General features: G+C 43.7%; 1 protein-coding gene, 1 long non-coding RNA gene and 1 pseudogene across 7 annotated transcripts in view; all 3 read left to right on the top strand.

The window, feature by feature from the left end:
- Positions 1 to 14,045: 14,045 nt before the first annotated feature.
- Mettl13 (methyltransferase 13, eEF1A N-terminus and K55) lies at positions 14,046 to 28,369 on the top strand. 4 transcript variants are annotated; one of them, NM_001434086.1, is given in 9 exon segments: positions 14,046 to 14,161; positions 14,264 to 14,477; positions 16,141 to 16,903; positions 18,232 to 18,428; positions 20,286 to 20,481; positions 22,497 to 22,664; positions 24,085 to 24,300; positions 25,329 to 25,460; positions 26,758 to 28,369. In NM_001434086.1, coding segments are annotated over 8 exon segments (2,100 nt in total). In that variant the 5' UTR covers positions 14,046 to 14,161; positions 14,264 to 14,324; the 3' UTR covers positions 27,033 to 28,369.
- A 26,586-nt stretch (positions 28,370 to 54,955) lies between these two features.
- On the top strand, positions 54,956 to 55,191 carry LOC134481522 (protein CEBPZOS-like; annotated as a pseudogene).
- Positions 55,192 to 59,993: 4,802 nt separating this feature from the next.
- LOC102555077 (uncharacterized) overlaps positions 59,994 to 60,948 on the top strand; it is a 3,056-nt gene continuing 2,101 nt past the window's right edge. Inside the window, exon 1 of one of the 3 annotated variants that reach the window (XR_015635570.1) lies at positions 59,994 to 60,607. This is a non-coding gene — a long non-coding RNA (uncharacterized LOC102555077). The remainder of the gene's footprint in view (positions 60,608 to 60,948) is intronic. The other 2 variants (XR_015635571.1, XR_015635572.1) reach the window with 2 other exon arrangements.

Here is a 60,948-nt window from a genome sequence, read left to right as displayed (position 1 = left end):
TGACATTGCGGTACAACAACTTAGTGGTAATATCATTTTCCTTGTCAATTTAGAGAGCGTGATTCTGAGGTAAGATTGTGTAGCTTGTTCAGAGTTCAGGGAATACACATTAATAAATATTGCAAAGCTATACGCTTACATTAAGGTGAAATAAATATTTTATCCAAATAGGTCACATGCCTCACCTAAAATAGAAATTGGGCAGTTCTTACTTTTTTTTTAAAGGAAGGATAAAAATGTTTAATTGTGGAAGTATATGAGTAAATTGAGTCAATTGCAGTGGATAGACAGACATTACATTAGTAAGATTAGGAATTTTTCAGATACTTCACTACTAAGTTCTTGAAAATTGTATAGAATTAACATGTCAGGATACCATGATCACATAAAGGTAGACTGTAAAACACATTGGTGAACACATATCTGTAGTTAGAAGTCTAGGTGACCCACACTTTTAACCCCAGGACTTAGGAAAAGAGGCAGGTGGCTCACTCATTATCTGCCTGGTCTACTTAAAGAAAGGAAAAGTAGAACAGAACCAGCATTCAAATTAAACTGTTTTTAAGTATTGAATTATAATAACATTGTTTCTAATACTGGATCATGTCTGACACTTGAACATTTGTAAGCCAAGTCACAAGAGGATGGAATAGTAAAAATCTATTTATCGACGTTATAGTTAAAAATTAGAGCAAAATGGAAATAGTAAAATATAAATTCAGTAAATTCTTTTATCTTGGTATAAGTAGAACAATAATTTTATTATATAAAGCCTATCAAATGAATCCCCATGGAGAACAATGCTTTGTAGCCCAGCAGCAGGCCAGACAACAGCTACTGACAACCTGGGGTCTTCGAAAGTTTCTTGAATAAACACATTGTCTGACCAGTTTCCTTTTATGGTGTGTCACTTCCTGGGAGGTGTGAACAAATGTCTGTTTATCCCCAGACAGGGCACCAGCAGCAGACAGGAGGGTGATTCCACCCAAGCCTACTTTGGTGAACCAAAGATCTTATTGGGGTTACTTCCTGGAGCATGGGTGACCCAAAAACAGAGAGCCTGTCACCCAAAAGCTGACCCCTACATGGCTTGTGGCTTCCTGGAAGCTCCTCGCCCAACTTGCAGATGACTTCACCAGAGAGTCCTTTTAGCAGATGTTTACTGCTTTTATAACCTTGGGGTCTTGTGAATCTTGTAACTTCCTAAGCCTTGTAGCATTCTATAGCCTCCTGAATCTTAGGAGCCTCTCCTTCCCAGAGCAGTGCTCCAATTCGGAGGACTTAGTCAGCAACGTGGTGCACTGGGGCACTACTGCATCCAACCTGTAGCCTTGGCTCTATCTAGTTACTTTTAGTAAGACGGGGAGAGGGTGCGTGCACCAAGGTGCGAGTGTTTGGAATTTCCCTGAAAATGTCCCCTGTGCCAGGTTTCTTCCAAACTGAGGAGCAAGCTCTTGCTTATTGACTTGTGGTCTTAGTTTTTGTCTAACTGTTTGTAGTCTTTGATTTGACACCATATCGACAACATCAGACGGCAGGCCAACAGAGAATTCTCTGAGTTTCTCCCCTTGCAGTTATCTGTCATTGATTCTTCTGTTTTCTCTTTAGCTGCTCCAGCAGAACCTCAGTCTGACCCCGGAGTGGTAGCTGTGGACTTCCTGCAGCCCATCCACTGTTGGTGGGGAAGCCACGCCCCCAGTTTATTCTGAACGCATATAGAAGCGATCTGCCTCCCAAGTTTAGTATCTTACTGGGATCCCACTTGATCTGGGAAGCTTTAGTGTGCTGAAGGTCAAACATAGCTTTCTTGCTGAAAGTGGTAATGCTAATTTTGGGTGCAATGCCAGGTGAATCAGCTGATCTTTCGGTATATGTGACAGGTATTCTATTAAAGTTTAAGGATATAAAAGTGGTGAACCAAACGCTCTCTTCCCAATTCAGTCTTACAGCAACACAATAATAAGTGTGTTAGCTTTCCATTACAATGATAAAATGATTGTGTGGTAGTTTGGATGAGAATCTCCCCCCACCGATTCGGGTGTTTGAATTCCTGGTCCCCACTTGGTGCTGTTGTTTGGGTAAATTTAAGAGCTTTGGCCCTGACTGGAGGAAGTATGTTACTAGAGGCGGGCTTTGAGGTTTCCAAAGCCACAAACCTCCCTTCTCTCTCTCCCCCTCACTCTCTCTCTCCCTCCTCTCTCTCTCCCTCTCCCCCCTCTCTCTCCCTCCTCTCTCTCCCCCTCCCCCTCCTCTCTCCCTCTCTCTCCCTCCCTCCTCTCTCCCTCCTCTCTCTCTCTCCTTCTCCCCCCTCTCTCTCCCTCCTCTCTCTCCCCCTCCCCCTCCTCTCTCCCTCCTCTCTCTCTCCCTCCCTCCTCTCTCTCTCTCTCTCTCTCTCTCCCTCCCTCCCTCTCCCTCCTCTCTCTCTCTCTCTCTCTCTCTCTCTCTCTCTCTCTCTCCCTCCCTCCCTCCCTCCTCTCTCCCTCCTCTCTCTCCCTCCCTCCCCCCCCTCTGCCTGGTGTTTGTGGCGATGCTGGCTCCTTGCTTCTCCTGTCATGCCTTTGCTCCACCATCATAGACTCTAACTCTTTGGAACCCTAAGCCCAAATGAAGTTCTTCTTCTATAGGCTCTATACGCTGGTTGTGGTGTTTTATCATAGCAATAGAAAAGTAACGAACAACATTCGATAGCATAAAAAGACGGGAAAGAAACTGAATTAATGAGCCTCAGAGATTTTAGCTCCTAACTTAGGCTCATTGCTTTGGGGCCCAAAATGAGATAGATTGTCATGGCAAAGGGCACTTTGAGGAGCAAGGTGATCACTTCATAGTGGCCAGAGAAAAGGAGTCAGAGACTGAAGTCCCAGAGTTCCTTTGGAGGCAATGTCTCCAATGGTCTAAGACCTACCAATAAGCCCACATCCTAAGGTCTCTACGACCTCCCAATAGCACTGCAAGCTAAAGACCAAGCCTTTAATATATGGGTTTTTGAGGGACAGTTAAGATCCAAACTGTAAAAGAAGCCACAGTTGAAAAGGGATATAGTCAGGTTTACAGTCAAGTGGACAACGGGATGAACGTATTTGTGTGAATTTAACAGTAAACTAAAACCACAGTGAAGTCAAGCGGGAGTGCTGTCATCTTGTCATGGATCACTTCCTGCAATAGTAGGCTCAGCTGAAGAAAAACCGAAGTTATGGTTGTAGGAGAAGGCTTTCTGGTAGTGGGGTACAGCCATTGCTAACCCTGATCTATTTCTTTTCCCACTTCTCTGCCAACTAAGTGGTATGCTCCCTGGGTGCTGATAATGGACTAAGCCCCTGAAATAATAAGCAAATTCCCAATTAAATGCTTTCTCTCATAATAGTCACTTCAGTCATGGTGTCTCTTCACAGCGATAGAACAGTCACTAAGACATTTTGTGGATTCAAGGTGCCACAAGTTATATTTACTAATAACAGCATTTAGCCAGTGTAAGAGTGAAATTGAAAACCCAACTGTAAATAGACACAAAAATGAGAGGATGATGTTGGAGACAATGAGATGTGGAGTTCTAGACTAGGACAGATGACCTGTCCTTAGAGGCAAGGGGCAGTGTGCAGCTACTGATGAGAGATTGTGAACTGGAAAAGAGAAAATGAGGGCAGTCCTAAGATGGCATCAATGTGAAGTGACAAAGGTGTGTGTGGTCCAGATTAAAGATGTGCCTTCCCACCTCAAGATCTGAACTGAGGTCGTGATATCTTCTTCCCTTAAGATCTGGATCACAGATGCGCCCTCCATTTCTGGATTGCAGTTCATTCCAGATATAGTCAAGTTGACAACCAACAAAGGCCATCACAATTGGTTAGCAAGAAATGGCCCATTGGCATTGGATTTTTGTTTGTTTGTTTGATTGGTTTTGTTCTTAGAAGAATTACTGACAGTAAGACTAGAAGAGAAGATAATATAAAAGAGAAAACGTTTTCAGAGGGAGGTTCCTTTGAGTAGGAAACATCTAAGCTGACTTAAACTGTAAAAGACTACAATCATGAAAAACAAGGGAGAGAATGTTCCAGGCAGGAGGACAGCAAAGGCCACTAGACAGGAAAGAATGTGGCACTCAAAAATATTATTCTGACCATTGTATTTAAAAACACATAAACCTTTCCATCTCAATTATGTTGAAGTAGGTGGTTTTCAGTGTTAAGTACACTCACATGTTGGGCATCAAACCCCTGGAACCTTTATAGCTTGCAAAATTCAAATTGTATACTTACTGGCCACATCCCTTTGTCCTCTGCTCCACCAGCTAGCAAACATGATTCTGCTTTCCTTCCTGCCCTTCCTCAGCCCCACCCCAGACTTGAAGAAGGATTCTCTTGCTACCAAGCTAGCTTCAGAATTTCTGTGTTGCCAAGGATGACATTGAATCCTGATCCTTCTCTCAAGTCCTGGCATGTGCCTTCACGCCCTGCTCACAGGTCTGCCTTATATTTGTGTGCGTGGTTTAGGTATGTCAGATACATTATGTCGGTGGAATCATGCGGGATTTGTAAGTTTGTGGCTGGCTTGTTATGTAGAGTAGTGTCTTTAAGCGTGTGTCAGGATTGCCTTTTTAAGGCTGAATGCCACACATCTGGCATTTTGTTTGTCCACTTACCCACCAGCACTCCACTATAGATACCTGTCACTTTTGGTGCTTCTGTTAGGAACACTTGAGCAAGCGCTCTACCACTGAGCTAAATCCCCAACCCCCACTCCTAGCTTTTTAACCTTCCTTTTCTCTAAGCTATTAACTCTGTGAACCTCCACCGTTTGTTCTATGTAGTCTTAGGTCTGCCCTGGCTTTTGGAGGACATTAAGTGCTGAATTCATAATTGGCCTTCTTGCCACAACCAACCTGCCCCCTTTTACTTCTCAGTCAGTATTCATTGTGGTAGAATCTTAGGATTTTCTTTATGTAGTGTGTACTGCCAATGGGACAGATTGTAACAATGCCTTGAGAAAAATTACACGCCCTAACTTGCTTTTCTGGACCAAGCCCATCAGGTTTATTCTTTGAAATAATCATGAACACATGATCCAGCAATCTCTCCTAGATGTATAAAAATAATAAAAAAAAAACATGCAAATACTGTGTGTCAATGTTCACAGCAGCATTGTTCATAATTGCTTAAAAAGTGGAAAGAATTAACATCCGTCTTATTCAGCCATGAAATAGAGTGGAATACTAATACATGCTACATAAGACACGAGCCTTGGAAATAAACTAAATGAAGGAAGCCAGACACAAGATGCCACATATTATAATCATATATATATATATATATATATATATATATATATATATACTACATATACATTACACACACACACACACACACACACACACACACACACACACACACACACACACACACACGGAGTGAAAGCTGGAGGATTTAATGACCTGGCAACTTTAGCCATTATTTTTGAGTAGTGCAAATCAAGGTCTGTGAGCTCGTCCTTTGTACTGGAAAATGTTGCTTTGATGTGTAGCTCCATTACACGCTCAGGCTGTATGTATGACCTTAGGCACTCAGGTTCCATGTCGTTTCTCCTTTCTCCTCAAGTCCTTCATGTATACTGGTTTTTGTGGTACTGAGGATCGAACTTTGAGCTTTGTGCACACTAGGCAAACACTCTACCACCATCAGCAGACATCGCCAGCCCCGTTTCAGAGGCATGAAAGTCTATCATGTTAGGATAGAAGCATGACAAGTGACAGGCATGGCAGCCGCAGGAAGCCATGAGATCAAACCTGGAATAGCAAACTGGCATCATCTGCACCTGGAAGTCTTATGATTATATTTTTATGATATGTACAGAGTATGTAAATCCATGGAGACAGAAGATTGGGGGGGGGACAGATAGGAGTAAGGTAAGGAATGTATATTTTTATTATTGATAAAAACACTGACAATTGATAGAGTTTATGTTACATAGAGTATATTTCAATTCTTAAAATGCCAGTTTTTGAAATGGGGCGTTTTCTACCTATGTCAGAGAGATGAAGATAAAGACACTAATCAAACAGGCCTAGTGGCTCGTGCCTGTAATCCTAGCACTCCTGAGGCTAGGGCAGGAGGATTGATGGGAGTTTGAAGCCAGCCTGGGCCACATGGTGAGTTCTAGGTCAGCCAGGATGGCAGGGTATTTTTCCCCTTTGTTAAAAACAAAGCAATAAACAACAAAGGAAACCAAACCGAAGACCCAACCAACCAGCCAATAACCAACTAAAGATGAACTACTCGGAGATGAGGAGTGTTAGTGGCAATAAAAGGTTTTGGCATCATAATGTGAGAATCTTCTTAGGGACAGAGCTTCCCTGTACCCCAGCCACCCTGAGGCAAGAAGAGTTTCCGCTTTAGAGAAGGATTACATTGGACTAGAGGGAATTTTGGGTTTGTGTCTTTGAGGATGCTGGATCAGACATTTAAGATGAATAGGTTGGGTGGAGCATTTCAATGAATGTTATTTATTGAATTCTATTTTAAAATCATTCCTTTGGTTGTGGAAAGTATTTTGTTATGGGCTGAGGACAGAGATCATCCTCTAAGACCAGACACTTGAGATGCTCATGGTTCAAAGTGCTGAGTGAGTGCTACAATTATGGAGAAAAATAAGTTGTTTTTCAGGGTATTTTTCTCCTTGCAAGGATCTGGTTTACAATAAAATTGTAGAGAAAACATTGATACAGTCTACCCTTATAATCTTCCCCAATATCCAGGCTGCACACAGGATCCAAAAGAAGACTTGTGAGCCTTTCATGTAGGGGTCCCACACACCAGCCATTGGTCACTGACCCGGGGATCATCTCCTCCTCTCCCCACCTTCCCAACTTTCCTAAAGTTACTGCTCCAGGCCTAATGGCAAATTACTTTCCTGTTTCCCGTATGCTTTACTTCCCCCAGCAAAGTGAATGGGAATGCTTTAGCAATTCATATGTACAAGGAAAATTGTACAGCAACTGATTTGGTTACAGAAGAAATGAAGGAACAAAGAGAATACTGAGAGGTGACTGGAATACCTGTGACTGAACTCAATCAGACCTAAGTATAATTTCTATCATTTATCTTCAAGCAATTGGAGTTTATTATCAATTATGTGTGTGTGGTTGCCGGTGTGTGACCATCTCCTAGGATGATGCTAATTAATATTTAACAAGACTGACATGTCCTTCCAGCCAGAAAAGTCAGTTCTGCTAATGTAAAAATTAATTTAGCAGCTCAGAATCTCTTTACCAGGATTCCAAACCATTGTATAAGAAAAAACTCTTGGCAAACTACAAGAGCTATTCAGACAGAACACAGCATTACTATGAGGAATCCAACATTAGCTTGCGAATTACTTCTCGGGTCAACAATATCCTGAAGAAAGTGTTGACACCCACCTAATAAAGTGGTATGAAATCACTCTGGGTTGTTTTGCCTGACTTCCATTATTGCAAGACACAGGAGACCATTCATTTTACTCCAGTGTAGAAAACAGGCCCATCTGCTAAGATCACCAGCATGAAATAGTTTCCCTATTACAGAAGCCACTCCCTGTCCACCATGGAGAATTCTCTTTATCCAGTTTTATATCCCATGTGTGGAATGCTTGCAGACCTTGGACCAGTGCCCTGCACTGGTTGCAACTAACTATGGGAGGGCATCAGCTGAGATGGGCACTCGGGAGGTCCAGCCTTTGCCTCTCTGGCTCTGGGATTTAATAGCATGGGGGATCCTTCAGTTCTACAAATGATTTTCTAGTTCTCCTGCTGCTTTCTACAGATTCTTTTCACTTATCCAAATGCCAATGTGGGTACCATTTTGAGTCCTTTAGTCTTTTATTCCCTTCTAGTAAGTCATCAAACTCTTTGGTCCTTCCAAAGACTATTTCTCAGATCACTTCTTCTGGACTTTCACAGTCCTGGTTCTTTGTTAACCTCCTGCAGCCTGATAGGCTTGAGCTAAAGGACTGAAGACTCTTCAAGCTTGCTTTGAAACTCAGTTTCTAGTTTGACCTGCTGTTCTCCCCACCCCCACCCTCCCACCCCCGCTCTAAACCCCTGCCCCAAGCATACAGATTCCTTCCTCTCCTGTTTATAATCTGTACTGGTTTTTCATGACCTCTGCAATGAGTGATCACAAAGTTTAGTGCTGTGGGCAATGCAAAGGTCAAAACCCTGACTTGCATTTCTCTAGACCACAAAGACACGTCAGCAGGGCCTGCACGTCTGTCTGCCTGCTCTGCTAGGGAGGAGATCATCTCAGGTTCCCTTACCAGCATCTGTAGGACATCCTTTCCCATGGCTTATGGATTCTTCTGTGTTCAAATTTAGACACAGTGGACCAGGTCCTGTCATGCTACCAGTACTCTCTTCTCGCTCCTTTGCTCTAAATGGATCCCAGTGATTACACTGGACCCACATGGATAATATAGGCTAATCTGATTTTAATATTGGCAGATTAACAACCTTATTGTTAATTGGGTGGACAGCCTTAACTCCTCTGTGCCAAGTAACTGATTTGCAGATTCTGGAGCATTCGGATCTGACCAACTTTAGGGGAACATTGTTCTGCCTGTTACATACTCATCCAGCCTTTACCAGCCCCCAGACAGAAGTGCATTTAACTTATTACTTCCTATTTCTCAGTTAAATGCTGTTAATGACCAAGTAGTTTTAAGTATTGTCAGCAAAACCTCAAATGTATATTATAACTGAGTAAGAATAGCATGCAAGTTATATAGCCAGACGTCTTAATTCCTATTTTTGTAAGTACACTCTACAGAGTTGAATGTGTTTTGTTCCTTAACAATTTATTTTAGTTTAGATTGATTTATGTCATGTATCTTAGTGTTTTATCTGCATGTATGTATGTGTACATATGTGCTCGGAGCCTATGAAGTCAGAAAATGGCATTAGATCCCCTGGAACTGGGGTTGTGGATGGTTTTGAGCTACCATGTGGGTTGCTGGGAACTGACCCTGGGTTTTCTGTGAAAGGAGCAGGCACTCTTAAACACTGAGGAATCTTTCCAGCCTCTCAGTCTTTATCTTAAATCATTGAGGTAGTCAGTTTGGAAATCCTAATATAACATGTAAGGGTCAGTGTTAGAAAGGCTGAGAGCTGCTGATAGAGAGGGTGAACTACCTCCTTCTCACAATCCTTTCCTCCTCTTCCTCTTCCTCCTCCCCCACCTATGACATGCTTTTATTGAAATAAAGTCCAGTATGTAGCACAGACCAAAGCATATTATAGATTCTTCCCCAGGAAAGCCGTCTTTGGCCTACCTTAGACCAGAAAAAAGTCTCAAAGGTATTTGCTATAAAAATATTCTGGTTTTCCTTTAGAGCGTCACTACCCTAATCGGAGATGTTTGCAACTGTTTAATGTCTTCCACATGACTCCCCTGCTTATTGCCTATCTGTACCTTAACCAGGCCTACTATAACTGATAGTTCACATGAGACATTCCACATACTCACTCAACTGATGACGCCTTGTGTTGCTGGGTGCCGTGTGCTTTTCTTCTCTAAATTTCATAGTATTTCAAGGATGATTGATGCCCTTGGCTCCTAATAAGGGCTTTCTGAAAGGCCCCACAGCTCCCTGATTGGGAGCCTTGTGTGGGAAAGTAGTTAAAGTAATATCAAAGGCTCTTCCGTTCTTAGCTAAGAGGAAGTGAAACAGGAGACAAACAGTCCTTCACGTTCCTTGTAGGGCATTTTGGGGTTAACTCTTTAAAATTGTGGAGCAGCAGTGAGGAGACACACCCTGGAAATGCCACGGATGGCCTGAAGAGTTCTGGTCCTTAGGGACCTCCACTCAGGGAACACAGATTCTTGACTGCTCTGAAGAAAAGAATTCAAGGCAAGTCTGAGGGAGGGCGTAAGTGACAGATAGTGCACAATTTAGATTTAAGTACTTGTTCTTAGAAAGAGATACCTAAGAAAAGAACAAAATATACCCAAGTGTGGGTGTGGCCTTCTCAAGAGAGTGCTACTCAGGTGTCTTTACAATGGCTGCCTTCATTGCTCGAAGGATATAATTTACAATGAGGATTAACAATGAAGTGAAGCTTTAGAATTATGTACAGAAATATGAGCCAGTTCGTTTATTTTCCTCATCTTAAATTTTTTTTAAATAAATGAAATTGTTAAGGTAGCTTTATACGATGTATTGTTTGGACTTAGAGGAGTGCCAACATGGTTAAACCTGAGGCCCTCGTAAGCAGTTTGTTGTTTTTCGTATCATTGTTTGGCTTTTTTTTTTTTTTTTTTTTTTAGGAAAGCTGGCATAATCTCTGCAGGTAATTCTGGATTTATCAGCTGTGCTAATGATTTTGTCCTTGTTGTTTTGTGTTCCTGTGGGAAACAGGACTCCATTCTAAGGGGAGGGGCTTCTTTTCCTTCTCATGTCCCCTTAATTTGTCCTGCCTATCTAGCCTGTCTCACACCGTAGCCATTTTCACTCGTTACTCATTAGATTTTAAAGCAGTGGTTTTCAAAGTGTGGTCTTGGAGCACTGTGATCCTAACGGGCGTGCCCGCAAGGATCTGGGGTAACATCAGTAAAGCATCGCCTGGCGATCTGTTAGAAACAGACCTTTGAACTAAACAAACTAACTAAACTAGACCACTGAATTAAAACTTCAGAACGTTGCTGGAGGCTGGGGGGTGGGCCAATTCACCTGTGATGGTTTGTTTATGCTCTATGCAGGGAGTGGCACTATTAGAAGGTGTGGCCCTGTTGGAGTAGGTGTGTCACTGTGGGTATGGGCTTTAAGACCCTTATCCTAGCTGTCTAGAAGCCAGTATGCTGCTAGCAGCCTTCAGATGAAGATGTAGAGCTCTCAGCTCTGCCTGCACCATGTCTGCCTGGATGCTGCCATGCTCCTGCCTTGATGATAATGGACTGAACCTCTGAACTTGTAAACCAGCCCCAATTAAACGTTCTTTATAAGACTTGCATTGGTCACGATGTCTGTTCACAGTAGTAAAATTCTAACTAGGACATCATCAATCTACTATTTTTAAGAAGCCCTATAGGGAGCCTTCACCCCGACTGATTAGTGTTCATGGTACTAGAAGGTACTTTGCACACCATTAGAGGAGAAAGGTGACCATCAACCTACCTACAAAACCCACAATCTCCAATGGTGACCTGCTTGCGAAGTATGCTAGTACACAAATGTTGGAGAAATCGACCACTCTGTAATTAGACTTAAAACCCACTCCGTGAGAGGAAACCCATGTCTGACACTGCTGGTGGGATGAACCTTAGACTGGGTAGGACATGGATCTAAAGAAAAGCTAAAAAAAAAAAAAAAAAGAAAAGCTAAATACAAATTGTTCTGCTAAAGTAGCATAGCAATAAAATGACTCCTACAGACGTCCTGCTATACTCATAGATGAGTGCTTTGCTCAGCCACTATCAGAGAAGCCTCCTCTTACAGTAGATGGAACTAACACAGAGACCCACAACTAGATAATGTGCAGAGACAGATTTTGGACCCTGAGGTGGTTTGAATAGGAACGGCCCCCATAGACACATGTGCACTTGGACCAATTCTTGGTCCAAGGGGAGTGCACTATTAGGGGGTGTGGCCTTGTTGGAGGAAGTGTTTCATATACCCCAGCAACGCTCATTGTGGCACACAATCTCCTATGCTGTCTTTGGACCAAGACGTAGAACTCACAGCTACTCTCCAGCACCATGTCTGTCTGTATACTGCCATGTTTCCTGCCATGAGGATGATGGACTAAACCTTTATAAGTCAGCCCCAATTAAATATTTTTTCTTCGTAAGAGTTGTTGTGGTCACGGTGTCTCTTCACAGCAAGAAAATCCTAAGGCAGACACTGAGTCCTAAATGGGATGACTTCATCAAACCCTTCTCTTCTGAGGTAAGGGCAAACGAGAAGGCAGACAGAATCTAAGGGCAGAGGGGATTGATGACTACAAGGAAACAGTGTCTTCCGGACACCATACATCTGATGCACATGTGAATGACCTACCAGAGACTATGGCAGCATACACAGAGCCTGCACAGGTCTAAGCCATGGGGGAGCCCACCCCTAAGAGGGGGAGTGGGCCCTGGCATTAATACCTAACCAAGAAGTTACTTGCAATTGATAGCAGCTTGCAAATGAAAACTTAATTTTCTCTCGATTTATTAACCACAGTGAAGGTTAGGCCCCACGCCCAGCAATAGGCAAAACAAACTCCAGGGTAATTTTGTAGACTTTTAGTCTCATATTGCTTAGTTTGGACCTGTTTGCTTTACTAGTCTTTTGGCTGTGTATTAATCTTGGTTTTTAATCTTGTGTTTTGATGGGTAGTTTCTCTCTCTGTGTGTTTTCTTTATTCATTTATTTATTTTTAAATTCTGTGTGTTTTGGGATGGAGAGATGGCTCAGAGGTTAAGAGCACAGGGTACTCTTCTGGCGGTCCTGAGTTTTCAATTCCCAGCAACCACATGGCATCTCATAACCATCTATAATGAGATCTGGTGCTCTCTTCTGGCCTGCAGGCCTATATGCAGGCAGAACACTATATAATAATGATAACAACAACAATTTTTTTGAGACAGGGTTTTCTGTGTAATAATCCATGGCTGTTCTGGATTCTCTTTGTAGACCAGACTGGCCTTGAACTCAGAGATCCACCTGCTTTTGCTTCCCAAGTGCTGGTATTAAAGGTGTGGACTCTCACACCTGGCATAAATAAATAAAATCTTTTTAAAATGCTGTGAATTTTATCTAGAGAGAAAGGTCATGAAGCTGAGGAGGTGAAGAAGAGCTGGGAGAAGTTGGGAGAGGAGAAACCATGATCAGAATACATCACATGAAAAAAATTTCAATAAAAGTCCAATAGGTGATTCTGAAATGTTTGAAGATTGCTTTAAAACTTATGTCTACTCTAACTGTTCAGTGTCTGTGCTAGCCCTGTGTGTATCAGCTGTGAAAAGGAATCTCTGGAAAAGACTGTGTTCTTCAAGGCTCATTGATTGCAACTTCAATGGTGTGAAGAGGTTGAAAGGTTGCAATTCCAGAGTCAAATTATCCTAGGACATCTTCCGGCCCTTTCATAGTTATATAGTGTCCTCCTCTGTACATGGCAACACCTTTTGTAATCGTCTTTGGAAAATATGAACAGACCTCTCATTTTTCCCGCTTGATTGTAAACTTCTTCCAATAATAAACTCACCAATGTATTTGCAAGTGTGCCATTTTACTACTTTCAGTATTGTTACTATAAAAAGTTCATGCAATTGCTACATCACGGGCCCATGGTATTTGAGGAACCCAAATCTCTGTTCCTGGGCTATGGCACTCATATCTGGCTCCATCTCTTACTCCTTTATCTTTCATCGTCTTTTCAAAAACAGTTCTTCACTAGGAATTGCCTTGGGATATTTTCATAAAACGAACATTTAAAAGGATGGGGTTGATCATTAGACACATAAAATATGTCTTTACAACTGACATCAGGATGACAATTTAAGGAAGCCGATGATAAAATGAGCATCTTCTTAATGGTTACTGTATTTTGAAGGGCGAGGGGGAAAGGGAGGCACGTCTTAATTATTGGTTTTTCTTTTCTCTGAAATTCGGCGTTGTTACTGTATTGATAGCGGAGGCCTGTATTTTGGAGAAAAATAAGCAGTCACGTTCTTTTCTTCTGAATTGACCAAGAACGGTGGCAAAGTAAGTCCGGGAAGAGCTGAGTGTTGGATCCCAAAGCTCACATCCTCTTGAACAAGAGATTTCTTCCTGAGATTCCTGCTCTTAGTGCCCGGGCGCCCTCAGCCGGGCATATGGAGCAGCTGACAAAGGCTGCGTGCGCAGCCGCTCTCGGCTCCCGGAAGTCAGCCTTTTCCGCCCGGAGTCCGGCAGGAAGTCCCGCCCACCCCTACCGGCTTGGCTAGAGCGCGCGGCGCCCACGATCAAGCCGGAGAGACTTGAGAATTCCAGCCAATGACGTGCCAGGAGTGAGATGAACTTCTGTCTTGGTTTGGGCGCCTGACCAATCACAAGCTCTTTTACCCGGATATGGTTTCTGGGTTCTGAGAGTAGCTGCTGGAGTGTAGGGTTTGGTGCACGTGGGGTGCAGACTCTGGGTGCAAAATAGGGGCGGCGCGTGGCAAGCTTAGTGGTACGTTCGTGCGTATACTGCTCGGGGCTGTCCGCTTGGGGTTTGAGTGCAGAACGAACCTATGGTGTCTGTAGTGGATAACATTCCCGCTGCTGCATCCAGGTGCTTCCTGGGGTGATCTGTCACCAGGAGCCGTCTCGAAGACGCAGCTCACGGTGGGAATATGAATCTCTTACCTAAAAGCTCCAAGGAGTTTGGCTCTGCTGACTACTGGGAGAAGTTTTTCCAGCATCGAGGAAAGAAAACTTTCGAATGGTATGGAACCTATCTGGAGCTGTGCGAGGTGCTGCACAAATACATCAAGCCCAAGGAAAAGGTAAAGCGTGCGGCGAGGCGGCCCTCTGTGGGGACGGAAGATAGCAACCCTAAATTTAGGAGACAGGCAGGCGTGGGGACCCCAACTCGGATCCATAATTTTAGGATTCCGTCCAGCATTTTGACTAAATGACAACCTTAAAAGTAGCCTTTTAAAGATTTTCAGTTACAAGTTCATCCTTAACTCGTTTTGGAATGGCGACTTTGCCAGTAGACTGAAACGGTGTTATGCCGCTGCACAAGTGTGGAATAGGCAGCGTCGTGGGGCTTTATTGATGTATATGTTTATTTATTAAGTCACCGCTGTGTGCTCATCAAATTTCAGGCGTCGTGCCGGGCCCCCAAGCTACAGAAGCGGGAAGGCATAAGCCGCCCACGGAAAGTGAAAAGTTCCAAGTTAAATTCCAAGTTAGATAGTAGGTGTGGAAGAGTTGTAGTGGCCGCAGGGAAGACTTAAGATCTGTTATGCGCAGGCTTTTAGTCTCAACAAATTCAGGTGGGTAGTTGCACCCATACTTTTTCAGGTGACCGTTGGAGGTCACTCATGTTGTAGGTGGTCAAATGGAGACTTAAAAGCAGGTCTGTCCGGCTCCAGCGTTTACTCGCTTTTCAGGGAACTATGCCTTTCCCGCCAGAGATGGTGGCAACAGAAATTTTGAAAGATAAATGGGAGATATGCCACAAAGAGAGACAACAATTTGTATTATAACTCTGGCTTCAGAAAAGCAGCTAGGTAGTATGAGGGGGAATCTGGCTGGAATGGGGTTCTGAATCCTCACACACTGTAGTTTATTGTCTGTGGAGATAGGAAGTATGAGTGGTTGGAAACAGTTGCGCCAGCCTACGTTTTTAACAGTTAAAAAAACGAGGTTGCAACTGGTGATTTGGATTTTGCAACTTCCTACAAATTTAAAAAATAAATTTCCTTATCTTACTATGTAGATGTGTGTTTGTCTGCCTGAGTGTATGGGCATCATGTGAGTACAGGAGGTTATGGAGGCCAGAAGAGGCTATCAAATTCCCTGGAAATGGAGTTATAGGCATTTGTGAGCCGTGCCACGTGGGTGCTGAGAGCTGAACTTGGGCCCCTCTGTAAACGCAGTAGTTGCTCTAAGCTACTGAACCGTCTTCCAGGCTGCACATTCAAGTTTTTTTTTTTTTTTTCCTTGCGGCAGCCAAAACCTTTTATTAATCTTAAGGAGAGCCACATTCAAGTTTTGAATAGCACACATCACACAGCCTGTTCTCACATGGCCTTTGTTACAGCAAAATACTGTTTGAATTCACTAATTCCTCTTAGGGTGTGTCTAGCTTTTGGACATTGTATGAAGAGGTTGTCATCTACAAGGCTCACACCTAAGAACCGTGCAGTCAAGTAACACAGAAAAAAAAATTACCAAAAACAAACAAACAAAAACCAGAACCCACAATATTTTAAGAATGTTTACAGTTTTGTTTTGGAGTCCCAGGCATGGCTATGCTGGATTGTATGCAGCTACATTGCTAGTTCCAAGATGGCGCCTGGAGTGTCGCTTTCTCCTCACGGTAGTGCCTCTGTCTTTGGAGAATCTGAAATAGCCAAAGTGAGACTTTAGTCTTTGAGATATCTGAAGCGCATTTCTCTGCCTTGGTCACTTTTTGTCCGTGTTTTTTTTTTCCTCCAGGTGCTTGTGATCGGATGTGGCAACTCAGAGCTCAGCGAGCAACTCTATGACGTGGGCTATCAGGATATCATGAACATCGACATCAGCGAGGTTGTCATCAAGCAAATGAAAGAACGCAATGGCAGCCGGCGGCCCCACATGAGCTTCTTGAAGATGGACATGACGCACATGGAGTTCCCAGATGCCACATTCCAGGTGGTGCTGGACAAGGGCACGCTGGACGCTGTCCTGACAGATGAGGAGGAGAAGACCCTGCGTCAGGTGGACAGGATGCTGGCTGAGGTTGGCCGTGTCCTGCAGGTGGGCGGTCGCTACCTCTGCATCTCCCTGGCTCAGGCTCACATCCTGAAGAAAGCAGTGGGTCACTTCTCTCGGGAGGGGTGGATGGTGAGGGTACACCAAGTGACCAACAGCCAGGACCAGGTGTCTGAAGCAGAGCCTCGGTTCTCCCTGCCTGTCTTTGCCTTCGTCATGACCAAGTTCAGGCCAGTCCCTGGCTCTGCCCTTCAGATCTTTGAGCTGTGTACTCAGGAGCAGGGCAAGCCTGTACGGCTGGAGAGTGCCGATCGGCTGGCCGAGGCTGTGCGGGAGCGGCAGCACTATGCCTGGCTGTGTAGTCAGCTTCGCCGCAAAGCCGCCGGGCTGGGGAGTGTGTCTCTGGACTTGTGCAGTGGGGACACGGGGGAGCCACGCTACACCCTCCACGTGGTGGACAACCCCGCTGTGAAACCATCGCGGGACAATCATTTTGCCATTTTCATCAGTGAGTTGAGATTGCTCCACCTCTTTCCCTGGAAAGGCAGGCTTACAGGGGCCGGGACTGGGCTTGGGTATTGGTGATTGGATGTTTGTTATGTGTCTGTTTTTATCTTAAGGTTAGATAAGCCGAGGTCTAACGTAGAGGGAGTAATATCTGTCCAGGAACCACCTTAGACTTGAACTTGTTCTTATAGTCCATTCTGAAGGTCTAATGAAGTTTGAGAATTGAGGCTATAGCAGGAGATAGTGTAAATTTAGACCCATTACACATTGCATAACAAGGCTAGTTCCTCAGGGGACTGGATAAATGGAGACAAGGCTGGGCTGGTGGGTTCCAGCTGAGACGTCTTGGCCGAGTTCTAGCTAGCATGTGTGCTGTTGGACTCCAGACTGAAAGGCAGTGCGAGGTAGCAGACAGGAGGGAGCGCTGCTGCAGGTTCTTAGGATGCAGTCCCAGCTTCCTGGTGATTTGACACAGCAGAAGTGACTGTTTCCTGTATGCCTCGTTTTCTCTGCAAATGGAATGGGACTTAACTCCCGGTGTACAGTCAGGAAATGTAAACGCTCGTAGAAATGAGGCTGGCCGTGTGGTGAGTGCTGTACGGATGTCAGCTGCTGTTGTGTAAAGAAGGGAAGGTGTCAGAGGGGTGGCGGGATGAGAAGAGTTGGAGAAGTGAAGAAGATGGGACCGTCCTGGGTGCATGCGAGGTGTGGTTATGTTGGAAGCCTGGTTTCTTGAGAACTGAGCCGCCCTTCTAAGTATTTCATAATCCTAACAGCCCCACCTCAGCGAAGAGCGGAGCGGATAGGAGCGTAGCGGTGAGCCAGGCCGTCTGGCCTGAGTTGAGCTTTGCATTCACTGCATTGTGGATTTAGACAAGTCGTTTCAGTTCTGTGCTTCTCTTTCCTCATTTTTATGATGGAACAATGCCACGTTCATCTTGGGCCACTGTGAGGATTCCAGTGTTTGTGTCTGTAAACAGCTTAGAGTTAAGGCCTGCATGGAAACAGCACTATCTGGGATGGTGTGTGTGTGTGCGTGTGTGTGTGTGTGTGTGTGTGTGTGTATGTGTGTGTGCGTGCGTGCGTGCGTGCGCGCGCGCGAGTTTTCTTTGCCCATCTCCCTTCCCCTCAGACATATCCACACTTGTCCTTAGTCCCGCTTCATGTTTGATGGGCTGCTTTGCTTTGGGAATTGCTACCCTCTCAGTCTCTCAGTGGGTCACAGGAAGGGAGCTGGTCCCGAGCAGTGACTGGTTTAGCCATGTGGATATTAATCATGGAGCTTGATATTTCACCAGCACTCCTAGTAACCAATGTCGTCTATCCCAGTACCCCAGGGTCGGGAGACGGAGTGGCTCTTTGGCATGGAGGAGGGCCGGAAGCAGCTGGCATCCAGTGCGGGCTTCAGGAGGTTGGTCACAGTGGCTCTTCACCGAGGCCAGCGGTATGACAGCATGGAAAGCATTCAAGCAGAGTTGTCGGCCAGAGTCATGGAGCTGGCCCCAGCTGGGATGCCCCCCAAGCAGGTACGGAACCCCTCCGACAGCAGCTGTCACTGCTGCCTGGAGTCCACTGGCAGCCAGGAAGGCGGGGACCAGGGGAAGGGACAAATGAGAACAAAGTATAAGGACAGAGATCATGAAGAGGCCATGGTGAGACCCATTACTTTGTATGCTAACATAATTCATTGAGAGGCCAGAGAGACGACTCTAATGTTAGGAGCACTGGCTGCTCTTCCAGAAGACCCAGGTTCAATTCCCAGCACCCACATGGCATCTCACAACTGTCTGTAACTCTAGTTCCAGGGGACTCACACCCTTGCACAGACATATTCCCGCAGTACACCAGTGCACATTAAATAATGATAAATTAAATTAGTATAAGAAATTAAAGAAGAAAATCAGGATGAAAATCTGACCATAGCCTGGAGAGTCACCGTTAGGGGACAGTTAAATGTCCCAGCAGAGAGAGAAGAGCCAGCCACTCCAGGTGTTGAGGTGGGAGGTCTGTGCTTTTTGTTTTTTGTTTTTTTTTGTTTGTGGTTTTACATTTTTCCAAAAACAGATTTATATATTTTACATATGCGGTTGGGGGCCTGTGGTGGTTTTTTTTTAAAACAGGTCTCAAAAAAAGATCTATTTATATATTTTATGTATATGGTTCTTTCCTCTGTGTGTGCGTCTGCATACCATAGGAGAGCACCAGATCCCATGGGACTAAGACAGTTGCGACCCGTCATCGTGTGGGTACTGGGAACTGAACCCAGGATTTCTAGAAGAGCAGCCTGTGCTCTTAACCTGAGCCATCTTTCCACCCCTCTTCCCCACATTTTAAGTGGACTTCCCTGGTTGTTTTGTATCTAGGAAGTATCATGGGAGGATATAAAAGAGAGAGGACGCAGCCAGCTCAGTCAGGATGTCAGCGTTGCTGGAAAGGATAAAAGTTGCACTGAGAAGTGGCTTTACCAGTTGACATCTGTCACCACAGGAAACTGGCAAGTCTGTTGTAAGAACTGGACTCTGGGACAGCCAGGGCTCCAGAGGGCCAGTGTGATAGAATTGGCTCTGCTTGGGTTCCTAGCCTGTGGTCTTGCTCACTGGGCTGACCTGGGCTGGCTGACCATGACTCTGATTTTTTTTTTTTTTTTTTTTGTCAGACTCTGGGATTGTTGTCCGTTAGAGAGATTGATCTCACAAAGGCCTGGATTCTCTGGAGAGCTTCTCTCATCACTATGTCTGCAAGGGCAGGAATTACTTACTGGCAGTTAGGAAATCTGCTGAGACAGAAGTGAGAATGGGACAGAGCAAGTTTAGGGAATATACTCTTATCCCGAGATGTGGGCAGATGCACCAGAGATGAGACTAAGTTGGGGAAAGGAGGGGGTCATCGTTTCCCCTGGACTTTTGTTATTTCTGTTGGTGTCCAGATTCCTTCTCACAGATTACAGCTCCTCCTCTCTCGTTGGTTACTGTCCTGGGCTGTGGAGAATCCATGTGCTTACTGATGAAACTCTTACTTCTTTCTTGGGCAGCACCAGGTGCAGGTCTCTGCTGCTTAGGGGATCTCTATGTGTTCATCTGAGTTTCTCTCTTTTTTTTTTTTTTTTTTTTCTTTTTTTCAGAGCTGGGGACCGAACCCAGGGCCTTGTGCTTGCTAGGCAAGCGCTCTACCGCTGAGCTAAATCCCCAACCCCTCATCTGAGTTTCTAAAGTGGAGTAAGCCTCATGATCTCTCTCGAAAGGCCCAGGAGGGCAGGTCTTTGGAGCCATGCTGTCCTTGATGTGGGGAAGTCCTCATGGTCACTCGTACCAGAGCAGGGTGGATAACATCACACACTTGTTAATTGAGCTGATGCTTTGCCACATCTCTGTCTCCCCCTTCAGGTGCCCTTCCTGTCTGTTGGCGGGGACATCGGGGTCCGGACTGTTCAGCAGCGAGCCCACAGTGCCTTGAGCGGTGACTACGTTATTGAGGATGTGCAAGGGGAGGACAGGCGGTATTTCCGGCGGCTCATCTTCCTCAGCAACAGGAGCGTGGTGCAGTCGGAGGCCCGGCTGCTGAAGGATGTGTCCCACAGAGGTGAGGTGTCCCACAGAGGTGAGGTGTCACGGATGAGGCCGTGGAACCCAGCTGGAGTGGGCGGCCTCTCTAGTTAGAACGTTCAAAAGAACTGAGAGCTCAGCCAAGATGGAGGACAGGCCTGGATCTGTGACTGGAAACTCAGGGCTCTTTGGGTTCTCCTTACCATCTGGGCAGGATACTAGTGGAGACAAGCAAATGGAAGAGCTTGTTCACGTCTTGAGCAACGCCTAGCTCTGAAACGATAGTGAAGCTGAATCCTCGTGATAACGGCTTTAGTGCCTCAGGTTAAAGGGAGTTGGTTTTATAAGCTGCTCCACATACATCCCTTTGTGCCCCTGTAAGATGACCCAGAAAAATGAAGGTCGCATAAAGCCCCACCCTCCTCCATAGTGTGCGTGCCCTGCACTTTGCTGCTTCAAAGGGAAGAATCGTGGTAATTCCGACTGCAGCTTATGATAACCTTGTCCCGCACCTCAAATTGCTGAAGAAGATTTGTTCTTTTTAGTTTGAGTTTCATGCTTTTTCTTTGTTGTTTTTTGAGACTGGCTTTCTTCTATGTAGCCCTGGCTTTCCTGGAACTCACTGGGTAGACCAGGCTGGCCTTGAACTTCTGCCTCCACCTCTTGAGTGTTGGAATTAAAGGTGTGCACCACCACTGCCCAGCATTGCCACACATTGAATCCAACACATTAACAGTGGGAGACTTCAACATAGCACTCTACCGATGGACAGGTCATCGAGACAGAAACTAAACAGAAATAATGAAACCAACAGGAGTTATGATTCAAATGGACCTAACATCTATAGAGCATTTCACCCAAACAGAAAAGAATATGCCTTCTTCTCAGCACCTCACGGAACCTTCTCCAGAATTGACCATATAATTGGTGACAAAGCAAGCCTCAATAGATACCAGAAGATTGAAATAACCCTTTGTATCTTATCACATCACCATGGATCAAAGCTGGACTTCAACAACAACACAAAGCCTACATATTCATGGAAACTGAACAACTTAATGATCGTTGGGTCAGGGAACAAATAAAGAAATTAAAGACTTTCTAGAATTCAGTGAAAACGAAGGCACAGACATACTCTTTAAACTTATGGGACACTGTGAAAGCAGTGCTAAGAGGAAAGTCCATAACACACTGAATGCCCTCATAGAGATATTGGAGATTCCTCATACTAATGAATTAAAAGTACATTTGAAAGCTCTAGAAAACACACCCGAGAGGAGTAGATGGGAGGAGATAATCAGGGCTGAGGTCAGTCATTTGACTCAACAAAGAGAACAGGACAAAGAGTCAAGAAGCCAGGAGCTGGTTCTTTGAGAAAGTCAAGGGGAGAGACAAACCCTTACTGATTCGATGGCATGGTGCAGTATGCTGTCTAGGAGGTAGTAGAAAGGTGATGGACACAGGGACAGGCAGTCCTAAGTTTGTTCCTACCTGCACCACCTAGTAACTGGGTGCTTTGTTGAATACCAGAGTACTTTATTGAATACCGGGGATGCTCCATTTCTTCACAGGAAGAGGTGGAAGCAGCTATGAGACGGGCTAAGAGTAAAAGGGGTTGACACAGTAATTGGTGTCAAGGAGGTAGCAGTGACTTTACATTTCTGTAAAAGAATAATGAGCCAACTTCCCTCTAGTCACTGGTCTTACAGCCTCAGAGGGAAGGCCCTTTAATTAATTATTCCAGGCTTTGAATGTGCCCTTGCTGTGTACCTTTTCTGGCCACTTGGTATGCACTGGTATATGGTGAATGTTAAGACAGCGGTGTCTTTGTGGGGAGGGTCTGATTTGTAGAACTTGCCGGTTCCCATGATATATGTATTTCCTTCAGACCCCATTTCAGGTCGTGTGTACGATGTCAGTCAATCTGCTTACTTTAGAATGGGCCCTCTCAGTCTGTTTAAAGCTGTTGCAGCACCCTGTTGCTGGTATCCCTGGTTTCCAAGGACTAGCCCTAGAAGCATGGGACTTCAGTAATGTGACTCTCTTGTTTAGCCCAGAAGAAGCGGAAAAAGGACAAGAAGAAACAGCAACCTGCTGATCTTTCTGAGGACGTCCCGCCTGCCCCAGGGCAGTGCATCGATAAGAGTTACCTCTGTTGCGAACACCACAAAGCCATGATTGCTGGCCTTGCCCTGCTGAGAAACCCAGAGCTACTCTTAGGTAAGAGGCCACCGCCTTCCTGTCAGAGCATCTGAGCCTGCAGAAGTGAGCATGTTGCTGTGTAGTAAGCAGTTACTACGGACTGACAGAGCCCATAGGTTCCTATTTTCCCTCATCTCGGCCACGGCCCCGGTGAGCCGTGGTCACAGCCGTGACCATGCCTGTGAGTGAACACATCAAGCTTCTTAATGAGCTTGGAGGTAACCAGCCTCACACAGCTTGCTATCTTGAAAAAGCTGCCTGTGTTAGGGTATAAGTTTGGTTTTTTTATGTTTATTTTGCTTTAAGATTGAAGCATAACATATGTTCAGTGAGGTATGTGAAGCTTACAGATTTTAAGTTACCCATAAAATTTTAAGTTATTTGTAAATTTTCACATGTGTGTATGTGTCTATGTATATGTGTGTGTGTATACATATATATGTATGTATATATGTATGTATTATATATATATATATATATATATATATATATATATATAAAATCATGTTAACTGGATAGTACATTTAACTCATCCCATTTCCAATGGCATTGGGTAATATATGGCTTTTCAGTAGTGCCTTATTTGAGCACAAATGTAATTCTTTTGTTTGTTTTTTTGTTTTTGTTTGTTTGTTTGAGACAGGGTTTCTCGGTGCAACCTGTTCCACAGAGTGTAACTCACTGTGTTTCAGGACACCTAGGCTGTACTTGAACTCACAGAGATCCAGCTGCCTCTGCCTCCCAAATACTGTGTTTTAAAGGTGTGCACCACCACCATTTGGCTCAAAATACAAATTTATAGTTAAAATGATAACTTTATCATTAATAAGAAGCTTGATGTATTCACTCACAGGCGTGTTCACCTGAATTCCCTAACTGCTGATTTAATCTCAGGGTCTAGCTTTTTTTAGTGGCTTGTTTGTTTTCTAGCTTTAGTACTCTTGTGGTCACTATGGTTCTCTGTGCTTAGGGCTTAGATTTGGGTACTTATTTTCTGTGCTTTAAAGAACTTAGTGGATCATTTTTACTTTGTTGGGGTGTCTGAAAAGGTATTTATGGCCCTTTGAGTTAAGAGCTGGGTGAGGGCCGTTGCGTTCATAGTGCTCTATGACTATGAATAAGATTGTGCCTCCATTTTCTAGCATGGGAGTATATCCACTAACTCTAAGGAACTTGTGGTAGTATGTCAGCCAATTACGTTGGCGTCTGTAAGGGACTACAGCATAGCACATGCTACATTGTCCTGACCTGATCAAAATGAGGCCAAGGTGGAAAGGCCCAATGTCTGGAGACTCCTCAGTTTCCAGGATGAGACAGGGAGGCTAGGTCCTTGTCTGTCACTGGGCAGAACAACAGTTGTAACTCCCTGTTTTGTGCTCCCTGTATAGAACTTTTTCATAACCAGACCACATCATGAAATTCTCTTCTTGTATTACAGAGACTCCACTGGCATTGTTGGTGGTGGGCCTGGGTGGGGGTAGCCTCCCCCTCTTCATTCATGATCATTTCCCGAAGTCCCGTATCGATGCTGTTGAGATTGACCCCTCCATGCTGGAAGTGGCCACCCAGTGGTTCGGCTTCGCACAGAGTGACCGGATGAAGGTTCACATCGCAGATGGCCTTGACTACGTTACCAGCCTGGCAGGAGGAGAAGGTACTGCCGAGAGCATTTGGAGGAATATCAGTAGTCCAAGGTTGCCAGGCCTGCGGGGGGGGGGGGGGGGGGGGGGTCTCTGGAGGGGCTGTCCACGTCGTCAGCCCTTTACCTGGCTGCTTATTCAGCTGTGGATTTAGCTTTGCTGGGATGTGGCAACCAATAAAACAGACCATTAGTCCTCCCTCCTGACCTCCTAACCTTGCCTTCCTGCCAGTCTGAGGAAGCTGGAGTCTGCAGCTGGTTAAAAGAAAAGGAAGAAAAGATAGGGCATATGTTAAGATTCTTTCTCTCTCTCTCTCTCTCTCTCTCTCTCAAGAATGAAAATGTTCTGTCCAAAACGTCAGCCGTGTGAGGTGAGGCTGTGAAATGCTTGTTCTTGTACCTTATCCCTAGGATGAAGGACAAGTTACCTTTCTGTCAAGTGCCAGATTCTATAGGTCTCTCATTCCTTCTACAAATTTATCTATAGGATCCTATGATGTTGCTTACAGTTACTGTATGCTTGGTCAGCCCTTAAAGGCCTAGTCAGCTGCTTTGGCTAGATGACTGGGTCTCAACTTTGATTATACGTTGAGATTTACCTGGTGGACTGGCAAAAACATCCCACAGGCTTCTCAGCTCTTCTCATACCTTCTTGTGCCACCCTGGGGTTTTGACGGGGCTGGGTGTGCAGACCACATTCCCCAAGTACGTAGCAACTTCCCGAGGTGATGCTCACTTCTTCCAGCATTAAAAACCACAAGCATAGCATGTATCGTTCATGTCGGAATGAGCCTGTTAACTAACATCTGTCTTTGGAACACACTTCTAGATTCCGAGGAACGCTCATCTGTACTGTAGGGTAGATTGAACTTTGAGAAAGACTTGTCTAAACCATGACATTGATGTCTTCGGTAGGTAGAGTACTCATGTCATCTTTCAGACTTAGCTGCTCACAACAGGTTTCAGAGCATGGTGTATGTAGAAATGAAAACGATGTCATCGTTTCCTTCAAAGACAAGGACTCACTTTCTTCTCTTTCCCAGCACGCCCTCACTATGATGTGATAATGTTTGATGTAGACAGTAAGGATCCAACACTGGGAATGAGTTGTCCTCCCCCAGCATTTGTGGACCAACTTTTCCTGCAGAAGGTCAAAAGCATCCTGTCTCGTGAAGGTAAGAAGCACTAGAGAGTGAAAGGGAAAGAAGGAAGTGTCCTTTGAAAACATTATTTGGGCTGGGGAGTTAGGGTAGAGTTAAAAGCATTTGCTGCCATTACAGAGGACTTAAGATAGCTTCCTGGCACCCACTTCGACTGCCTCTAATTCCAGCTGCAAGGAATTGAGGCCCTCTGCTGGACAACAGGTGTGTGCACTAACAACATGCACTTTCTCCACATACCTGTATACACATCACATAGACACATGAATTATTCTTTAATAAAAACTGCATTTAAATGTGTGGTTTGCTTAGTTTCCCCAAACTGACTGTTTACCAGCACCAAACACAGACTTTCCCGAGATTCTGGGAGTCTACATCCTTATCTCCTCAGTTGTTAGTCTTAAACTGTCACCATAGCTTGGTTTATGTCCTCGATACAGACAGAGTCATATGTATTCTTTTTTTTTTTTTTTTTTTTTTTTTTTTTTTTTTTTTTTTTTCGGAGCTGGGGACCGAACCCAGGGCCTTGCGCTTGCTAGGCAAGTGCTCTACCACTGAGCTAAATCCCCAACCCCGAGTCATATGTATTCTTAAAAGTGTCTGCCCCTTTTCACGCAACTCAAGGTTCATGAGATTCAACCGTAGCGCTGTTTATATCGTCCGTTTTTACTGCTCCCCAGATCGTGTGGCTGTGCTAGAGCTCCTTTGTCTAGCACTGCTGGGGGGCAGTGTAAGTCGTATTGCAGTAATAACTAGGAAGTACTACTTGGTAACCGTGTTTGCAGGTGTCTTAGATCGCTTCCTAGGGCTGGAGCTGCACAGGGCTCACGAGGATGCTGAGTGACTTGAAAAGTGACAGAGCTGGAGCCCAGTTGTCACTTGAAATCATGTCCTCAGCCCCCTAGGTATTTGGCATTTTTAAAGGCCTCTGGTGTACTGGGTTGATTAGAATCTCTATTGCCAGAAGTCAGGATGACCTTGGCCTTCTCACTGGCTAGTAAATACTCATGTGGTGTGCCAAGAATATAACATCCTTGTGGAACTGATGGGTTTATCGTTAATATTAATACCTTTATGGTATTTTTTATGAAAAGATTTCTTAGGCATGAGAATATTAAAATATGGGAATAATGTGAGAAAAGATCAAAAATTAAGGCCGAGGTTTTCTTAGACTTCCCGTATTGATAGTCGTCATGTTTTGTGTGCTGTGTCTCTGCACGATCTACTGGCTGTCCTCATTTACCACCCCCTGGTCCCCGTGATGGTGCATGGCTCTGTCTGTGCTCAGTTCCTCTCCCCTCCTACTCTGCAGGTATCTTTATCCTTAACCTTGTATGTCGTGACTTGGGGTTGAAGGAGTCGGTGCTGGCTGGACTCAGGGCAGCCTTCCCTCTCCTGTACGTCCGGCGGATTGAGGGCGAGGTGAACGAGATCCTGTTTTGTCAGCTGCATCCAGAACAGAAACTCGCTACACCAGAGCTCCTGGAACAGGCCCAGGCTCTGGAGCGGACCCTGAGGAAGCCCGGGCAGAGTTGGGACGACACCTATGTTCTGTCAGATATGCTGAAGACCGTGAAGATTGTGTGAACCCTGGGGCCAGGCAACTCAGCTTTCTGTCCAAGCTGACTTGAACACCCGGGCTGCTGGAAGTCAAAGCATGACGCACATTACTTTTAGACCTCATGTTTTTCTTGGTCACATGATCAGCTATGTGCTTCCCACCTTTTGGGATGGGAGGCAACACCTGGGATGATAGTTTTAAGTTTCTTAAAAAGTCTGATTATGAAAGCCAAGTGGTGATAGCATAGGCCTTTAATCCCAGCACTTGAAAGGCAGAGGCAGATTGATCTTTATAAGTTTTAGGCCAGTCTGGTCTACAGAGTGAATTCAGGACAGCCAAGGCTCTACAGAGAAGCCCTGTTTTTGAAAAACAACACAAAAGTCTGATGGAAGAAGAGTAGGGTTGGTTACCTCTGCTTCTGGAGGCTGAGGGAAGACCAAGGACAAGTTACGGTTGAGCATTGCAGTATCATGGATATAAACCAAAGGTCATATGTTGAAAGCTGGCTCCCGGGCCCCTGTGGCTCCTTTGGAAGGTGGTAGAGCTTTTAGGAGGCATTTTGTAGAAGGAGATAGGGTCACTGGTGTGTCCTTGAAGGGACCGTTGGGACGCTGGCCTGCCTCTTGGCCTTCGGCTGCTGTCAAGTGAAGAACTCATCCCATCATATCTTCCCCTTCATGCTGCCCTGCTTTTACCACAGGCACAAGGACAATGAATGGGTCTGCTCACTGTAGCCTGGAACCTCCACCCTAAGCCAAATAAACTTTCTTCCTTGAAAGTTGGTTTATCTCAAGTATTTTTATAGTAACTGAAAGCTTAGAGATTTTCAGCTTCATTTCCTACACAATGGAAATTTGTACCACTGGGAACCAGTGTGCTCCCCAGCTGCTGGCCTTGTACTCTGTCCCTTCTCTGAGTCCTTGGACACCCACTAGTTTTTGCAGAGAAGGGTTTATGTACACAGCCACTCCCTATGCCCCGTCTTTCCCATTAAAGAATGCTTTGATGCTGGTGACAGCGCCGCATGCCCTTAGTCCCAGTGCCTGGGAGGCAGAGGCAGATGGATCTCTGAGTTTGAGGCCAGCTACAGAGTGAGTTGCAGGACAGCTAGGGCACAGAGAAACTTTTTTTTTTTTTTTTTTTGGTTCTTTTTTTTCGGAGCTGGGGACCGAACCCAGGGCCTTGTGCTTCCTAGGCAAGCGCTCTCCCACTGAGCTAAATCCCCAACTCCGCAGAGAAACTTTTGTCTCAACAAACAAAACAAAAATGATTTGTTTTTGCATTAATGTCAGGCAAATGACTCCATATGTGCATCTTAAAAGTCTTGATTCTTTACATACACATAAAGTGTTCTTTGATTATATTTCTCCAGCCTATTCTCTCATCTTTCCCTCTCTCAACAAGCCTCCTTTTTCCTAACATTTTTTTGGTAGACCAATGCCTCGTGTTGCTTGCATGACCAGGAGTAGGGGTTATTTACTTGAGCGTTATTTGCACCCCCAACCCCACAAACATTAACTGTATATCTTCTAGGGAGGGCTGTGCCCTCATGAGCCCTTCCTCTCTTTGTAAGAATTGTGCCTAACTTTGGGCATAATAGGCACTGGGGAGGGAGTTGCGAACTTAAGACCATTAACAAATTGTGAAGAGATTTAGGCATAAAACAAATGCTAAGGGAAACACATAGGGAAACCAGAGAAGAAACACCATGCAGTGGCCCCTGTGGTTCTTGGAGCCCTGTAGATCCTCAGAAAGGTTTCCCTAGTGTGCTTAGGTTTTTATGATGAGCCAGAAATTCTCTCTCTCTGTGTGTGTGTGTGTGTGTGTGTGTGTGTGTGTGTGTGTGTGTGTGTGTGTTAGCAAATCAAAACACATTTTGAAGACATTTAACCTGTGTGCCAGGAAGTTTCATCTTCCACCTGAGAGATAGCCTATAGAAATGCAGACTGAGCATTGCACATGTAGAATCAAAACTGGAAAAAGTCTTACCTTGTTTTAGAACTCCATTCAAGCATGGTGATGGTTGGATGTAATGGTTCTCATAGTCCAGGAGAGTATGGTTTTCCCTTTCCAGAACAATCATCCAGATGAGAACACCATGTGACAATATGATGGACCCTACAAAACACATCCTATGGCAGTGCAGAATGGTTAAAATGGACTGTTGCCCCTGCTATCTCTCACCTACACCAGTGTGACACAGATTGTCACTGGGTGATGTCCCTGGTCTCTTGTAGGGGGACAGCAGCACATTGAATCACTTGACATAGTAGACCGACTGATGATTCCCCAGAGACATCTGCAATCTGAATGTGGTACAGCCCACTGATGAGGAAGCAATGTAGCAAGTGGGCTTATGATAACAACTGACTTAAAGCCATGGAGGTTATTCTGAATTATTGACGTGGGCCCGATGTTATGAGGATATTTAAATGGTAGCAAGAGTCAGACATGTCAGTCAAAAGTGAAACAATGTGAGGGAGGCTCCACTGGTTATCACTGGCTTTGGAGATGGAAGGAGGCTGCCAGCCAAGGAACACAGTTGGTCTGTGGAAGCTAGGAAATGTAAGAAGACAAATCAGAGGCTCACCAGAATGAGGCTCTCTACTCTTCGGTCTCCAGCAGTGCTGTATGCAACTCTGTTCACAACTCAGTTTTAGCCAGTGAGATCCACTTTTGGATTTCTGAGTTATAGAATTGTAAGGTAATGCCATTTGAGTTCATCTAAGCTCAAAGTAGCATGCCACAAGCAGCCCTGGGAAGCTCATCTGAGCAGTTTTAAAGGTCACTGACGTTGAAGACTACTTTTCTGATTGGACGCACTCTGTGGGAATCAGGAACGAGTTGCCATCAGTGGTCAGCATTTTTACTGGCTGGTTGTGTGTCAATTTGACATAAGCTAAGAGTCATCAGAAAGGAGTCTTTGTTGAGGAAATGCCTCAATGAAATTCTGCTGGAAAGCATTTTCTCAATTATCATCAATAGGGGAGAGCCCAGCCCATTGTGGGTGGTGCCATTCCTAGGCCAGGGGTCCTGGATTTTATAACAAGCTAAGCAAGCCGGTAAACAGCATCTCTGCATGTCAGCTCCTGCCTCCAGATTGCTTCCCTGTGTGAGTCGCTGTCCTGACTTCCTTTGGTGATGAACAGCAGTGTGGAAGTGTAAGCTGAATAAACCCTTTCCTCCCCAACTTGCTTTTTTTTTTTAATTCTTTTTTTTCAGAGCTGGGGACCGAACCCAGGGCCTTGTGCTTGCTAGGCAAGTGCTCTACCACTGAGCTAAATCCCCAACCCCCCCCCCACTTGCTTTTTAAAAAGAAAAAAAGATTTATTTATTTTATGTATGTGAGTACCCTGTCACTCTTTTCAGACACACCAGAAGAGGGCATCAGATCCCTTTACTGATGGTTGTGAGCCACCATGGGGTTGCTGGGAATTAAACTCAGGACCTCTGGAAGAGCAGTCAGAGCCCTTAGCAGTCAAGCCTCCTGCCCCCAAACTTGCTTTTTTATGGTTTTGTCACAGCAGTAGAAACCATAACTAAGATAAGTTGGTACCAGTGTAATGGGATATTAGCTGAGACGGACTTTACCATATTTTGGAGAGGATTATGGAAGGACTTTAGAACTTTGGCTAGCAAAACCATTGAGGGTTGAGATCTCAATGGGATGCTCTTTTAGGAGTTTGAAAGATAAGAATATTGAGAGCTGGGGCTAGAGAGATGGTTCAGTGGTTAAGAGAACTGTTTGCTCTTCCAGAGGTTCCCAGTTCAATTCTCAGCAACCACACGATGGCTCATAACCATCTATAATGTGATCTGGTGCCCTCTTCTGGCATGCAGGTGTACATGCAGATAGAGCATTCAAACATTAAATATTTAAAAGAAAAAGCCTCTGTGGACTGTGGGGGAAAAAAAACCATTAATCTTGTAAAAATATGAGGGTAGTGCAGAAGATGGAGGCCTGGCTTGTGAAGTTGCAGAGGGAAATTTAAATTTTAGGGCCATTTGCTATTTTGAATTGAGATTCTGTCATTCTGGTCAACTGGAGCTGAAGAGTCAGCCACAGTTAACAAGAGAACAGCACCATTGAAATGAGACCTTTGCCTGGGACAACTGGGACAATTGATGCTGGTCAGATGTAGCTAAGAAATTAGCAGTGATTAAAAAGAGACCAGCATCACTGAGGTGACGTCTGGGAAGTGTTCTTGGAGCACAGAGAAGCCGTGTTCCAGAAGTAGCCAAGGTTGTGTCTCATGTTTGCAGCCGGACATGTTAATGTGTAAGAGTTATCCAGGTGGTACTGGTTTTGAAGGCGTGAAGGGGGTGATGGAGAGCAGCTGAGACTTGGCCCTGTGAGAGGCTCTTAGTGAAGGTACAACCTCAGTGGCTCTTGAAGGCCTGGGACTGAAGGCATTATGCAAAGAAGTTGAAGTTTGGTACCATCAAAAAGCCCATAAGAGGCTGTTGGTGAAAGGGCAGGTCAGTTGCAGCAGAAGACCCCAGGGTTTTTGACATGCCAGTACCATGGGATGGTCACCAAGAATAGCAGCAGCAGTGGCATCGTGAAGCCCGGTGGAGCCTAGAAGACAAGCTATGTGTGCTTGCACAGGTGGGAGCTGGAGAAGTGACCCAAGCCCTTTGGAGGAATCCAGAAGATCCCAGAGTGGATTCCAGACATTGGATGGTTGGGGTTTGGTTTTGCCCTGGTTTTTCCCTCTCGAAGTAAGAACGTATTTGGTTTATTTCTTTTATTTTGCTGAGGAGACTGAATTTTAAAAGACATTGGCTATTTTAAAGGGACTCAAATGTTAATGTGTTTGAATTCGTAAAGACTTTGGGACTTTTAAGTTATTTATGTTTTTAATGTGGGATCTTGGGGATGAGTAAGAAAGGAAGGGTTGTGACTTAATAGTGAGTGTTGTTTGTGTGTCAAGTTGACAATGGGTCAGTTGTCCTGGCTGGTTTTGTGTGTCAACTTGACACAAGCTAAGAGTCAATAGAGAGAAAAGAGCCTTTGTTGAGGAAATGCCTCCATGAGATCCATCTGTAAGGCATTTTCTCAATTAGTGATCAGTGGAGGAGGACCCAGCCCATTGTGGATGGTGCCATCCCTAGGCTGGCGTCCTGGGTTCTATAACAAAGTCGGTTGAACAAGCCACGGGGAGCGAGTCAGTAAGCAGCACCCCTATCCATGGTCTCCGCATCACTTCTTGCGTACAGGTTCCTTTCCTGTTTGGATTTCTGTCCTGACTTCTTTTGGACAATGGACAGCAATGTGGAAGTTCAATCTTTCCTCCCCAAGTTTCTTTTTGGTCATGGTGTTCTGTTGCAGCAATAGAAGCCCTAACTGAGACAGCAGCTTACTTAGCTCTGAGGAACAAGTTCAACTATCACTTGTTCACTGATGAATGTTCTTGTCTTGACACATGCTGGCCCACTCCTCCCTGAGTAGATGTCCTTTGAGTTAGCTGAGGACAGGAGCTTGACGCAGAGGGTGATTTCCTCTGTGGAACAAGCAGCTTCCTGCCCCACCATAACAGAACATGGAGCACATGGGGTCTGCCTAATGGAGCCAGGCTTCTAGTAAACCACTATCAGTTCACTTTCTCTCTTGTGGATTGTCTTACTGATTCGTTCTTACAGATTTGCTAAGTCATCGATAAGAAATAGCATTGGTGAATTGAGTTTCCCCTTTTCATGTTCATTAGGGATTTTTTTTTTCTTGAAAGGATATCCCATGCCATTATGTTAAGAATATGTAAAGGGAGCACAACAGCTTCTGTGGAGACAGTGGAACAACTGATAACTTAAATGGATGGGTCCTGGAACCAAGTGGTCATGAGGTAGCATAGGGGATGGCTAGATCATTTCCTAGGACTCTCTTAGAGACTTATTAGGACAGGCAGAAAAGGAGCCAGGCTCAAGGAAAGCTGTCTTTTAAAAGTGACTCATTGGTCCCTGCCTTCTGTCCCCAACTCCAGGCTTAGCTGGTTCCCATGATTCCCAGTAGATGGCACTAGAAATCACATTTAAGTTTCATGGTGTCTATAACATTCCTGGTGAAAGGGTAAGACTCAAGACCGTTTCATTTGAACAGTGTTTCTGACTCTGCCAGGTTTGAGCACACTCTCCTACTCTGTCTACATTCCCCTTGAGTCTTCGAATGCTCTGCCCCCTCTCTGGCCTCCCCCCTTTCCCTTACCCTGTACGTAGAGACAGTACATTTGTTTCAATCAGCCTCTAATGGCGCAAAGCTGGGCTGTCTCTTTGTTCCACACCTTTCATTTTAGAAGGCAGAGGGATGGGGGAATGCTAGTAAGAAAAGAAGAAGCCTAAAGTTAGAGCAATGTAAGAAACAAAACAACACACGAGGGTCCAAGAAGACATACCTGCACGATTCCTGCCAAGACGGAAATCATTTCGTTTGTAAATGGAAATATTATACATATTAATGAGGCACATTATGGTAACTTGATAGTATGTAATAGGTTGTTGTGTAGCCATACTTTCTGGCTACTTTATTGGGTTCTTATATCTACCACCCTTCTCTTCCTCAAACACTTCCAACCTCCTAACTCTAGGTAGGCAAGAAAGAAGGTTAGAGGAAAAAGGAGGCATAGATCTCTTCTTTTTTTTTTTTTTCTTTTTTCTTTTTTTCGGAGCTGGGGACCGAACCCAGGGCCTTGCACTTGCTAGGCAAGCGCTCTACCACTGAGCTAAATCCCCAACCCCCATAGATCTCTTCTTAAAGATTTATTTATGTTTATGAATGCTCTATCTGGATGTATGCCTGCAGGCTAGAAGAGGGCGTCAGATCCCAGTGTAGATGGTTGTGAGCCACCATGTGGGTTGCTGGGAATTGAACTCAGGACCTCTGGAAGATCAGACAGTGCTTTTAACTACTCCAGGGTATATCTCTTTAGAATACTTCCTGCTGATTAGGGGCATCAAGTTCCTTGGGGCAAGTCCATTCTTCATTGTCAGGAGAATATCTCCAACCGGCAATCCAGAAAACAGCAAAAGCAATCGGCAACCAGCAATCTAGTAAACAGAAAAAGCAGCAGCAGCAGGAACCAGCAGTAGCAGGAGGAGCAGCAGCTGTTATCACCTCTGGGTGATTATATCCTTCTGGCATTATATCCTCTCGAGATTTCCCAGAATTCCAAAGGTAAACTATTTTCAGCTGGCAGAATCACACCCCTGCCAGAGCAGGAGACAAATCATAGTCAGCTGCTGTGGACTGTCTGTAGCGGTCTTACTTTCCACACCTGGGATTAAAGCAAAAACATATTCACATAACTGGGTTTGTAAAGAAACCAAAATTCTCACTACAAGGGTGTAAAAAAATAATCAGGGATTCTATACTTTATTCTACTGGTCTATGTATAGTTCTATGTAGTACCATGCTGTGCTGGTTAGGATAGCTTTGTAGTATGTTCTCAAGTCGGCTTTGTGTGCCTCTGACTTTGTTTTGTTGGGCATCATTGTCAGAGTTCTCTAGAAAAACAGACAGAATGATTATGTGTTATAAAAAGTTTACTAGATTACCTTAAACAGTAGGGGCCGGGTAGCTCAGTAGTGAGTGTCCACCGGGTGTGTGGGGTTGGGCAGAGAACTCAGTGCTTGAAGCTGAATGCCCCAGCAGTCCCAATAGAAGATTCTTGGAATCTCCCCAGCTGGTCTTCAGTCCATGCTGGAGGGCTGAAGAAAGATAGTCACTACCAGGTCCTCAGCATCTACAACAAGGCATGCCGTAGGTTGTTTCAAAACATTGTAAAGCTATAGAAATCTTTTTAATGTGCCATTGAAGTCAGTTTCCTGCTAGTGTTTTATTGAGGATTTTTGTGTTCCTTCTTGTCATATTTGGGTCTTCAGTTTATTTTGATTTAAAATATTTATATTTTGAGATAGGATCTCATGTAGCCCAGGGTATACTCTGATTCCCTCTGTGGTGGAGGATGACCTTGAGGTCATCATCTTCCTGTCTCCACCTCCAAGTGTGGAGATGGCAGGGATGCACCCCACCCCCAACTTTTATCTGGTTTTGTGTCAGGGATGATGCTAGCCTTCTTAAAAATATGTTTAGAAGAGTTCTTTCCGTCTCAATTTTAATTGTGATTAGTTCTTTAAATATTTTATGAATTTCAAAAGTAAAGTCAGCAGGTCCTAGATTTCCTTTTCTTTTAGATGGGGGATTTTAAATTATTGCTTCAATTTCAGCATTCATGGTTTTTCTCTTCTTGATTCTGTTTTGGTAGGGCATATGTGTTCAGGAACTTACACATTTATTCGAGGCAATCTGCTCTCTTCTGTTTGAACTACTTTGAGGTCCATCAAGCTGCAGTGTATTTCAATTCATCCATTTCCATTGCCGGAAGCTTTGCATCATATGACTATTCCACACGTTACTTACCCATCTACATTTTGGTGAGTATGTCAGTCATTTTCAGATTTGGACCATTACAAGTAAGGTCATGAATACTCCTGACCACATTTTGCATGCTTATATACTTTACTTTTTTTTTTTTAGGTAAACACCTAACCATGCAATGAATGTGCCCTATGGTGTATGCTTACCTTTTTAAGATTCTGCCAAAGAGCTTTCCCAAGGGATGTGTCATCATCCATGCATGTATACCACTGTAGTTTGTGCATACTTACCTGTATGTTGCCTCCCTTGGTCCCCCACCCTCGTTTCGGGTCCTCTTGTCCCTCAGAGCAGTCCACTTCTGCTGTCATGTTTGTATTTAAATCTGGATTCTGCATGTGGTAACATGTGGTGTTACTGTCTCTTATCATTCCTTCCTCTCCCTCCCATGTAGACACCTGATAGGTTACAGAGGGTCTTCGATTTTTTTTAAGGATTCTATTGGAATTTTTTCTAACTTTCAGTCATGCAGAAATAATATATGTCTAGCTGAAACTTAGTTTAAATATTGAACTTAGATTTTTCCTAGGCTAGCGAGCACATGGTCAAAATACTGCTCACAATGAGCCACTCTATCGCAGGGTCAATTACCAACATACCCTGGTGTACTGTGTTGCTAAGCTGTGATGATAAGTGTCCCAATCCATCTCGAGCTACAACAGCTTGATCAGGATGTTAACTCCATCACAAGCTCAGGAGCATCTGCATGCACGTTTATAATTTTCATCAAATTTGAAATTTTTCCACTGTTTCATCAAGTAATTTTTTTGTTCTTTTCATTCCGCATTCGCTGCTCTTTTGATTGCACACATCATGGGATTCTTAAGTTCGCTCTACAGCTCATTTGTGTTCTGTGCATCTTTTTCTCATCTTTTCTCCCCATGTTTCATTTTATATTTGTTGTAGTCTTAAAGTTACTTGTGTTTTCTTCTGTGATGTTTCATCTGCCATTAATCTTACTTTCCTGCTTTTTAATAGTTTACTTAAAAGCCTTGTATCTTTGTTTTTAGGATTTTTAAAATTATGTATATGTGTGTATGTTGGGGCCTATGTGCACATGTGTGCAGGTGCTGGAACAGCACAGAACAAAGCATCAGCTCTCCAGGAGCTGGAGTTACAGGCAGTTGTGAGCCACCCAACACAGGTCCTGGGAATGTACCTTGGTTTCGCTGGAAGAGTATTATAGTACCTGCTCTTAAGCTCTGCGCCATCTCTCTAGCTCCTGTTTCTTTTTGGTTTGTTGTTGTTGTTTTAAATCTCTAGTATTATAGTTGTCTCCTATCTAGAAGGTTTGTAAGTGTTGTGTAGCAGCTTCCTGGAGATTAAAACATTACATTCCTCAGGGAAGCTCCTTAAGGCAGACTGTGCACAACTCAGGAAGTCCCTGAAACTGACTAGATTCACTAGACCCTTCCTTCCCAAGAGTAAACAATAAGGACTGATGAGAGTCACTCTCAGAGGAGCCAAGCTGCAAAGAAGATTCTCAGACAAACTGTGCTGATTAGTTTTATGTCAACTTGACACAAGCTAGTGTTATGTGAACCTCAATTGAGAAAATGTCTGGCTGTAGGGCATTTCTTAATTAGTGACTGATTGGGGAGGGCCCCATCTGTTGTGGGTGGTGTCATGCCAGGAATGGTGGTGGTCATGGGTTCTATAAGAGCAAGCCATGAGAAACAAACCAGTAAGCAGTACCCCTCCATGGCCTCTGCATCAGTTCTGCCTCCAGGTTCCTGACCTGCTTGAGTTCCTGTCCTGACTTCCTTCAATGATGAACTGTAATGTAGAAGCATAAGACAAATAAAGACTTTCTTCCAAAAGTTGCTTTGGTCATGGTGTTTTATTACAACAATAGGAACCATAACTAAGATACAAGGCCAGCTACCTGGAAAAACTCATGCCAGCTACCTGGAAGAAACTCATGCCAGCTGTACCACCTTCCCCTTGTTTGAGAACACTCTTCCCCTTGTAAAGTCACCTGCAGGCTGTGTGGGTGTTCTGGGTTCCTAGCTTCTGTGAGCTGTCACTCATGCTGGGGCGCAGAGGGTCTTCAGCAGTACAGTGTCTTTGAGGTTTTTTGCTTTTGTAGTCATCCCCACCCATATTCCTTTAGTGACCCCAATAAAACTCATTAATGCACTAAATTCAACTTTGGTGATATCTCTGTTTTGGTCTGTTACAGGTTCTCTCTGGGATGAGTAGATTGTGTGTGTGTGTGTGTGTGTGTGTGTGTGTGTGTGTGTGTGTGTGTGTGTGTTGCATGGATCTCCCCAGGAAAAGTGTCACACAATAGTCATAGATACCTCACACATGTTCAGTCTTTAGCACATTACACAGTTACAACCATGGCTTCAATGCCCATTTTCTACTAATTCTGTGAGCTGTGTCTTGCATTTGGTGTCAAATTTTCTTCTCTTTATGGATACTTTTTCTTATTTTTTTTGGTATGCTTTTTATTGTTGATTAGATACCGAATATTGTGCATTCAATATCACTCAATGCTAGATATGTCTGTGAGACTCTGAATACTCTTGATTTTTGTTCCAAGGTTATAGCTCAGAGAGTAAAAAATAGTTTGACCCTGTAGGGTCTTGTTCATGAATTTTGCTAGATGGAAATAAGGAACAGAATGTAAAGTTAACTTTGCCCCACTTTTGTGGTAAAAACTTAATTTTTTTACCTTATGCCTCATGGGGTTTTCTAGTCAGGACAAAAGAGCTACTCCTGACTCTATGTCAACTCTCAGGATTTTCAGGCAGAGCAGAAAACTTGAGACCAAAAATTCTAGTTGATCTACTTGGATGTTCAGTTCTATCTCTTCGCCTCATGGTGTCTGCCAGGCCTCATGTCTGTTCCTGCACTCAGGGCCATCGCCTACAAGCTCACGAGGCACTAACCTGCCCCGATCACATGACTCCTCTCCCTCATCTATCTCCCATGATTATTGTACTTTATTGTTGAATGTGTTCTGTCTTCTATTTCACCTGGGAGAGAAAAGTATTGTCCCTGGCACTCATATTTCTTGGAAATAAAGTTCACATCATGAAACATAATCAAGAAAAGAATCAAATTGTATATGAAAATTTTTGTTCTCATTTTTCCTTTGTATGACAGGACCATGGCTTGTAAAACCTTCCTTTAAAGCTAACTGAGGGACATATATTTTAAGGAGTCTTTCTTTCCTAAATCTGAACTTCATTAGAAAAGTATGTAAGGCTGGACATTAGGCCACTTTCAAATTTCAAAGATCTGTATGATTCTAGTCAAGTCATGTGAGTCTCCTATGCCAGAGGACTCCTAAGAACCTTTCAGCTGCTGTCTGGAACCTGCTTTTGCAGACTATGACTGTTTTCTTCTCTTAAGTACTGGTTTCCCATTCCTTCTAAAGACTAACTCTATTATTTTTCTTTTCTTTTCTTTTTTTTTTCTTCCAAGATAGGGTTTTTTTTATGTGTAGCCATGGCTGTCCTAGAACTTGCTTGGTAGACCAGGCTGGCCTCAAGCTCACAGAGATCCATCTGCCTCTCCCTCCCAAGTGTTGAGATTAAAGATGTGTGCCACCGCTGCTTGAAATGTGTTATTTTCCCCCAAAATTCTGTCACCTCTGAGCACTTAGTGCAGGGTTTGGCAAGCAAAATGCTCGTAATAAATAATTAAGCAGGTGCCTGAATGACGGGTTACTGTAGGGTTCTTTTTGTTCCTTTTATCGACTTTCTCAAAGAACTCAGCAGTAAAGTCCCATTCTTCCACAATCCCTGAGCACCACGGGCATCCTATCAGAGACCCAGCGTCTTGCCCCACTAGGATTTCTAACATTTTTGAGATGCTTCCTCTCACCACCCTCATAATATTTTTACATTTATAAGAATTTGAGCAAAATGAAATAACTATGGCTACATCAATAGTAGGTGGCAATTGTACTGATCACTGACGTCAAAAACCTAACTTTGAAGTTCTAATTGCAACTAGTTTTGAACTGTAAATGTCACCAGGTAGGAAAAAGCCATAAAACTAATAGAAAAGACTTCCCCCTCCCCAAGAGGAGTCATTGGCATAAATTATTCCTGATGACCGGATGGGATGATTAAAGGCCTCTCCCTAAAACATAGCCATTATGAGGAGACTCAAGCTCTTTCTTCCCAGGAGATCCTCGGTAGCCCAGGGGGCTGTGGAACAAACCACAGTGGTCAGAACAGAGAGATGTCCCCAGACACACATTTTAGTCTATCTTTCAGGGACAGCCACACCTTTGTTGACTCAGTCCACAGAATGATGCTTCTGAGGCCAGCCTCTGTGGCTCACTGAGCTCAGCTCAATCTTACTTCTATTCATATAACATATGCTGAATGTTCAGGTTGGGGCTCTTCTAGAGGCAGTCCTTGGCTTCCTGTCTAGTGAGAGTCATGCCCTTTTACATGAAAAACAAAACAAAACAAAACCCAGAGCCAGGAGGGTTTTTTGAGAGAGAGGGGGGGGGGAGATGTTGGTAGGACTCCTGGCTTCAGGACCTCTGAGAATTGAGTTCTCCAAGGAGTCCCTTGATGTCTTGAGCCCTTCTCACATTCCTACCCAAACTTGACAATGTGATGGTGTTCAGAACTGAATTCAAGTGCATCCAATGAAAGAAAAACTGTGCAGGAGGCTCTTTAATCTTTATCTCCTGTGGTAGTTTGATTATGCTTGGCCCAGGGAGTGGCACTATTAGGAGGCGTGGCCTTGTTGGAGAAAGTGTATCACTGTGGGGGCTTTGAGACCTTTGGCCTAGCTGCCGGGAAGACAGTCTGCTCCTGGCTTCTTGAATCTATTCTCTTGAACCTTGTGAACCTGTTTCTTCACGTTGTTTGTTTCCTTCTATTTGCCTTGGAATGAAAATCCCATGTGTGAACATCCCAGAGTGTAGTGATAGTCAGGTTAGGAGACTGCTACCTGAGGTGGGGTGGGCACATCCCAGAGAGAGTCATTTGAACACACATAACCACATAGAATTTTCTTTTTTCTTCTTGACTCTATTTCTTGCATCTTTTCTTGGGCAATTGCTTTGTGGTATCAATGCTAGGTAGAGATATGGACAAGTAATATCTCCTACTAGTATAAGTGGGTGATATATAGTCTGTTTATACTAGAAAGTTCAGCAGCTAAGTCCCCTTTCATACAGAATAGGTTTCAAGGTTAAGTTCTGAGCTTTTTCTTCCTGGGGTTGCTTAAAGAAGCATGGGCACCTTACCAATGGCTACACCACTGAAGAAAATCTTTCTCCTTTTTCTAGAAACCATATATACTCATCTAAGAGAATACCACTTTTGCACTGGAAGGGGGAGACAGACAACACAACTTGAAAATACTTTGTTTTCTAGACATTATGGCTGAAGCCAAGAAGTGTTTGCTGACAGGAGCCTGATACAGCTGTCTCCTGAGTGGTTCTGCCAGATCCTGACCAATACAGATGAAGATGTTAGAAGTCAACCATTGGACTGATCACAGGGACCCCAATGGAGGAGTTAGGGGAAGGACTGAAGGAGCTGAAGGGGCCTTATTTGGTATCAACAGGAGGGGAGGTCCTTGGTCCAGTGAAGGCTCAATGCCCTAGTATAGAGAAATGGTAGGGTGGTGAGGCAGGAGTGGGTGGGGGAGCACCCTCATAGAAGCAGGGCAAGGGAGAATGGGATAGGGGGTTTGCAGAGGGGAAACCAGAAAGGAGATAATAATTGAAATGTAAATAAATCCTCATTGCTGGTGGTGATGCAAACTTGTCCAACCAGTTTGGAAATCAATTTGCAGTTTCTTAGAAACCTAGGGATAGTTCTACCTCAAGACTCACCCAATACCACACCTGGGCATATACCCAAAAGATGCCCCACTATACCACAGGGACACTTGCTCAATTATGTTCATGGCAGTTTTATTTGGAATAGCCAGGAGCTGGAAACAACCCAAATGTTCCTCAACTAAGGAATGGATAAAGAAAATGTGGTACGTCTATGGAATGGAATACTATTCAGCCATTAAAAACAAAGACAAAATGAACTTTGTAGGCAAATGGATGGAACTTGAGAATATCCTCCTGAGTATAACCCAGACCCAGAAGGACCTGCATGGTATGTACTGAGTAAGTGGCTATCAGCCATAAATACAGAATACCCACTACACTCCACAGACCCAGCAAAACTAAGCAAGAAGGAAGGCCCAAGCGAGGATGCTTGAGTCTAACTTAGAAGAGGGGATAAAATAGTCATAGGGGGCAGATGGAGGGTTGGAACTGGGTAGGAGAGGGGATGGGAAGAGAATTTGGAGGAGGGGTTGAGGATCAGATGTGGGGAGAGACAGGATAGTAAATGGAAATCTGCAGTGTGGGGATGGGGTGGGGGACATGCCAGAGACCAGGAATCGGGGAGTCTCCCAGGAATCAATGGGGATAGCCTGAGCTGAAACTCACAGCAGTGGGGATATGGACCATAACAAGGCCATCTCTTGTAGTCAGGCAGGAACCCCATTGGAGTGATAGGGAACTAAGGTACCCATAAAACTTTTGACTCAAAATTTATCCTGTCTACAGGAAACCCTTGTTCTTAAGATAGGGCTCTAGATCAGACACTGCATGCAGCACTCCTTCCCCTCTAAAAATTGAGCTATAGCTTCGGGGTCTTCTATTCAGAGATGGTTCTTTACCAAGGGGTTACATGGCCATATTTTTTGGTCTGCCCTTAAGCATATTTCTTTACTTTCAACTAGACAGGTTATAAATTTTCCATATAGTTTTGCATTATTTCTTTTATGTGTTGTCTTTAAATGCTTTTCTTCTTCTAACATTGTACTGTACAGTTCCAGTGTGAAGGTTACCATGCAGCTCCTACGGTATATTGCCTAGAAGTTTCTTCCACTGAATATGCTAGCCTAACCCACTATGCACTCTACCATCCTTAGAGACCTAGGTGTGTCTAATCTGCTGCCCGAAGCTGAGTTTAGCTATATATGTGGTCTAACAAAATCCAAAGATTATTTAAAACATTGTAAAGTTTCTTTCTTTTCCCCTTCCTTCCTTCCTTCCTTCCTTCCTTCCTTTCTTTCTTTCTTTCTTTCTTCCTGTAGTTCAATCAGTCAATCAATCAATCAATCAATCAAGTGTTTCTGGAGCATGAATGTTGAGATGCCAATGTCATGTCACAATGTCCAAAGGTCGGACATGCTTGCTAGAACATGAACACAGTTCTACCACGTTCTTTGTTCCTTCCTGACAAAGGTCATTTTTACTTGTTTCTCATAGCATATTCCTTATTTTCCCTGACATCATCTCAGATTGTCTTTTACTATCCACAGTTCTACCAACATTTTGATCATGTCACATAAGACATTCACCAAATGTCTTCTCTCCTCCCAAGTCCTCTGACATTTCAATGGACACTTCATGTACAGAAATGTAGACATTTTAAAAGCCATGTTCTCAAATTCTTCAGGGCTTCACCCACTGGCCTAGTTCCAAAGTCACTTCTTCATTTTCAGTTACTTAGTATTACAGCAATGGCCTGGCTTGGTAGCAATTCCTTCTGTGTGTACTATGGCAGAATATGATACATTAAATTATTTATAAGTAATACAAATTCACTTGGCTCACAGTTCTGCAGGCTGGGAAGTGTAAGAGCCCAGCACTGACATATGGACAGGACCTCCATGCTCCATGATCTTGTGCCAGGAGATAGAAGGTTTGAGAGGGCATGAGGCAGGCAGGAAGGAGGAGAAATCCATTCTATGTGATAACACTCACTCCTACAATCCTGCTCTCATGAGATAATAACCTATTACACATTCCACTTCTCAATATTGCTGACCAGGTGAGGGATAGTGAGAGCCACAGAAGGGGCTGGCGATGGAGGCGAAGAGAAGAGGATGGGTTTGAAAACTAGGGACTTTGAATCAGAAAAAGTTGGTAACTGACTGGGTAAAAGGAGAGAAAGACTCGGGTTTCCGGCTTTAGTCATCAGGTGAATGACTCCTCCGGAATAGAGAACTAAGTCGTCACCTGACCTTTCTAAGTCTCACTCTTTGTTTATAAAATGGATCCTAGAGGCACTGCATTCATAAAGACTAACAGACAACAGCAGCAAGCCAGGAAAACCATTCTTCTAAAATATTAGGCTGCACAATTTATTTTCCCCAAGCAACACAATCTTCAGAACACACCGAACTCGGGTACCCACATTCTGAGGAAGCATAAGCACTCACTGTGGCCCTCTAAGGGCTGAGGGTGGGAGTATGGGGTGTGAGGAGAGGGAGGGTGTGGGGAGAGGGAGGCTGGGAATAAGTATGGGAATACGATTTTCAATGAATTTCCTTTCTCATGGTTGATTTTCTACCGTGACAGTGTTACGTAAAAGCATTGAATTAAAGAGGATACAGCTCTGGCTGACATTAATGGTGTAAACTTAGGCATGTGCTCAATGGTTCCCACACAGTCTCAAGGTTCTTTGTACCTCCATTCCTGTGTATAACCCATGTCCTGTTTTTTTTTTTCTGGAATTTTCTTCCCAACTATCTCCCTTGGCTAATTCCCTCCTGAACTACTATCTCCTTCTGATTTTACCCTTGTATTTCCATACTACCCCCATTCATGACATTCTCCTCTCTTGTCTTCTCACAGAATGTTATAACTGCTGCTATGATTTTTCTCCTGTTGAGCTGTAAACATTGAATTACTTGTCTGACTCTCTTCCCTTTGCACCATTTATAGCTCATATGTGTTCAAGAAATGTCTGCTTAATGAATGAATCCTGGTATGAGGAGCAGTAACTTTATGCCCCAGACTTTTGGAAATAGTTTCTCTTTCAAACTTTTGTACCCTTAAGCTCTGGTCAGGTTATCGTACTGACATCGTCTCTTCGCTTTTGCAATTTTCACCTGTTTGGTCTTAGAGTAAGAAGCAGCTTGATGCTGACATAATATTTTATATGATCCCAGGTCCCAAAGGAAACCAGTTGCCTTAAAAGACATTGGTTAGCTTCTCCTCTAATCAGAGCGGGAGCTTTCTGGAGGAAGAGAAATTCCAGTTTTGTGTTCCTGACATCCTGCACAGCAATCAGTGGATAATATGTGCTCAGTAAATAAGTGCTAAGCTTAAGTGCCAAGAATAATAGGGCATATTAATTTGTGATGAAGATTTCTATCTAGAGTAGTAGATTTCTGAAATTTAAATGTTTAAACATGTGTAGAAGTGGAGTAATAGCTAAGTGTATGGGTAGGTAAAGCCGAATTGAAATTTCTTTTCACTGTTAACCATGACTGCAGCCCTTGTAACCTGTCCTCTTCGGTAAAGTATACACATACGTGCTGTCCGCCAGAGTTATTAAGACAATTCAGTGGCTAAGCAAAGGCCCCAGTGTATGATAGACGCCTGCTATGTGCTCAGCCTTATCTCACTGAACATGCTACGCTCAACATACTATGTGACTCTGGGACTCAAAGGCTTGCAAGGCTAGGCCAGTGGTAAGGCTGTTAAATTTGCAAAATCTGGAGGAGGCTTAACCAAGAGAGGAAGGAACTAAGGGTAAGGCTGATGAAAAGCCAGCTGAGGGTACTTGCCTCTCAAATTGAGTTTCTTGTCAGAGCTAAAATGGAAAGAGGGAGAAGCAAGCTTCAGAGGCGTGGGTACCAAGCACCACAAAATGATTAAAGTAAAGTGGCTGGCAGGCCGGTGGCCTCTGCTCCTTATCTCGGAAATGCAGCCCTTATGAGTCTCTATCTATCTGATTCATTTTCACAAGTAGCCTTTTTTTTTTTTTTGTAGCTGGGGAGAAAAGGAGGATAACAAAGGAAGCTTGGAGGACTTGAAGGACAGAGTATTTGGGGAGGGGGGCATCCCATAGGCTTTTAGTCCCAGTATTTCTTTTTTTTTAACTGCTTGATTGCCAGGGACTCACATGAGGCAAAGGGTTGGTTTAGTTTTTCTTCAGATCAGTGCTTTGTTGACAGCAGAATCTGTCTGACTCACGGGGGGGGGGGGGGAGTGCGGGGGGGGGGGCGGGTCAAGTGACTTCAGCCTCTCTGATGAGTCACTGCATTGTCTGGCTTCCATTAATGTCCCAGCAGCTGGAGCAGACTTGTTTACTGAGAGAAAGCTGGAGCTGTCTGCAGGTACAGACGTCTGAGCTCACTGGCAGAGGGGAGCAGCCTTGATTCCAGGAGCTTTTGCTCTCACAGGAGTTCCTCATGAGTATCAGTTAGTAGGAGCTGTGGGCGTAAAGAGAAGATGGCTCTTTCTTCTAATTTGCTATCAGGACTAGCAAGTATTTAGAGTTGGAGGTCAAACGATGGGGCAAGAGCTAGAAGGTAGGATCAAGACTTACATATAGCCCTCGGGATTCCAGCAGGATGGATGGTCTATTTATTATGGGCAATTAAAGAGTACTTAGTTGAAAGAACACTCACAAAGATAAGGATAGAGAGGATAGAGTTCTGGGGGTCAGCAAGGAGTGGTAGGAATCCCAGCTAGAGCTGGAGAATAGGTAAGCTGTTGATACTGGCTATGTGGGTTAGTCTCTTAGGGCGAAGAGAGTGGAGTGGAGAAAAACATATCTAATAAATTACTAGGTAGGCAGGGCAGTCGCCACTTGTGGGTCTCGATTTTTCCAATAGTAAAGTGGGAGCAACCCTCTATCTATTTCATCTATTTAAGAGGACCTCACATAGGCAGCACAGTAGCGCTGGTCCTGTGGCATAGGCATGGGAGATACTGCCCTGCCTCTCACCTTGGCGGGGCAGGATAGCTGGCCCCGCCCCCCTCAAAGCTTCAGCACCCTGGAGAGAGGACCTGCACCTCATCTGGGCAACATAGATTTGGTCCTGATGGTGTGGGCACTGGACAGCCAGTCCCTAGGGCACAAGAACAGGAAAGCCTGCCCTTCCATTTGCCCTTGCTGGGACAGTGCTTGAAAGCTGACCCAATGGCTCTGGTGGACTGACTAACCTAGCTACCATCCAGACCAAGATCCAGGGCTTTGAGCTGGCCCACCTCAACACCTACCTCTTCTGTGAATTGCTGGAGCACGTGAAGGGACTGGTCCTGCAGATCTGGATCTCTATGACACAGGGTAATAACAGTATATCTGAGAGGCAGAAGCCAGAGATCTTAAACGAGACCAATGACTCATTGCAATGAATATTTGCAAGGAAAGGTGTATGGGCAGAAGGCTATATTGTGTGACCATGGTAAGAAGTTTATTTTTATCATTTGTTGTTGTTGTTGTTGTTTTGTTTTGAGGGGTTGCAGGGGCCAGAGGACAGATATGGAGAGATAGTGAGATGAGTGGGATTGGGGTACATGATGTGAAATTCACAAAGCATCAACGAGAAGTTGAGAGAGAGAGAGAGAGAGAGAGAGAGAGAGAGAGAGAGAGAGGGAGAGAGAGAGAGGATTTGAAGAACTCAGAGAGGTTTTGCAAATGTGGGTTGTGAAGATGCAGAATAGATATGCTTCTTCAAGGAGGGGAGGCACAGTACTGATTACCAGTCTAAATTGCTCACCTCCCATTTACTTCCCCAGCTGTTCTGGAGACCCTGCTAAGTATGTAGGCCATGTTTTATGCTGGGGGTGGGGATCATAGTGACTGAAGATGGGTGGACCACACAAAGTAAGGCAGGCAGCATGAATACCATATTCATTTTTACTGATAGACTTAATGAATATTTCTTTAGGATCTTTAGAATACATAAAGAGAATAAGGAGTGAAGTTGATATGGGGCAAAGCATAGACCGCTCCCTCCCTCAAAGGATCATCTGCTTACAAAGAAAGAGCCTGTGTTTTACAGATCCCCATGTCAGGATAGGAAAGGAATGTAAGATGTGAAGCATCTATCTACAAAAGGGACCAGTTTGGGATGGGGTGGCGAACAGGAACACAAGGAAGAATGGAGTTTTACATTGGAAACTGGGTCTCAATACACCTACCATTCTGTTGAGTTGTTATTAACTATTCAGGTTTAGGAATAACTTTCAAAATAAGGGTAAGATATTTCAGTGCATCCTTTGAGTTAATATCTGTGTTTCTTAGTCTTTTTGTGCCTAATGATATTAGACATGAAATTCTAAAGATACTCAAGAAATGCTTGCTGAGTAAGCGAGAAAAAAAAAGTATTTTATTGTCCTGTTAGTTGAGACGAGAGAACGTGTAGCAGAGCTGAAGTTTGGTGATGTTTCTGTGTGACGTTTTCTACAGTTACTTGAAATACCATGGATGCAGAAGGGACGTCCCAGTGAGTGAACTTAGCTTATGCTTTTGACAAGTGGTCTGCATAAAGTTAGTGTGGGCATAGGTTTAGGCTTGGCATTTTAGTAATACTTATTACTTGAATACTAAGTTGCTTAATTACTAAGTACTTATTACTTAAATTACTGAGAAAGCTTAGTAATTTCAAGATAGAGCATGACTTTCCCCTAGAGGACATTTGGTCTCTTAAGAACATGTGGCATGACAAGCGATTTTTGTCCTTTCATTTCTGAAACTCAGAAGAAAGAGAAGACCAGGATGGTGATAGTCTCCTCAGGTAATTCTCATGTATTCCAAAGTTTAAAAATAGTGTTTAACACCAAAAGACTTGCATAAATGTTGGTAGTCTAGACCAGTGGTTCTCAACCTTCCTAATGCTGTGACCCTTTAATACAGTTCTTCCCCCACCCCCACCTCCACACACACACAATACAAATTTTTTTTTGTTGCTAGTTTATAACTGTAATTTTGCTACTGTTGTGGATTATATATAAATATATTTTTTAAAAATTAATTTATTTTATGTATATGAGTACACTGTGGCTGCCTTCAGGCATACCAGAAGAGGGCATCAAATCCCATTACAGATGGTTGTTGTGAGTCACCATGTGGTTGCTGGGAACTGAACTCTGGATCTCTGGAAAAGTAGTCAGTGCTCTTAACCGTTGGGCCATCTCTCCAGCCCATATGTAAATATCTTATACATCTGATATATATATATATGAGCTATGTGACCCCCCCCACCCCAAGTGGTTATTGACCGGCAGGTTGAGAAGCACTGGCCTAGATAAAGGGGAAATCAAAGTGATACCATCTAGTTTCTTTGGGTGAATATTAGTGGAGACAATTCCATCTGGGACACGGAAACACTGTGGATGCTTGCCGACATTTCTGGCCTGAGCTCACTGGGCCCAGCCCAGAAGTCAGAGCCCTGTAGACACCACAGGCTTCACAGTATTTGAGATATATGTCAGTTTGGTAGGCAGCTTGGAATTGATTGAAGTCAGCTGAGCATAAAGAATCCGCACCTGGAAACATATTTGGCCAAATTTCATTCTTGCTACATTGAAGTTTAACTGAAAAATGAAACGAAACAAAACAAAACAAAATAAAATAAAACAACAAAAGGAAAAGTCCCAAACTGATGTCCTTCTGTGCTCGAGTATCAGGACGGAGATGGAGGATTATCATGTCGCTTGTTCTCCCTCCCCCCCCCCTCTCTCTCTTTCTCTCTCACACTCTGAGTCATATGGAGTTGGCTACTACTTTCAAATAGAGCAAAATAAACACCCACAGGGAATGTTGTGGATGTGCAAATAGATGGAGTTTTTCCAAGACAATATTTATGAAAACTATGCTATTAATGGAACATTTAACTTTTTTTTGCCTTGAGGTTTTATTTTAGAGCCTGCCCTAGAAGAGCAGATGTGACAAGTAGGACTCCCACACCCCCATAGGACTGATCATCTCTTAAAGGGCTTCAACAGAACCCTATCTTTTCAACCCTGACTTTGTTTCCGAGGGCCTTCTGACCTTTGACACCTCCTCCAGCTGGTCTTCTGCATTATGATGGTCCTTTGCGTTTCATTTCCATCGCATAAGCATGGACGTGGGTAATAGATTATAAAAGAAATCTACAAAGAAGCTCGTACCGGATTTCTCCTTCCGTGAAGCCATTGCCTCTTTCTGACTCTAGCTTCTCAAGGCAAATGGATGGTAATGTGTGTCCCGTTGGGAAGGAAGGAGATTGAACACCCCCAGAGTAGTCTGACATCATAGTTAGGTTTTAGAGCTACAAAAATAGAATTATAATAAAGCAGAAATGTGGGAAATGATATGGAAATAGAAGCCACATTGTTTGATACCTTTCTAAATATGTAGGCTGCCTCTCCAGAGTGTTAAGTTTAGTTGGACTCAGAGAATAAACACAGCATTGCGGTGTTGCATCAAAGTGAGGTCTCCAAGAGGACCCTGTCCAGACTTCCTGACAGTCACAATTTCTTTATTTCCTCATTTCTCCCGCAGTAATTAACCTTTCCTCTAATAATTGGGTGCATTCTGAAATGCTTTTGAGAGCCAAGGCTAAACCTTTATACAATGAAACTTTTTAATTCTATTTATCCAAACCGGTAGTTTTATGACCCCATCAATCAATCATACTCACTGTTTCCTGAGTTAGTCACCAGTTACTTTTGGGCCTTGCTGGAGTCATCTGGTAGGCTGGGAGGTTGTGAATGGATGGAAGCTGTCAGACTCACTACCATTCCTGGAGGTAATGTTATGTTAAAATTCTTAGCATGGCAGGGGAAGTAGACGGGAAGAGGGTTCGTAGCTTCTGGGTGGGAAGTTATGAGAGTCTTCACACCTGCTCTCTCTACCATCCTCTATCTCCTCTCTGCGTCATACGAGGTCAAACATTTTGCCAGAGAGTAAATGAGGTCAACAAGCAATCACTGAATGAATCCACTTGTGATGCTTAAATGGTGCTTTTCTGCCTAAGAGTGACAAGATCCTCCCAGATGTGGTCATTATCTTTAGCTGGACTAGAGACGCCATCCCTTACCTTTCTTTGTGGTTTCTTCCCTTTGTGTCTCATAAGCAGATCTTTTTCCTTTGTGAGTTCATTGGCACACTCTGCAATTTTGCTGATCTTGAGTCATTGCTAGTCTTGAACATTCTGAAATGTATGCTCTCCTAATCTGTTTTGAGCGGCTGTAACAGAGTAATGCAGCCTGTGTAATTCATAAATAATCAAAATCTATTTCTTACAGTTCTGAAGGCTAGGGCATTTAGTATCAACATTCCCCTCATTTGTCAAGGGCCTCCTTGCTGTGTCATCTTATGCTGAACAGTGAGACGGCAACAGAGGGCTGAACATGAATTTGTGACAAACTTTTTTGTAATAATGAGCCCATTCCCATGATAATAGCTTAATCCATTCACAAGGGCTCTGTTCTCATGACCTAATTGCCTCTTAAGGCTTGCACTTCTCAACATCATTAGCTTTGGAGATTAAGTGTCCAAACTGTGAACTTTGTAAGATGCATTCAAACTGTACCAGATGCTGTCAAAAGACTGGGATATAGTGATGATGAATGTCGCCAGCTTGACAGGATCTAGACCTGTGGTTCTTAACTTTCCTAATGCTGCAACTCTTTTATACATTTCCTCATGTTGTGGTAATCCCCAACCATGGCATTATTTCTGTTACTGCTTTATAAGTGTAATTTTGCTACTGTTACAAATTATAATGTAAATGTCTTTTCCAATGGCTTTAGGTGACTCCTTTGAAAAGTTAAACTGCCCTCTCACAGGGGTCACGATCAATAGGTTGAGAACTACTGATCTAAACTCACCTAGGAGACAAACTTCTGGGCATGTCTGTGAGGTGATTTCTAGAGGTTAATTGATGTAGAAGACTAACCCAAAATGTAGCTGACATGACTCCATTGGCTAGAGTCCTGGATTACATACAGAGGAGAGCTGAGTACCTACCTTCCCCTTGCTCTGCTCCTGACTGTGCGTGTGATGGGAACCGTTGTCACACTCCTGCTATCAGTCCATCATCCCAAGATGGACTGTATCCTCAACTGTGGCCCCAGACAAATCCTTTCTGTCTTAATTTGCTCTGCTTAGGTATTTTGCTGTTGACAATAAAAAAGTAATTAACACAGAGATATTAAAAAATAGTTAGTGAGGGAGTTGAAGAGTTGGCTCCTGTGAAAAATACTTACTGCCTTTGCAGAGATCCAGGTTTAGTTCCTAGTAGACACATGATAACTTACAGCTACCTGGAGCTCCACTTCCAAGTGGTCTGACACCCTCTCTGGTCTCTGTGAGCTCCTACATGCATAGTGGTACAATCTACTCGAGCAGGAACACACACACACACACACACACACACACACACACACACACACACACACACTGTGCCCTGGATTACTTGCTGCTTGACCCTACCTGCCCTTGGGTGTTGGAGGTGAGGCATGACCCATTGATCCTAAGACAGCATCTCTTCTAAATAGCAGTTCCTGGTTGGCTGGCATTGTCTTCGTCAGCAATCCTCGGTCTTTCTCAGGCAGTCCTCAATTAGATCCTCCTGCAGGAGATGCCTTTGCAGCTACACAGCCCCCATCATTTATGTAGAGATGGCCACCACCGGTCCTCTTATAGAGTGAGAAGCCATTCCTTTTTATTTGAATATTCAACAAATATGAATATTCATACCACATAACATGACTATTTATGAGAAATGTTATTTTCTTTACAATAGAATTCCCTGTTTTGTTTGACTTTTTTCAAAGCTCTGGCAATCTTACTCCCTGGACACAGAGCTGACTACACTTCCCAGTGTCCCTTACTCGTGGATATGGTCATGTAATCTAGTTCTAATAATGGATTGTTTTATGAGGTGATTGGTCACTTTTAAGATTATCCTATATAGACTTTCCAAGTGTGCTCCTAAATGTTTATTTCCTCTTTTGGTCAGTTAGAATACAGAAAACTTTCATGGTGACTTTGAAAACTGCATATTGAAGATAACAATGTATCTCTTAGACTATACTACGCACTCCCTGGGAGAAGATCACAGTGCTGAGTAGTTTCATCTTTTAATTAGTTTTATTTTATTTTAGGCAATCTGACATAGTTAGAGTCATTTGAGAGGAGGGAACATCGGCTGAGAAAATACCTCAGTAAGACTGGGCCGTAGGCAAGCCTGTATGGCACCTTTTTTATTAATGGTTGATGTAGGAGGACCCAGACCACTGTGGGTGGTGCAGGTGCTCCTGGAATATATGAGAAAACAAACAGAGCAAGATGGGAGGAGCAAGCGGGAAAGCAGCACTCCTCCATGGTCTCTGCATCACCTTCTGCCTCCGGGTTCCCATCTTGAGTTCCTACACTGACTTTCCTAAGTAATGGAGTGGGATTTGCAAGTTAAAGCTGAAACACACCTTTCCTCCCCAAGTTCATGTTTTACCACAGCAATGAAAATCTTAAGACAACCACTCACTTTCCGTGTACTATTGTGTGAGCAAAGGATATGCCTCACTTCTTAAAATGTGCTGTGCATTTTATGGTCTATGCACATCTGCTGCATACGTGTCCTACTTGACTGATAAAGGTACACAGTAGGTTGAACTATTTTATTGATAGCTAAATCACTGGGGGGGTGCTGAAGGTCTAACTCACTGAGAAGGGAATTGTTCATAATTTCTAAAAGTCACGTTATAAGGATGTCTCAACAGGTGTGTGACACCAAACCTAGTGTCTTAAAACAAAATCATCCTTTTATCTCTTAGGTTTGTGAGGGCTCTGTGGTCAGGACAATATCTACAGCACAGACCAGTTGCATAATGATGCAATGTGTGTGATGGTTTCACTTAGGCTTGACACAATGTAGACTCACTTGGGGAGTTCCAGTGAAGAATTGTCTGGGTTAGGTTGACCTACGGACATACTGGTGAGGGATTTTCTTAACTGGTTTAACTGACATGGGAAGATCTAGTCACTGATTGGTGGTATTATTTTTTTAGGAAATGAGACTGGGATTGTATAAGTAGAGAGAGTTAGCTGAGCACTAACATGCATATATTAATTGATTATTAAATATTAATTTTTCTTTACTCTTGACTGTGGATGTGACATGACCAGTCACTTCAGGTTCTTGTCCCTTTGGCTCCCCTGCAGTGATGAACTGTGACCTGGAATTCTGAGCCAAATAGGCCTTTTCTCACTAAAATTGCTTTGGTCAGAGTATTTTCATCACAGAAACAAGAGAGGAAACTATGATGGCATGGAAGGCCATCTCCATGATTTGTGCTGTGTAGAAGGAAGTCAGGGAGTTGTGATTGGCCACTAAGAAGCTTGTGGTACTGCTAGATTGGGTACAACATAATACAGACTGTTGGTGGTAAAGTAGTGAGCATAGCTGATGGTCAAGAAAATGGGGATCTCCTAGCTGGACTGGCTAAGAGTATTTGACAAAAATCTGAACGTCTGTTATGTGATAAATATCTACTAGCCACTGGTAATATAGATAGCAACCAATCAATTTTCTTTTGATTTCTTTACAGTATCTATAGGGAAGAGGCAAAACTTGAAGTTATGCAGGATATTAGAACATGAGGGTTATGAAGAAAGACATAATCAGGAAGAACGGCAAGAACTGAGACAGTATAGTTTAAGTAGAGGGATTAAGTAAAGTGTCCCCGAGAAACTAATATTTTGGAAAACACAAAATCTTAGGAGGGTGATGGGAGCACAAGGCTCATGGGCATCTAAAGAAAGAATGTTTCCTGAAGAGGGAGTGTTGGGAGCGATGCCCTTGAAACCCTCCATTATTGATGTTATTATTATGATTAGGGTTAAGTATGATGGGGTTCATGGAAAATCCCCAGCCAGATGCAGAAGACTAATACAAATCTGGTGGTCAGGATGAATAATATGATAAAGCTCTGACCTTGCTGAGAAATACATCTGATGTCAAGATGCCCAATGTGATGACCTATAACCTTTCTGAAAAACCAACATCCTGTTGACCAATGGATCTGACAAACCTGTGACCTCTCTAACATCCTGTCAACATCAGCTGATTCCCTGACCACACGAATATTGTGTCCTTGGCCTGCGTAAATGTTTCCCACTTACCCCCTCTCTCTGTTACCTCTGTTATGGTATAAATTCAGCCCTGGGGAAAAATAAAATTGTCGCCTTGATCAGACTCTTGTCTAGGAGTCCTTCTTTGCATCTCTTGTCCCCCATTCTCTTCCAGGTACCCTCAGCACCCTCGTTGACAAGGGAGTAGTGGTGAAAAGCCTCTCATGAAGAATGTTCTAGACTTTCCCAGGAATAAGAAGGGAAGGGGGTGGCTGTAGCAAAGTGGATGAGGAGCAGAGCTGGAGTGAGTCAGGGGGGATCAGGATGAGCGTGGGAAAGCAAATAGGGGAAGGCCTATGTTGACCTTGAGCAAGTGAGGCAAACACTGCTGGTCTTTGTGGAGAGAGGTCGCATGGCAGTCTGATGCTTGCACATCACTTTGCCTACTGCATAGGGCAGTAAAGATATGGAGACCAGGTAGGAGACCACTGTCTTAATCTAGACACTAGATGCTATTTGCTTAGATCCATGTATAGTAGCAGGACAGCTGAGAAGCAACTGGGTTTTGAAAGTAAAGCCAACAAGATTCCTTGGTGGGCTCTATATTTGGTATGAAAGAAGGAGAAGTCAAGAATGACCATGTGGGTCTAAGTGCACAGGCCTTGGGATGACCCAAACCCTGAGACTCCTGGCTAAGAAGATCTTTAGAGGAGTTTTAGTAGCTGAACTTGTGGGCATTTTTACAGCTTAATTTTTGTTTAAAAAGATGAACTTGAGCCAACATTTCAGGCAAAGGAGTGAGAAAATTCCCTTCATTTTGCAAGCTCATTACAAATCCATTGAACAGTATTGAATGTATGTAGAGACTGAAATCAAGAAAAATATTTGGAGAGCAAAGATTAAGGCCAGCCATCATGTTCAGTTTCTGATCTCAGCTGTTAGAAACCTTTGAGGAAAGACGAAAACTGAATTTATCCCACTGTAGACACTAAACTTCGAGAAAGCCCTAGTGAGTGTAACTGCAACTTTGGGTCTATGTGGCCTGAAATTTCCCATCCACTGTATAAACTTATTGTTATGCTCCTGTATTTGCTGCCTGAGGTGAATATTTTTACAACTGAAAGAATATGGAAGACTATACCTACCTTTGTTCTCCCAGAAACTAAACCCAATGCTGTAGCCAAAGTGAAACTTTGTAAAGACTTTTTCTTAATGCTTAAACTTGTGAAAGAATAGAAACTAATAATTATTAATATCAGAAATAATTAGCAAACCCATACTTAAAAAAGTAAGCCAACTAAGAAAATAAACTTGCAGTTTATAGTTTATGCATATGGTTTACACACTTTTAAATCCTATGTGAACGCCAGAAGGAGAGATGAAGGAGCCATTTTTTTCTAGGTTGTAGGGTATGGGTATTTAAAAACACCGTCTTTAAAGTCAAGGCTATTTCCTTTGTGGTAGTGGGGGTTGAATCTAGAGCCATGGTGTATGATAGGCAAGCTTTCGGTCACAGATCTCTACAGGCAGATGCCATTTTAAAAACTTCAATTGTAAAGTTAGTTAACCTGGTAGTGCATACTTGTAACACTATTGATAAGTTCAGAGTAAGGGGTAGGGAAGACTTGACCATGACACCAAAATGGGGAAGGGCATCCCAGCCTGGACTGGAAAGTTCAGAGTTGGTTGGCAGGATATACTAGGACTGAGGGATACTGGAAGAACTTGGTGTCCAGGTCTGCTTTGGTATGTAAGATATGTATCTCAGTCCCTTGCCCTGGGTCTGAAACCCACCACCTATGACTTTGGAGGTGGAGATCAAGAGTTCAAGGTGAGCCTTGGTTACATGGCAAATTTTAAAAAGAGGAGTGGGAAAGTTATTAGAAAGCTTGAAAAGAGTGTAGAATAGTTTCCATCTTAACTCTGTATATTAGCTTACCGCCTCATGGGGGACCCCTGTTTGGCTGAAGTTATTGAAAGTATCCACAGCCCCATTTGATCCCAAAATATGTGTCCAAATCATTCAATTATAAATCTAATGATTTTTAAAAATGTTGTCTCTCAACATGATATGTTTCTTTAACATATATTTGAGCAGACCACTATGTTAGTCATCTTTTAGCACTCTCAGGCAGCAGGCATCTAAAGAAATAAGAGTGAGCACATGAAATACGTTGAACTTTTCAGATGACAGATATGCGTGCTTGATTTTTCATATTCGGTCACTGGTAGGAGTTTATCCACATGAGAAATACAATGTTAGGCAAGATTAAAACCCCAATGTTGACAAGAATGGAGTTTGTAACACTTGAAGCAAAATATGAATTAATAGGTTCCATTCTTTGAGCTTGAAAATGTTGATTGGAGTTATGTTTATTATGTTATCCAATGAGCTTTTATTTATATGGCTAAAGATAACAGGAAAACCAACCAAACAAAACCCCCAAATCAATGACCTTGTGTGTCTTGGCTTCAGCAACTGGGAGAATGATTTTCATCAATGGTGACAGAGAAGAAAAGGGAGAGACTATGTGCTTGGGAGGATATTATGCTTGTATACAGTGGAACGATCCAATGGGAGGGAAGAGTTGACAGGAAGAAGGATCTAGCTGTACATATGGAGGTGTTAGCATTAGGAGATGGGGTGGTCCACTCACAGAAACACTGGACCAAGAAGAAAACGTGTCACAGAAGCTGATAAATCATCATTTGAGAGGATGGGAACCGATAGAATTTATCTACATTGCTTTTATTTTATATCATTTGAGAAGAAGAATGAAGAAGGCACTGGAGGCTTGAGGAGAGAGGGAAAGTAGGACATTACTGTGTAGGAGAGTAAGAGGGCATGGGCTGTAGGATGTCAGTAGTTCTAGGTCCAGTTGAAGTTCAGAGCTCTTCGCATAAAGCAATTTCTGTCAGCATGTATGGCCAAATTTGGGCTGAAAACCTGAGGAAGAAACAAGAAGTTGAGGCTGTGTGCAAGAGAGTTTTCATAATGATAGTTTCCATGGTTCCTAAAGAGAATGAACCAAGTCAGAGTTTGAGGGGGTGAAGGACAAAGAGTACATAATGGAATGAATGGGGCAGGTCCTAGTGGGCAAAGAATTTGATGCAGAGGGGAATTATAAGAAGTGAACTAGAAAAATTAGATTGAGAGCTGAGCATGCGACATTTGAGGTGACAAATTGTTGTGCATCTTGGAAGGGGACAGGACTGGAGGTTGACCCTGAGAAGACTAGGGGAGGTGGGGGTAACATGTATCCATTGGAGGGGAGGACACCAAAGACTAATGAAGGCCGTGTTTAGTACATCATCAAAATGGAGCTGAAATCACAAGGAACAAAGAGGCATTTTCTTAGGGAGTAGCAGTGAATCCTGAGCTGAAAAATCTCTGAAACATAAGGAGAGCGACCATGGGGTTGGCAGAGGTCTGCGTCGAGAAGAGGCAGGGATGATGGTAAAGATGATGAGGTTCAGAGCTGGGACATTTTAGGACAAAGGAGTGAGAGTGAGCTAAAAGCAATGAGAAGACAAATGCACACGCCAGTCAGTTCTGGCCTCGTAGCTTGGGAGGCAAGAGAGAGGTAGTAGATGCTACTTGAGACTCGCCCAGCAAAAACAAGAGTCAGGGCAGAACCATGTTCCGGCTGACTTTTCAGAAGAGCTGGGTATAAAAGTAATCTCGCTCCTGTCCTCTCCTGTCCTCTCCTGCCCTCTCCTGCCCTCTCCTGTCCTCTCCTGTCTTCTCCTGTCCTCTCCTGTCCTCTCCTATCCTCTCCTGTTCTCTCCTGTCCTCTCCTGTCCTCTCCTGTCCTCTCCTGTCCTCTCCTGTTCTCTCCTGTCCTCTCCTGTCCTCTCCTGTTCTCTCCTGTCCTCTCCTGTCCTTTCCTGTCCTCTCCTGTCCTGCCCTCTCCTTTCTTCTCTTCCCCTCCTTTCCTTTTCTCTTCTCTCTCCTCTCCTCCCCTCCTCTGGCTCCTTTCCTTTTCCTATATATAAATCTTTGGTAACATGAGGCACATACACACACATAGACACACATACACACACACACACACAAACAAACAATTTTTAAACCATAGTACACACACATAAACATAAACAATTTTTAAACCATGGTACACACACACACACACACACACATACACACACACACACCACACACACACACACACCACACACACACAGACACCCCGTCCATCGACAGAATCCTTTTGAGATGTTGACATCTCCAAATCAGCAGCCCCTGAAGCAGATCATCAGCAAGAAGACAAGGATAGAGCTGCTTATCTCAAATTACTTGTTTATCTCTCTTTATAAAAACATATCTTCTCCCCATAAGAATCCACAAATAATTCAGGCTGATGCCCTGACTAGGTTGATCTCCATAAACTGACAGAAAGGCCCCATTACTAAATAACTATATAACTCATTGAACATGTAAAAGGTGAGCTGGGGCCTATGCACTGTCTCCACCCCTATATTCTAGTGCCTTCGGTATAGGAAGGTGCTCTGCAGTTACTAAGGAGAAACATAAACACCTAAACGGCCCCAAACCCTTTATCTGTAATGGTGTGGCACACTGGATATACTAGGGTCGTGATGGTACGACACTTGTGGGAGTAACCAACCATTAACTGATTGACTTAAGGCCCACTCTATAAGAGGTAACCCATGGCTGACACAGCTTGGGTGACTAGATAGCCCAGGGACCTAGGGGGAAAACCAGATAATACTGGTCTAAAAAAATAAAAGCAATGTAGTAATAAAATGACTCCTAATGATGTTCTGCCATACTCGTAGGCTAGTGCCTTGTTCAGCCATCAGAGCTTCCTCCTGCATCACATGGGAACAAATACAGAGACACACGGCCAGGCATAATGCAGACAGTGACAAACCTTGGAACACTCAGCTGTGAGATGTCTCTTCCATTTAATCCCTCCCCTCAGAGCCTAGGGAACCATGTTGTTGTAAAAAAAATAATAAAAATAAAAAAATAAAAATGAAACGGTAAATGTTTTTCCCTGGGTGTTTTACCCTGCTTGGGTTCCACACCTCAGTGTCCCAGATATCTGCTGGATATCTTGGCGGAAACACAGCCCAGCCACACACTTTCTTACACTGAGACTCTTACATATAAAAACACACCACACAATAATCTTAGATCCAATTGGTAAGATATAATTGCCCACTTAAACATACAAAGCCAGGTACCATCTATCCCTTGCACCTTTTATTTACCAAGTCTCCAGCTTCTCCTTCTCCCACAACGACTCCTTGCTTCTCCTCTCTCTCTCTCTTTTCTTTACTCACTCTCCCAAATATATCAACTCTTTTATGTTTTAGTTTCTCCTTCTCTTGCAACGACTCCTAGCTTCTCCCCTCTCTCCATCTCCTGTCTCCTCTAACTCTTCTCGGTTCCCCATCGTGTTTCTAAACTGTCTTTACTCACTCTCCCAAATATATCAACCCTTTCATGCTTTAGTTTCTCTTTCTCTTACGACTCCTAGCTTCTCCCCTCTCTCCATCTCCTGTCTCTTCTAACTCTTCTCAGTTCCCCATCCTGTCTCTCAACCGTTCCCTTCTCCTCCTCAGCTTCCTTCTCTTCCCCTCACACTCTCAACTGTTCCATCCTCTCCCCCCCCCCCTTCAGGTTCCACTGGCTCAACTGTCGCCAACTGTCCTCTCTAACCCTATTCTCTGAATCTAATCCCCCTCTTGCTCCTGACTTTTCCCTCTGTCCAAATCTCACGCTCTTGCCTTTATTTAACAAATTCAGAGAAAATTTTAAGGCAAACCACAACATTTCCCCCTTTTTGTCCAGTTAAAAAACCTTTTCCCTATACATAGGTGAACTAAGCATTATTACCATTCTGCAATTTATAAAACCAACAGTATGCTGATCACCCAGTCCATCAATTCTGTTCATTAACCATGTTATCTATATTATATCTTGGCAAGCTTGTATACTATCTGATAACTATCCAATAAAATATGTATATTCAGATTTATACAGCCTGATAGGTTATGAGACTATAATCAGTCTTCAACCCCGTCAGAAATCTGGGAATGACCAAATATCTATACACATAGGAAGCCTAACATGGCTTCCAGAACTGAGAGGTTGTAGAGACAAATCTCCACTAGCACAGTCCCCTGTTAGCAACATGTGAGCACAAGTCTTCAGCCTTCTGGCCCAAAATCAACTGACAGACTCTTGAAATGCAGATTTTGAAGGACTGATCACCCTGTCTTGGCAGAGTTTATTAGTCAAACACCAGAATGGGTAGAGGACACCAAGAAAACAAGCCATTAGATCAATGTGAGCAAAGCTTATATGAACTCACAGAGACTGAGGCAGCCCGCACAGGGCCTGCCCAGGTCTAAACCAGGTCATCTGCTTATTTATTATAGCTTCCTGTTTAGTGTTTTTATAAGATTCCTGAGTGTATGAATGAATGGGTCAGCTTCTTCTGCCTTCTCTTGGAGTCTTTTCCTTCTGTTGGTTTGTCTTGTCCTACTCTCAAGTGACAGTTTTTAATCTTATGTTTTATTTTGTTAAAAAAATGAATGAGTGAGTGAATGAATGAATGAAAACCCAACCTCTAGGATAAAGGTTAGCATCTGAACTGCCATGTGCATCTTCTGAGAGAGGGGAAACCA

Source organism: Rattus norvegicus, chromosome 13 (assembly GCF_021556685.1).
Source record: "Rattus norvegicus strain SHRSP/BbbUtx chromosome 13, alternate assembly SHRSP_T2T, whole genome shotgun sequence".
In the NCBI taxonomy this organism is placed as follows: Eukaryota; Metazoa; Chordata; class Mammalia; order Rodentia; family Muridae; genus Rattus; species Rattus norvegicus.
This window is presented reverse-complemented; position numbering and strand designations above follow the sequence as displayed.

What these genes read in the sequence shown, in the direction of transcription:
- Mettl13 (XM_087580235.1), top strand. Translation starts at nt 18,267, where the DNA reads ATGGAGGAGGGCCGGAAGCAGCTGGCATCCAGTGCGGGCTTCAGGAGG. An exon ending in GAAGGATGTGTCCCACAGAG is followed by an intron (nt 20,482 to 22,496) that starts GTGAGGTGTCCC and finishes TCTCTTGTTTAG; the next exon opens with CCCAGAAGAAGCGGAAAAAG. An exon ending in AAGCATCCTGTCTCGTGAAG is followed by an intron (nt 25,461 to 26,757) that starts GTAAGAAGCACT and finishes CCTACTCTGCAG; the next exon opens with GTATCTTTATCCTTAACCTT.